At 42.7% G+C, this 72,089-nt stretch overlaps 1 protein-coding gene across 8 annotated transcripts; it reads right to left on the minus strand.

Moving 5' to 3' along the window:
* Positions 1–1,553: 1,553 nt before the first annotated feature.
* On the minus strand, positions 1,554–21,699 carry LOC121232774 (3-hydroxy-3-methylglutaryl-coenzyme A reductase-like). 8 transcript variants are annotated; one of them, XM_041121204.1, is made up of 21 exons: positions 21,551–21,677; positions 17,217–17,356; positions 16,548–16,743; positions 16,032–16,143; positions 15,350–15,437; positions 15,169–15,253; positions 13,650–13,755; positions 12,414–12,520; positions 11,867–11,983; positions 11,232–11,383; positions 10,126–10,370; positions 9,794–9,966; positions 9,019–9,213; positions 8,264–8,422; positions 7,958–8,115; positions 6,756–6,861; positions 5,592–5,762; positions 3,383–3,523; positions 3,123–3,281; positions 2,671–2,825; positions 1,554–2,515 (listed from the first exon to the last, which is right to left on the minus strand). In XM_041121204.1, the coding sequence occupies exons 3-21, from the start codon at positions 16,710–16,712 to the stop codon at positions 2,461–2,463; spliced, it is 2,649 nt and encodes an 882-aa protein (XP_040977138.1). In that variant the 5' UTR covers positions 16,713–16,743; positions 17,217–17,356; positions 21,551–21,677; the 3' UTR covers positions 1,554–2,460. The 8 variants fall into 8 exon arrangements, with proteins under 8 accessions (XP_040977138.1, XP_040977141.1, XP_040977140.1 ...); XM_041121207.1 differs by having other exon boundaries at positions 21,577–21,675; XM_041121206.1 differs by having other exon boundaries at positions 21,554–21,642.
* Between the last annotated feature and the right edge of the window lie 50,390 nt (positions 21,700–72,089).

Raw genomic sequence — 72,089 nt, forward strand, 5'->3', positions numbered from 1 at the left:
CCTCCGATTCTGGTATTAAAACCTGTAGTGCTGAGGAGACTGAAAAAGAATGCAGACCACATTGTATGTTGGATTACAGACTGATGGACATTACCAAGATCAAACATGGTAGTTGAACTACAGGTGAGGAGAAGAGGAAAAAAGAGAAAAAAAAAAAAAAAAAAAAAAGTCAGATCTGTTCTTTTAACCTTTTACAGGAAATGCACACTCATGGGCTGGTGAATCTCTATCCTGGATTACAGGTCCAAATTTTTGATAGCTTCCAGGATGTGTAGTGGGGTATTGACTAAAAGCTTAACCACGTCACTGCTAACATGCACCATGATATTAAAAGATAGGCGAAACACCCAAATAGGCCTCAACAGAAAACATCGCTAATGGTGAATTAGTTCTCCCATTTGGGTAAACTGCATAATTCAGCTTTGAGGAGGATAAATGTGTACAGGCTTCTGCAAACAAGGTGAGAGCTTCTGGTATCATATTCCCACGGCATTTAGTACCGTATGCTAGTCATATTTTCCTTAACCCTCTTATTTTATATTAAGATATTTCACTAAGCCATGAAGTAAGCTTAAAATATCACAATTAAGCCAATATGTTTTCCATTGTTTTACTGAAGCTGAAAAAGTAGTTTTGTACCAAAATGTACACAATTTAGTAATAATACAAAATTTTAATTCTGCAAGACACAATGTCAGTTAAAATCACCAGAATGAACACTGAACCACCATTTATTGCTAGTACAGTGTTACTGTAAGTAAGACCACTGAATGAACATAGAAACAAAGTAGTTCCAACTTTCCTTAAATAAAATGGTAGCTATAAGCAACAATACTGCAGGAAGATAAACATTAATGGTATTTACGTGCTATCGTAACATATCCAGCATGTAGTACGTCTTCATGCTTGCACATTAGCTTTATGAGCACATTACAATGATATTAGTGTGTTGATGTACTACAAAACAACCCATCATGATTTATATCAAATTTGTACATTAGAAGAGCACCTCTGCTAGTCACCCCTTTATGAATGCTGCTGCATTCCTTTAAGAAACCCAGTCCAATCCACTGATTCCCCCCCTTCCTAAACCACAACAGCAGCAACAACAACAAAAAAAATCATCAAGTAAATTAACAATTTTCCTCCTGTGATTATCTGGGCAGGGGGATGCATTTAGCAATCTTCCCAAAGATGAATCAAACCAGAATAAACCTGGGTTTTCTGTATTACATTAAGAACACCTGAGATTGCTTCCCTGGTCCAAGTACAGTATTTTAATACAAAAACTGCTTGTTGCATTAACATGTCATTTCACTGAATTCCCTTAATTAGTACTTTTCATTGAAAAAAGGATACGATTTCTTCTTAACATAAATACGCCCCCGCTAAAAAAGAAACTTTAACACTAGTTTTTTTATGTTTTAATTCCTTTTAAAGAACAGTGTGAGTTTCTGGCTTCATTTTATCTCAGCTTAAGCAGTGGATACACACCTATTCCTGGGGAATGTGTCAAACAGTTAAAAAAAAAATTAGGAATATACAAATACACTGTACCTTAAGAAACTTCTTTTAATAGAAGTGTAAACATCTGTTCTTGATTCCTGTTTTTTTTTATAGGAGTGCATTCAAACAATTTTGAGAAACTTCATTTGTTTAAATTACTAAGCTCTCTGACCTGTAATTGTTTTTGGAGTTACTAGTTTCAAAAATCTATTATTTCTACCTGAACAAAATGACAAAACAGTTGAAGACACCATTTTTCCCTACTTCAGTACAGATGTTATTTAACAGTTCAGCACTTTGTAGGTCACAAGTTTTCCATGAAGGAATAACCTAAATTGTGGAGTTAAAACATTGAATGCTACTTAGCTGAAGCAGCAGCAATTTAAGTACTATATATAGATAGAGGTTTCTATAAAACTAATACAATTCAATAAAATTGTCTCAAAGCCTAAGACCTAAGTTTTGCATGCAAACAAAATTAAAATTGGGAGTTCATGGAAAGTGATTAGACTTGCCATCACTTTAAAAAACATACTTGGCTAACCAGAAAAATAAAGATGGCAAGGACCAATGCATTCAAGCCAAGTTTAGACCAACCTTTTTTTTTTTTTTTTTTTTAAACATACGAAGTACGTTACATCACTTTTTACCTTGGTAGTTACCGGGAGCTTACTAGTCAAAATAATCTCAACCTGTAAAAACATAAGATTGACCCTTCAGAAAATGATGCGCAAGAGTAAGAATTCCAAAGCCATGTTCAAGACATCTGACAGGACTTCTTTCATGAAGTCATCTCTAACCACTGAAGAAGGTCAAAGACATAAGTAGTCTCACACAAGTCCATTGATCTCTCCATTGAAGGTGATTTTCATTCTAAACTTCACAGATTCTTCCCCCCCCCATGCACCTAGTCAGTTGCTAGAACAATTCTTCATTTCAAAGCTGCTTTAGTATTCAAGCTGCCTTCTTAGTGCAGGTTCCTTGAAGATCTTGTAGATTTATTTTTGACCTAAGAAAAACAGTAAGAAAGATAACTACATTAGATAGTTAAAATGATACACTGCTATTATATGTTATAATTATTCATGTAATTATTATTGAATTTTGTGTACTTGGAAGAAGGGCAGAACTGCAGAGAAAGATATGAATTTTTCCATTTCTTACCTGTTGTGAATCATGTGGCTTTTGACTAGATGCCCAGCTGCAAGAGCTGCCATTAGTGATAATTCCCCTGCCATCACTGTAGCACATACAATTTTAGCAAGCTGACGGGCATTTTCACCAGGGTTATCTTGGCTTGCACCTTGAACCCCTAACATCTGAAGAGAAAAATATGCAATATTATGCTATGAAATCTAAGTAAATTTATGCTAAATTTTAAAGTAAGTCTTTCCAAATTATATCCAATCAACTAGCTTTAAGTCTCTTTAATATTAAAGAACTTGAGCTTTAAAAACTAGATATATGAAAACAATTAGGTAATTCTAAAATTTTCATGTCAAATCCACCAAGTTTCAAGAAGCCCCATTCCCACATTACTCAGACACAACATACACAACATGAAAGCGAGCTTTGATTTAGGAAGCTAAATTGCTTTAAACTTTCTGCTTTTATACCTGCAAACAGGCCTGCTGTGGAAGCAAGTTGGTGCCTCCGCCAACAGTTCCTATTTCTATAGAAGGCATTGTGCAGCTGATGTACAGGTCTTCGTTGGTGAAACCAGTTCGCTCCATCAAAGTGATACAATTAGAGCTGCCCACGTTCTGTGCGGCATCCTTTAGATCAGGAAGAAGAAACAAAACAAAAAACTCAACTAAGTGTTTAGTTAAGAATTACTGAATTTAAGAAAAGCTGAGTTGGTGTAAAACAAACCTACCTGACCACAGGCAATGTAGATAGCTGTCACAATGTTTGCTGCATGTGCATTGTAGCCACCTATGCTACCAGCCATCGCAGAACCCACCAAATTTTTGTGTATATTGACTTCAACTATATCTTCTGTATTTGTCTTCAATACCTAGGCAGAGTGATACATTTTTACTACACCATTCTTTAGGCAAGAGTAGAAATACCTCATTTCATGTTTAATAAGCCCCTGCCCCTTGTTTGCTTCCATATGGAATTTGACTCAATCATTGTCCTAGATATCTACTTTTATTTCTGTTCAAAAGGAGCCCTTTCAAATGCAGACTGCATTGTCCAAGTAAACATGGAAAAGTCAGTGCAAAGGGTTTGGACTTGCACATGCCTTTAAGAAAAATTCATCAGCTACCTTCTCTGTTTCAAATTCTCATTTATCTTCAGTATGAAACAAACAAAACCAAATTGGCAGAAATATCTCATTAATTCACCTTGACATGATGGCGACTTTCCTCCCAAGTTGCTCCAGACAGTAAACCCTCCCCAATTTTGCTCTGCATAAGAATACAGAGCTAAACTGAAGAGTTTAAACACAAACAACACTGTGCTACACTGCTAAATAAACATTGTGCACAGTAATATCAAGTGACATATTTATACTATATTGACTGTATTTTGAAACCTTCAGATAAGAGATTTACACTGAATTTAGTATAAAAAAAATGATCAGAGAACAAACAAGATGATAGTGCTGTGAACAAAATTTAAGATATTCCAGTGTAGTAGGAATAGCGACTGATGACAGAGATCTGCGCAAAGTCTACAATACTTACAAAAATATAAAGTTTAATATATTAGAGTTCAATGTAAGTAAGTTTAGCAATGTACAGTTGGGAGGTGGGAAAGAACATCCCAAATTTACTTAAAAACTATCAATACCAATTACCAAAGGATGGGCTCCCCATTATTACTCTGGAATGAAATCTTGGGGTTATAATAGATATTGCCACTGAATCAGCAGTAAAAATGCAAACAATTTGAAAAATCCAGCCTGCACACACACACTTTGAATACTGTGCCCACCTCTGTACCCAGAATTTTAGAAATTTTAGAATTGAAAAAGATCCAGAGATAATGATGTTCAAAGACATGCTGAGAGAGTCTTTTTACTCATTCCTCAGAGAAACTAGTACTTTTCAGTCTGAAAATTAGAATAGCTGGGAAGGTGGAAGAGCTTTGTTAGAGCTATAAAACCTTGAGTGGTAGAAAGAAGATAAAAGTCTTAAGTATTTCTTCCAGCACAAACTAGGGCATCATCAAATGATATCAACAACAAAAAGGAGGTAGTTCTTCACACAAGGTGTAGCTGCACTGTGGAATTCTGCTCGGTATAATAGTACTAAAAGTTTACATAAGTTTCACAGAAGGGACTGGACAAATTGGGGGGGGGGGGATAAAAAAAATCCATCAAATACTAAAGCACCAATTCACACAATCTTGAACATGTTGGTGGAAGTCTATTCTGAATATGGTGTAGTAAACTCCTCCCTAGATATTGTCTGTTATGGCCAGTGCTGGCAACCAGGTAACAGGCAATGGATTTGGTCTAACTCATATAGCCAATCTTCTGAGCTCAGGTGGAAGAGAATCTAAGATAGCTCTTATGATGTAGAACAAGTTCCCAGGGGCTAGGACTGGCACTGGTTATAAAGGTTACCCTTCATCATGCAAGAAGCTAAGGCAGCTTTGGAATTAAGTGAAGCACCTGATTATCTGTTTTCATTGTAGTAGGGGGGCATATAAACTTTGAAGAGAATGCCAGGTTCGTGCAAGAGACAATAAATGAATGAAATGATCAAAATGACTGGGTACAATGTCAGGCAAAACTCCATGTGTAAAAAAAAAATAAGTAATAATAATAATAAAAAAAAAATCTATCAAACTGTGGCACAATTTTTTCAAAGGTAAAAAGTGAAAATCCTAATTCCTTCAACTAGATATCCATCATTAAATAAATAGCACATTACCTTAGAAGAGACAGTGAAAGGAAAAAAATATCTACTGTAAGAGGTTCTCAAGAAAAATGACTTATCCTACAGCAGTAGTCTAAAAACACACATAGGGATCATCCTTACGGTTAATATTTGTGATGTAAAATATGTATCAGTTTTGTAAAATGCATGCATTTTTATAAACAAATTAAATAAAATAAAGCAGACACGTACTTCTCTAACAACCTTGGCTGGAATGACTGCTTCGCAGACAACAGACTTCCCTCTTCCTTCTATCCAATTTATAGCAGCAGGTTTTTTGTCTGTACAATAGTTACCACTAATAGCAATAACCTGGAGATCAGGAAACTCATCATTCAACCTTGCCAGTGCTTTTTCAGTACCCTGTTAAAAGAGAAACAGATATAGGGCTAGTATATCATTATGGTTGTAAAACAAGCTACTCAAGGACAGTGGAACAGCAAGATTAGATTAAGTCTAATCAGATCATCAGTTACAGCTGAAAAGAACATGATTTCAGGAAGGAACCTGAAAACAGGAGAGAGGAAAAAAATTTAAAAAAATTAAAAATAAAAATCTATCACTCTCCTTTTTCTAAACACTTTGGGAATTATATGGGGAATAATTGGTTCTTCCCAGTACATATGGACTCTCTGGATACATTCTAGGTGAACAGGCATATGCTTACCATACTGAAGATACAACATGAACCAAGGCAGACACTACAGGCATGAAATGAATTCACTTTGGACATAGTGGAAAGAGCTTCTCTACGCTAGGAAGTCAGACAAAAGGTCCACTATATTTAGTACCTGTCTATGGCCAGACCCATTTACATAATGGTTCTGATAAACTGTATATAGAATAGGCAATCAGTATTAAAGTTTATCTCAAACAGCACAAGGCATGCCCCAATCTATGGGCCATGTCTCAGGTTCTTCCATATTTGCATAAAAACCAAAAACAATCAAACAAACAAAACTAGAGAACACCCCCCTGCTGCCACTCACTAGATTTCTAATCCCTTATTTACAAGGAGTAATAAACACAGTAACAGATTAATTACTGCTGGATAAAAATCTTTGGCCCAAAGCAACAGAGCAAACAGCTTAACTTCCATATTATCAAGAATACTTTGTTTAAAACAATAAAAAAAAAATACAAAGTTACTTTAACCTTTTTTCTTTCATTGTTCTCATCCTATTCTTGTTTACACTTGACAAGATCAAACACTTTTATTATTTTATAGTACTGCAAACAGCACTATGTCTTGTCTTTCTGCCTTCACATGCTAGGTAGTCACAGATTGGTAGGATACAATTTATTTATTTTTAAAAGAAATACACATTTATTAGACTTAAGGGGACTGGACCTTACTTTTGAAATCATATTCATTCCCATTGCATCCCCTGTTCCAGACTGAAAACGGATATAAAGGTTACGACCAGCCAAATTGATGGTAAGTTTTTGTAGGCGGGCAAACCTGCAAGAAAATTTAATTACTTACAATCCTTAAGGAAAAAGATTAAATTAGTTTTAAGTGGCAAAATGACAGTAAATCATTGCAGATAGCAGTTAACTACACTGTGCTATATGTACTCCTCCCTCAGTGCAGGAAAAAACAGTCACAGCTACCATGCACATAGTTGTCTCAGGTAAATACTTTAAAATGTTCACTTTAAGTGTTCACTGACTTTTTATGTTTTCTATCCCTGGACTTCATGAAATAAAAAATCCCGAAGTGTTAACATAAATTTAACTCCGTTGTATTCCCTAAAACATCTGACTACCAGGTATAAACTAAAAATGAGGCCTTTAGAAATTCTTATGTCAGTTTTACAGCAAGGCAAAACCCATGCTATCTTCAACAACAGTGCAAGCTCCACAAGTCAAAGCTTTATTCATACAGAGTAAGAGTCAAACAAAAACCAGGAAACACTGCATTTAAACAGCAGCACAAGTTGATTGTCGCCAAAATATACATATGTCCTTGGGTGACACTTGTAAGATTGGTAAGAAACATAACCAATAAGGAAATATCTTTCCAAATCTTCCTAAAGAAAGCAGGTAATCATAAGTCTTAGAAGAAACTCTAGGGCTTGAAATAAACTTACTCTTAATACTGTTTTACATTTTTTAAGCATTTCAGTTCTAGCATTAGTTTATCCTGTATTCTCTGGAACCTCACAAATTAATTCAAAGTTTGGAATCTAGCTTTTCAGATTATATTAATAATTTTAAATAATTACTTTTTGTATAACTACTACTACTAAAAATCCAAATAAGCTTTTATGTTTTTTTTAAATGCTTAGACAAAATTATGTATTAAGTATTATACAATGCAAATGTATTTGTTGCTATGATCTAGTTGTTTACCACTTATCATCGGAAAATGTTTATTACTAGCCTTGGTATATAGCCAGAGTGACTTTTGTTTTCTTAGATTCACACTACATGGGATAGCTCAAATGAGTATGTAATTTCCTGTACTGCAGTACACAGAAATACAATTAGGAGCTTTCTACCATCCATAGAAGTCTTATATCAGGAAATAAGGCTGGAATAGCCATTGTACTAACCTACTTGTGCTGTCAAAAGCTTCCTTCATTATTTTAAAGCCTTCAGGGTTTTCAAGCCAAACTTTCACTTCTGCAGCCTGGCAAGCAGTGGGCAGCCTTACAACAGGTCCTCGAGTCATCCCATCTGCCAGAATGCAGCTACTTGCTCCTCCACCAAGCTAAAAATCAAAGCAGAAGGGAAACAAAGTAAGATTACTGAAAGTAAATTTTAGTTTTTAGGAAGTAAAAAAAACCCCACACCTTGTATCACCCCCGAATATGTTTTATAATATAGAAATTTTTTCAAGCTAGTCAAACAATACTTACACATATTGCTCTACATCCTCTGTTTGTGCTTGCTACAAGACATCCTTCTGTTGTTGCCATTGGAACGTGAAACTCTCTGTTATCCAAAAATAGTGGTCCTGCTATGCCTACAGGAATAGGCATATATCCAATCACGTTTTCACAGCAAGCTCCCATAACCTTACAAAAATAATAGAAAAGTTATCATTAAGGTTACATGTACAGTGATACAGTGCAGCATGCTACATACTATGCACATGACTACAACAAGCTATCTTAGCAAAAACCCCACAACCCTACCCATAAAGCAACCAATTGCCACCTCAAAAAGTTACAGCTACAGCTATCAACAGCTAATAGTGTTAAAGTCTAGTATTTGACAGACCTATTCAATCTTATTGTCTTAAACACTATTAAATAAAATTAATTTAATACTGTTAAATTATTTTTAAATAAACTTCCATTTTAACTTGAGCTCAAGGTACTGTTTTCATTCAGAAGAACTGAGGCTCAGTACGAGTAGAATTCTGCATTTAGGAGATAAGGCAACTGCATACCTTGGTAGGAAATATTTTTTGGGTAAGCTACAAAACTTACCTACCTCCCTAGGTTTAAAAACATCAAAATCAATGAAAGGTAGTGCCTTATGTTTACTCCCCCCCCCCATCAGTTTTGACCAAGCTCATTGTTAATTCATATACATCACTTCGAGCAGATACTTCATAGATTTTGAAAATGGTTTTACAGTAAGTTTTGCTTGTATGCCTTTTACTTACCAAAGAATAATTGTAATTCCTATAAGGAAGATATTGCAAAGATGAAGGTTTAGGGAGTTTCTTAGATAACATCTGTCTGCGAATGGACACACCTCGCTCCTGAGTTTCCATCACGGTTTCCAGTTTGTATGCAGGAATATGCTTAGCATTAACTAAGCTGATGACTTCAGCATCAGTAAGGAATTTTGCTCCCTTCTAGAAATATAAAGGGTGGAGAGAGAAAGTATAGATTCTCTTGGTGAAAACTCTTTTAAATGTTTCCAAATGAAAAAGGGTAACAACTTTACTTTAGACAGTATGAGAGAACATCTAAAGGAACCAACTGCCAATGTCAGATTTTATAGTAGGACAAGATATGATAAAAAAATTTTTACTCAGACACCAACTTATATGCATACATGATGAAGCTTCAGTTACTTGGTATGTCATGAATGATGAAGCTGCTCCCGCCCCAATCTTGGGGATAGAGGGAGACTCATAATAAAAAATTATTTCTTTACAACTTCAAAAACATACACCTATCTGTTTTTCTCATCTGTATTGAAAAAAAAAATGCAACGGAAACTGTCTGGAGCAGAAATTACTTATGAAAGGGTGTTGTTTTGTTTCCCCCCCTTGTTTTGGTCTTCCACCCCCAAGTTATTAAAGCCATATAATTCTCTGAAGAATGACATTATGGTCAATAGGATCATTTAAAAGCTGGAAAATGAACTGTAAGAATTTTTAAATCAGATGTTGCAGTAGAGGTTAAAAAAAAAAAGTTATTTTTCCATACCTCTGCATCTCCAAGTATACAAACACATTCCGCAATAGAACGTGGTTCTTTAGGTAACTCAAATTCTTCTTCTTTTCTATTAAGAAATGAAGAAGTTTCCACAGGGTTGCAACTGCCAACTACAAATGTAGCCTTGGTTGATGACTCTGCTAATACAGGTTTTATGACTTCAACTGCATAAAGACAATTAAAATGCATAAAGACAATTAAAATGAACTTTGTTTTACAAAAAAACTTAAATTTTGATTCCAAATACAACATGCTAACACAGATTTCACTATTTGTTCCAAATATTCAGGAATAGGTTCAGACTTTAAAATGCCAAAAATTACCATTTCCATCTTTGGGAACTAAAGCTTCTTCTAATGTGTTAGATATCTGATTGTTTTTCAGAAGTCCAGATTGCTTCCTGCAACAGTTCTCAGGGACCTTTTTCTGGACCATCACTGGAGATGTTATGGGATTCTTCAGTGAGAGTGTGGATTCAGTCTCTGCTTGCTCAAAGAAAATATATTTCACAGCAAGGAGAAGGGCTAATCCAAGAGTGATTACTTGTTCAATATCCATACTGGCCATTCTAAAAAAGACAAATCAAGAAGTAAATACATGGTATATACAATTTGTTTGTTTATAACAACATTCTGACATCCCTTTGCTTTAGAAGGGGTAATAGTTTGATCATCATTTATACAGTTACTGAAATTCCTGTCAAAAGACGTTTCTAGCAGGACATTCAAGTATGCTAGGTTAGGGTAGGGTAGAGAAATCATTCTTCGTATTAAGAATTTTTAGATTTCATTAACTATTTTCTAAATCTTAGTTAAAAAGCAGTCCCAGTAAGAGAAATGACTGGAAAATATTCACTATTTAACAGCTCCATCAAATTGATTTAACACCTATCTCCCAACGATAAAGTAGAAAGTTTCAATTATCATCTTCTACCAATAATGACTATTATGATGCAAGTTGAACTGCTAGGAGGGGGGGAAAAACTTAAGAGACAGTTCTGAGTTTTCAGAAATAACATGGAACCACAGCTGCGACTAACTTCAGTTGAGCTGAAGGAAAAGCAATAATGACATGGCTTTTGCACTTGTATGTGAATGGTCAGAAGCTCTGCATAAATAATTATTCTAGTGCAGTCAGAAAATTTATTTTCCAGTGTGCTCTGAAAGATGTCAGTGCTAGTGGGAAAAGATAGTGTTATGATGCATACAGGACAGCTGGCTCCTGATCATGTTCTTATTACTTCAAGGAGATTGAACAAACAGCATAATATTGAAATATTTCTTATGAAATAACACCTCTGGTTCCAAGAAATCCTACAGTGGTCAGATCTGCAAGTTTACAAGTGTTGTACCCTAGGACCATAGCTTGGCAGCACTGGAGAATAGACCCTAATCGAGGAAATACACTTCTCTTCTGTGAAGTCGCCTACCGAGAAAGGTAGAACTGCCATAATGAAACATTAGGTTCAATTCTCTTCGGTGCATTCTCATCCAATCCCACTGCATTTTCTACAGTACTGTTTTGAGCAGCTGGTTCCACTATCCAGCGACTGTGGGCATGAACAAGAACCAAACCCAGCGACTGTATTAAAAACACAAAACAAATATTAATTTTTCAACTGTAACTAGGTATCTAACCTACTAAGATTAAACTTTTGGGGGTTTTTTGTTTGTTTTGTTTCCCAAGCCTCAAAAGTCTAAAGCTAAAGGCTGATTTTCCACACCTTTCATCAACACCATTTTTGGCCTATCATAACACTCATAGCTTTGAATCTGTCCCACCACATCCTTCCTCTTGGCTCAAGTAATAAGCAGAGGAAGCTGAGGGCACTGTAGGGGTAAGAGGGAAAGAACTAGTACACATGAAAAAGCCATGAGTGTTTTGCACAGAAATGGCATATGCTGGAAGACTTTAGATGTAGATACAGGGGACGTTATTAAAAATTACCATGGTAAACTAGACTAATGAGATGCAGAACATAAGTCTATAGAAAACAAAAGCTTTATTCATTGCACCAGGACATCTTACTGATTGCATAACTACAGGTGAAAAAAAGCCACAAACCATAATCATTTTGACCCTCTGTGTTACAGGATTTGGTTTATTTTCTTCTTCTTCCAGAACACGAGCAAAATGGCTAAGCTGCCATATAGGACGCCCTTCACGACTCTCTCTCGAAAGCTGCAAAAATAACAAAATTAAAAAATAGGTCCTATTTAGTATGTATTAGAAGAACCAACAAGTGAGCTTCAACACTGTATTTTTATTTGATAATTAAGAAATTACCAAACAAAAGAGTTAGCCTACATTCTACTGTTTAGCCTATGTTAGGCATTAAATAGTGAAAAACCCTGGACAGCCATTAATTTAAAATAGAATTTGTTTACTCTGCTTTAGATCAGAACTCATACTATTGAGCATGACTCATTTACAGTGGCATTAACAAGTTACTGTCCATCAGTTGAGCCACCATAACTCTTTCTGTGCATTCCCACTGCACCTTGAAAGGAAACCAAACATGCTGGTGTATACCTCAGTGAAGAAATGCATAGCCTACAAGAAGCACAGGGTCTGAATACTAAGCTTTATGTTGTCTTGAAGTTGGTCTTACCTCTAATACCAAGGACACACAAGCTGGAAAGAAGGTCATAAAGACAAAGTAGTTGGCAAGAACAGACATACAGCCAAAGCAGCACATAATTTCCAGCTGTCGTACACCTACATTAAAAAAAAAAAAGTTTTGAACATTCGAATATGCATCAGGCTTTCTATATACTTGAAGAAGTGTTGCAGAAGTAAGAAAGAAGCCATTAAACTGACACTGCAGACTATAGAGGGAACTGTCTAGATTAATGAAAAACAAGCATGTTAAGCCCTAGTCATTTTGTATTAGCTTATTCCAAGTACAATATGTATTTATGGTATGGTATACAGAAAATTTTTAAAGTGTAAATCTAAAGAAATATAAAAATAATTACAGTTTACCAAGATTTTAAAGCTTCCCAATGAAAGCTTGAAACTCCTCCCTTATCTAAGCAAAGAACAATTAGCCAACGTTATGTATTGAAATCCCTTGTGAAAGATGGCCAATTAAGTGTCCAGGAATAAAACAGTATATACCCCACCTACTCTTTCACAAGTCTGGTATCCAGAAAAAGTCAATATGCCATGTTGCACATGCATTACAGAATCCCCTTAATAAAGATGAAAGAGTTAACAGTATAAATCATTAAAAAAAAAAAAAAATCAACTACATGCTACACCAAAATGAGTTGGGTTTTTTTCCCCTAGATGTAAACAGGAAAACAGCTTATTAACACACATTTCCCTCCCCCCCCCAAAGGTCCAAAAGAATTTAAAAAGCAAATGCTTTGAAAGATGCCTTTAAGGTATACAAGATAGTTTAAAAAAACAAACAAAACCCCAAAACACACACAAAACCAAACAGACAAAGAAACAAAAAAACCCACTTTAGTACTTACTATGGAACTGAAATTTATTTTACAAAGAAATTTGTTATTTGAAATAAAGTTATTTGCACATGAAAATCCTTTGCTTATTACATTTAACTGTTCTCTTTTTAAGGAAAGACAACTGCTACTGCACACAGAACTGATGAAGATCAAAAGATTGGGGGGGGGAACACAGTAAGATTGATTATTTTTAATTGAACTAGAATAACTTTCCTTCACCTGGAGTAATTTTTAGAAACACTAGTTTTTGCAAGAATATGAAATAGGTGTGCATGTACTGAAAGCATCATTCATTTTTAAGAATGCCCAAGAGAAAATTTTAGCAGCTGCTTTAAGATGTTAACAGGAATGATGGGAATGATACAAGGTCTCACCTGACATAGTACCAACACCAATCACAAGACACTCCACAACTGCATCCAGTGTAAACGTAGGGCCTAAAATTGCCATTCCACGTGAAATATTTTCTCTTACTTCATCCTAAAAATAAAAATTTCTGTACATTAGCATAAAGACAAAAATCAAAGTAAGGGAGTGCACATAACATGATTAGTACGTGATTAGTAAATTGAGTAGTATTATGGTGATAAGGCCTTATAAAACAGATGTTGAAAATGAACTATTATGAGAGAACACATTCTTTAATTGCTTCATTTTCCATAAGCTATTATACTTTGACAGTCTTTATTTACACAACAAGATTATTTAATTTTGAAAGTCTCCACCTTTGGCTCATCAGTATTCTAAGCTCCTACAAAACTGATGGGCACAGACTTTAATTAAAGTACATTCAGAAGAACAGGACTTCTACACTTTAAGACATAAAATAGAAGCCACTTATGTCATGGCATCTCAGAAGTTCTTGCAACCACATATCTGTATCCTAACTTTTTTTTTTTTTTTAATTATTTAACTCTCTAGACTCAGCTATCAGAAAAAAGCACATAAAAGACACTAAAACTTTCCCCTGGGGAGAAAGGTATTTCCTCCAGAAGCCAGGCATGGAAAACTCCAGTGGTCTGCTGCTGTTTTGTTGTTGTTGTTGGATTGAGAGGAAGGGGAGAGAAGCTGTGGTGAAAACCTATTTGTGAAATACTTTCCTGAAAATGAATAAAAATTTCTGTACTCATAATTATTATATAATAATATACAACACACTATAATATTGCATATATAGAAAATGTACAATACACTCATATATACAACACGTTATAGTATATTACTGTATGTTATATTGTATATTTGTCACAATTATTATGCTCAATTACCATGTATGGTATTTTGTAGGTATAAATTAATTTCACTAAAAATACTTTTATTTCAGAACTTAGAATATTAGGAAATTACCATTCCAATGTACGATGGGCAAGATATACTATGAATCCTTCATGTTGTGCTGTATTAATTGCATTAGAGCATGAATATGTATCTATCTATACATATGCCATGTTTGTTCTGCTAAGATTTTTGTCTAGAAAACATGCTTTTTTCTGTATTGGCATTATAACATTAAATGTCTATTTATGTACTGCTCCTGAGCCCTACAAATTAACTTTTTTCTATCAATAAATGGAAGACAGGTCTAGGAACTCTAGCCTCCTTAACAGAGTTATAAGCATTGCCATTTAAAGTTCTGAACCTATAAAGTACTCATACATACAATTAACTTGGCTCACATGATTATGCACACTATTTTTACAGTGTTGTTATTCACTTGAACACTGATCTGAATAAAAGACAATACAGAATATAGAATATGGATTAAATCTGATCCTTTTTATATATCGCCAATACAGTATTCACCTGTATGCCTCTCCACCTGGATTATTCGTCTTTGAATATTAAATTCAAAAGCTCAAACAAACAAAAAAACTAAACAAAAAACCCCCTGACCTGTGAGTTGGAACTGAGCGCAAATTTGGCTAATGCACTTGCTCTTGAAAGGTCAATCAGAAGCAGGAAGAATGGTAAAGCTTCACTGAAAGAAAGGCATATGTTAAGAGTAAAATTCAAGGTTTATTGTACAGGAAAAAAAATTCAAGCAAGAAATCCAAAATAACAATTCATTACTTACTTTAAACCTGTCAATTCTTTATCCAAGAAGTGAATTACCACTGTACTAAAAACAAAACTTGAGAAGATTGTGAAGAGGCCAGCAATACCTTTAAAAAAAAAAACCAAACAAAAAAACAACTGGAAAATTCTTAAAATTCTTTTTTATATATATTGGGAGAGAAAGGGAAAAAAAAGAAAAAAGGAAGAAAGAAACACTATGTCTTTAGATCAGTTCTGAAGCAAACAAATGGTAATTCTCATCTCTCAGTGTCAAAGTACATAAACAGCAGTTGAGATACAAACTGATGAGGATGCTATTTTTATACAGATATTTAAATCTAAAATTTGTACTGCATTCAAAGTAAGACTGTGAGAAATAAAAGCCACAAATCTTCTTACTTATCAGCAAAACTGAAAATTGGCTTAAACAGCTCTATATTTTTAGAGTTTCACACAATAAACAATTATTTCAGTAATCACATTTACAATGTTTATATAATCCTACACAATATCTCTTTAAAAAAAGAATTGCACTTTGATCTATGCAGAACATTTATCCTGCTATCTAGCAAAGAATTAAAATAACCCTGTTCTGTACATAAGTATTAAAACTCTTATATTTATTACCAGTTTATATTGTAAAAAAATAATTAAAATGTATACAGCAAATAATAATTAAAAACAAAAATCAGATACAGTACCTAAAATGTATTTTGACCCAAGCTGCCTTAGGTTCTGAAACTGGAAATATATATAAAGGATTGCTATACAGCGCGTGATTGTCAGGATGATGATGTCACTGCTTAGAACATCCTGTTTGAAATACAAAGTTATTTAGTTAGCTTTTACATTAAGTACTAACTTGTTAAGTTTCAGTAACAAAAAAAATCCATTGTGAAGCTGCACTAAAAATGAAGCTTTGGAATAAGTATCACTGCTAGTCTGTCTTAAAAAGATTAAAATATTGCAAACAATATGAATATCAAATGCTTGCTCACTAGATACCATGTCACTGAAAGTTAGGCTTAATGAAAACCTTCTGTAGGTGCATCACTGCTTGCATCCAGCTTTAATATCCAGCATGGGAAAAGGCGGCAATAAAGAAGTTTCTGTATAGCTACTTTTCTCCTAATATATCACAGCCTGATCTTACTCTACAGAAAACCCTTCATCTACAGATTAACAGTAAGTACTATAACATGAATTTAAATCCTTACTTCTTCAGGTTTGGGGCACTCATAATTCCAGCCACATATCTTATCATTCCCAGTGAACATCTTCATGGACATCATACAGATGGTGAGAGTTACTGTTCCCACAATGACTTCCCATGGATGAGAGGCTACAAAAAGGCCATGCATTCGAAAGAGTCTGGACAACATTTTCAAGACTGTTTTTATATACTTAGCAAACCTGCAACAAAAGAATATTTCATATAAACAAGTATGAGATTCAGGGAAAAAGGATAGAGCTATATAAATTTCTGCAAGTCAACTCAGGAAAAAAAAAAACAAGAAAACCAAACAAACCAAAAACAGTTAAGTAACAGATGAGTATGGAAACTCATCTTCACCTTTCAACTTTCCATGTAAACCACATTCATTTCTAATCTTCTGAAATACAATATGATCTGCTCCTGCCTTCTCAATCCTTTTTTTTTTAATACACATCTCCTTTGTTTCTTCGAAAAGTCTTACTAACAAGACTCTACCACTTTCATGACATCTCTTAGTATCTTCCCGTCACACAATTTTGATAATACCACTTCGACTCCAACTTGTTTTTACCGTCTCTCTATGCAAGCACTCACTAAATTCTGTTACTTCTTTCTACTCATTCTTCCTATCAAAAATATTGATTAACTTTATTTTAACTATATAAATTACCAACAAACTGTTGTTGGTAATGCTCAACTTCAACAGCAGGAATTGCAATGTTATCTTCCTCTGATTGTGTCTTCTCTACTTTCTGCTCAATATTCTTCAGCAACTCAAGTTAATCACATTTAAAACAGTTCTTTCTTCATCTGAAACACATGAATCCTCATATACAGTATTCTGTGACAGTTCTCTTGTACCCATAACTAATTCCCAGGTTACTGATGCATTTCATCATCCCCTTTGATTTAAGTAGGTAACATTCAACAGAAACTCTCACACCTCTCATATAACCAAAACCATGGATATTCTGTACAAAAACTGCATCCTAGTCTATTTGCTCTGTGTTGTACCTTTAGATGAGTTCATCAAGGATGTTTACTCATGAAACATAGAAACATAGATAGAAACAAAATGCCATAAAACAGTCTCTTAAATACATTAGTACTGGGACTTTGCTTTTCTCATTGCACAAAATGAACAACTTATAAGACTCTGTGATGAATGTTAACTATATAACTATATCCTAGAGTTCAAAAGATGCTTAAATAGTAGTCTGACTTATAGAGACATTCTATAGTTCAGTATTTACATGTACAAACCTAGAACTGTGGAGATTTCCATAGAGGATTGAGGGCTCTACACACTGTCACTTCAAAGTGCCTTAAAAGTAACAATCAGGCTTCTGGGAAGACAGTCTTTCTAGTATTACTTCTTTTCCTTGGACATCATAAATGAAGCTGTCATTCAATGGAGAAAATAATAGACAGGGCAAATCTATCTGCTTAGTGTTACTGAAGATACCAGAATCATCTTGGTTTCCTACTGTGGTGGTGCATTTCTTCCCCCTCCCCAGGCTGATTTACGAACTCGGGAAGGCTCGCTAGGCCTTAGCATAAGTGTAATGAGTCAGGCAGTTAAGCGACCCTTGACTGTGCCAGGAACTCTTACACAGCTAAGACAGGGAGATATGCTGTGCATCTCAAGGACTCCTGCTGCCCGGCGAAGGCAGGGGGGCAGGAGTAGAGATAGACAGTTCTCATAACCTGCAGCCAGTTCTCTCTCATAACAACCTTGAGACATTACAATCCTCCCCTGACCATCTTGGAGCATCCCATATCTATGTTTTGAGTTATTCTCCAACAGTCTTGGAATTTTCCAGTGCAGCTGGGATTCTAGCAATTTGTTAATGATGAAAGTCAATCATCTCCCGAACCTATAAACAGCAGTACTAAGTGAGGCCCTTTGAGCTCTCCTGGACCGCAGCGGGCTGTGACCAGCATCTCCCTCTGAGTGGGATGCCTCTCAGAGCTTGCAAACTTTCCTGTTTGTGAAAATCAGAGGTCTGTCACCGAAAGCCAACACGACCTGGGCTGATTCTCTCCGCTCCTTGAGGCTCAACCCTTCGCCCGTTGAGACAAATGCCGAAGCATTTGACGTGAATATTTTCACTGACCTCGAGGGGAATTTTTAACAGGTATACCTCTTTTTCTCTCTCTTTTACTCTCTTTTATTCTCTTGTATGTATTTCTCTTAGTGTCTTCATGCATGTGTGTGTACTAACCTGAATAGTCTATAAGTACATTATAGCAAGTATATTATAAGATATAAGTTAATACTTTCAAATTTATACTTAAATTACTGTTGTGATTTTTGTTCAACTGTGAATGAATTTTAGGCTGCTATTATACTCATAATCCCTTTAGATATAAACCGTTGACCGAGTCTGGGACTAGGAGTCAATCCAGCCACATCTACACTGACAGGAGTTTAGAAAGCAAGGGGGTCTTCTCTGAACCTCATGACTCAATGGGAGGGTCTCCCTTACCCTTTCCCACATTCCCTTTTACCCTATTACGTTTTTCAGTCCCTGTATACATAAGTTTAGATTGATTCTAATTTAATTTTCCTGTGTGCATTTCATCCATGTACTAAGTAACAGAATGAACCTTGCCATTGAATTCTGTGAAGTCACACTTTTATACAAATTTCTATTAAATCATTGTTCTATTACAATTGGAGGTGATTCTTTAAGCGATCCGAACCCCTCTTCTCTCTCTCTCTTTAAATTCCCCCCCTCCCCAACACCTACCAATGCCAATCTCGATCATATGAGCATCAATAGCACCAATATATTTTTCTTTATCCTTCCACGGTGAAGGTGTGGCAGGATTTTCATGGCTGATGGAACGAACTGGGGAAAATCATTGAGAGGACTGCCTTCCTTATGAATAAATTCTTTTCTTTCCTGACAGAAGGCTTTTTAAAAAAAACAAACAAACAAAAAAACCCCAACAACAAACACACAACAAAACAACAAAAACCTCCTTTTAAAGTCAACATTATCCTTAGTTTTTCCCTGTGTAATATAATCTACATGCTGTTTTGTAAATTTATGTTCTTGCAAAACCATTCCAAAGTGGTATTATGGCTTTTCCTCAGCAGCATAGAAGGTATCTTTTAATTAGGAAAACTAAAATAAGAAATAGCCAGAGGAATATCTTAGTGCCAAAGATTTTGAAACAAAGCAAAAAATAGAAAAGGCATAGAAATATCCTATGAAAATACTAATACTTTTGAATACTACACTGTTTCAGGAAAATCAGAATTAGTACTTACTACATGACTATACAGGGTCCTACCAGTCCTAAAATTAGTAATATAACTCCTAAATTCTGACAGTTGGAATTATTATCTAGGCAATTAACAAACTGTTATTAGATCTAGAAAGATTACAAAATCTTTCTTCAGATATTACTTCTCACATTTCTAAGCAAAACTAGTAAGTGTTCACAAAAATCAGTTAGGGAAAAATGCATTAATTTGATTATGAAAATATCTCTCCATAATATCTATTATTAGCCAATGTTTTATAATTAACTGCTGCTATGAAATACAGGATGCCTCTGCTGATCATGGGGTTAACTGAGTAGCAGTAACTCCTAATCTAAAAGGGTTCTTTAAAGCCTTCATGTTTATTTAACCTGACTGAAGTGCATCTTTTATTTTTTTTGCTATGCAATTGGCATTTCTAGAAAACACTGATGAAGATTTCATGCACTGATTCTGTACTACTGAGTGCTGTAAAAAAAAAATTCAATGCATATTATCAGCTCATATTCCTAATTCTCTTTAAAATATTTTTATAGCCACACTGACTTATAGCTTGAAAATAGCAAGACACAACTTTAAATGTAAAGCTGAAGTTTATCATTAATATAACTTTGTTAAATTTCAAAATGGTGCTTCAAAAGGGATGCTTTATAAATCCTATCCATTTCCTGTTTCCCTTTGTTTTCAATCAAAAATTTCCAGGAAACTATTACATAAAGCAATCCATTCTGGGAATCAAATCAAAATACAAACAAAAACCACCAACTGCAACCCCTTCAAAAACTTAACTGGAGTATAAAAAGCAAACTAGACTGGTTGTATGTAATGCTTTAGAGCATTTTAATCTGCTGCTTAACTGTATGACTATTTTGCTTAAATACCTAAGATTTGTCACACAACTCTCACTAACCTCAGAGCAATCCTCTACAACACCATCTATTAGATCAGCACAAATTTCCCATCTCTTGTTGGCTGACTCAGCAATATCTACGGTATTATAAAGGAATCGAGTGGCAAAAATAGCTGAGCGAAAACCCCGCGCGGAGCTCACCTGAAAAGTATATGACACCACGCAGACCGTGTCAAACTGTCAGGTAGCGTTTTTTTGTTTTTAAAAATGGAAACCGCACTCACGCATGCCTATCACTGTAGCCCCTCAAACCCCTTGCGAAAGGCTGGGGGCATAGCCCTCCAGTGTGACCTAGGCTAGGCCACCCGCGGATCAGGGCCATCCGCAGCCCGCTAGAAACCGGCACAGGGGCCGGAGGGGAGGCTGAGTTTCTCCCTACAGCCGCAGAGCCCCCGCGCGTTGCCGGGCGGAGAGCTGGCGAGGCCCGCGCAACGGCAGCCTGCCCAGGGGCGCTGCGAGTGGCAGGTGCCGCGGACAGCCTTCCTCAGCTCCGCGACCCACCCCGCGGGGCCGCGCCCTCCGACATCAAGAAGGCACCAGGACAGCGGCTCTGACCTTCCCTGCCCACCACCCAGGGCGGCAGGTAATGCGGGCGGGAACGCGGGGTCGTCACCGCCGCTCCCTGGGGGCAGCGATGGCGACAGTGCTCCCCCCCCCGCGCCACCGTTATCCAGCCGATCTCCGAGGAGCCGCTCGGGGCTCAGAGCCACAGCCCATCCCCCGGCCACGGAGGACCCGTGTCGAAACGGCAGGCTGTCCCACCGCGCCTGACCCAAACACGGCCCTCATGCCCTCCCCTTTCCCACCGGTCCCTGCTCACCACCCTGGCGCTGCACCGCCGCACACAGGCTACACCTTCCTCCTTCCCGCCGCGCTGCGGACTAAGGCTGCCACTCGTCTCTGAGCAAGGACACCCGGGGCACGACACGCCAGCCGCCGCCATCGCCCGATCGCGCAGCCAATGGCGAGGGCCCGGCACATCCAGCCCGCGCCGCGTCACTCACTGCGTCGCCGGGGCAACCACCCGGCGAACGCCGTACAGCTCGAAACTCGATCTGGAGCAAGGAACACGCCATCTCGCCATAAACTACCCACCAATGGGCCACCGCACTCCCCTCTTCTTATTTCCTGATTGGGCAGCAGGATGCGGCTTATTTACATATAATGATCAACCGACAGGCCAGCCGTCTCGAGTTGCACACCCGGTGTTCACTCCCTCTTGCTGCTCACGGGAGCCTTGCTCTGCATCTCCTGTTGGCAGGTTAGTGACCATGTCCTTCCGGGCAAAGAAAGCGGGCGGCTCGCCGCTTGTAAACTCTTACTGTCGTGGTGCATCTATGGCTCACACTGATACTAACCCATGCTGTATGCCTGTGGTACTGCTCGGATGCGCTTTACTACGGCGTTAATACTGTGATAATTCACAGCTCTCTTGCTTATAGAAAGCAGTGGTGCCCCCTGACATTCAAAAAAAAAAAAAAAGCAATATACTTATTTGTGGCTTTCAGCAAAAGAGGAAATACTTTCTGTGATGTGGCTATGCATGGTCAAAAATTCTTTGCTCATGAAGCACACACAGGGGGCTCCTCAGTCTCTTTGGACAGGTATTGCCCACTGACTCAGGTGTGACATACTATTTTTGATTGCAATACATTGTTCCAGTTTTGTGTGGCCATTTTGTGCTTGCCAGGTTGGAGCAATTCCAGGCTAACATGTTTAAATATAAACAAAATATAATCTGCAAGGATTTTGCTGCAGATGATTTACACTCCAGCTTTTCCAAAACTGCTTCTTGCATGTGCCATTTCATTTAGAAATATTTCGAGTAGCTCCACGTGGTACTGTGCTGTGAAGTGTTAATGTGATTCTCAAAAAGGATACGCTGATGAAAAAGGTTTCCTAAGAACTCCACCCAAAGTAGTTGTTGTCAATGACGAAATCATTCAAGCCACCTCAGTCGTTTAGCATGTAAATAACTTTTCATTCTCATCTTCAACAGGATGCATATAAATCCTGATAACTAATGTGTATTCATCTTCCCTGCTAGCTTCTTTCTTAACACTTATGTTTTCTTGAGTATCTCACCTTTATTACCTGAAGAGTAAAATATTACCAACAAGACTTCTGAAATAATTTGATAATATGCACAGCAATTGCTATAATTGCATATGGATATGACTAAGTCAAAGCAAAATAGCAATTTGTACACAGTTGCAACAATTATGTATAATTGATACATAATTGAAGATGACCTTTAGTATCTTGCTCTGCTTTCCACACTTTTTCTGTAGCAGTGCTTTTCTTTTTTAATCTTCTGTGATGGAATATAATTTGGCAAGTAATAAAAATGCTAATTTTATCAAGTTCACTGGGAGCAGGAGTCATTATAATGATTTGGAATTTGCAGTCTGTGCAAGTATATGGCATAATGCTTTTTGCCATCAAAAATTTTCATATCTGTAGCTCTCCCTGTGGCCTGCGCACAGCCCAGTTTCACACTGACAGAGGCCATGGAAGCAGCATTGTCCCCACTGCTGCAGAGATGGAAGGCAAAGCTGAGGAAGAATGGTCTGTCCAAGGAAAATGTCGCCGTTATTAACAGATGATCACAGGGTTACATACAAGAGTGCTGTTGCAAATACTGTGAAAATATTGGCAACTAATAATTTGATTCTCTCAAACATATTCCTACTCTTGAACACAAGCCAATCATTGTGCTCAGGACAACAGATGAAGTTAGCTGCTTAAATGTGGCCATAGAAGTACACAAATAAGGAAAAGGGAGTAATTTTAGATGACATGCAGGTCAGTATGAGTATGTTCAGTGCTTCATGGCCCTACTAAACGATGTGTGCAACAGAGCCAAAACCAGGAGCCCAATGCTAGCGAAGAGACAGGAACTCCTACTGAAGGTATGGGGATGGTGTCGCCACCCCAAGCAGGCTAATGCCAGTCGTGCTGAGGGAGACTCATCCCAATGGTGCCAAAGGGAGAGCTGCCTTTAACTTCTACCGGGCAGCCACTCCAATCTTACCTGTATCTGAGAGGCAACACTTGTTGCAGACGAGCTCTCCTCTCCCACTCTGCCTCTCCCTAACTCCCGCCCCAGCTGGCAGGTGCCACTCGAGGGGGAGCGAGGCACTGCTGGGCACAGGCCTCCACAAGATGGCTGCCACCGCCTCCGCTGAGGAGAGCCGCGCGGCACGCTGAGAGGAGGGGCGTCCGCCGACAGCACCCGGGAGAGTACAGCAGAGCGAGGCGGCAGCGGCGCCGCCGCCGCCGCCATGGGGGAGCGGGGCGGCGGGGAGAGCGATAGCAACGAGACCGTCGTGGAGGGCTCTGTGACAGAGAGTGATGTAGAGGAAGAGGAGCTCCGTAGGAGGAGATGGTAACGCGGTGTTCCTCTATGCTGCTCGTACTGATACCGAAAAGCCGGTCGAAGAAACTCTCTAAGACTCATTTTGGAGTTTTAGAAAGCAGGCATTCTTTATTGCAGCGCTGGATGCACGGGGAATAGTTCCACCTAGCGTGCATGCCACAGCTTCAGCACTAACAGGTTATATAGAATAACTAATTACACATTAATCAGATTAGTATACATATACATAAAAATGATTGCAACTGATTATCTTAGTACTGCCTACATCCGATCATGCGCAATGAAGGATCCATTTGAGTCGAAGAGCTGCTTTTGCGACCACCGACCCATTTGAAGTTCTTGCTGGCTGTCCTTGAAGTCTTTATTCTTGTCCTTGTTCTTTGATCTTGAAGCTTAATGCAGTTTCAATCACATGTGGTCAGTTTCAACATTGTTCTCATCTAGCATACAGGAACATCTAGTCATAAGAGCCAAGAACTGCAAAACTTATGAATAATTACTAGTTAATCACTTGACTACATTTTTATAATTATCTCTCCCGCTACCCTTTGTCTATTGTTTCAACCATAATGTTAATATATGATCATTTGTCAAATCTCACTTATACAGTTATCTAGCAGCAAACCAGTTTTCATAGAAGATGCAAAATATTAAACCCATAAAAATTTGAGCAAACCACACGAAATGTATGGACATATGCTATCAGTACCTGTGCATGTGTGACAGTACGTGTGGCACAGGGAGAAGGGAGCGGACATGGGGCTGGGTGAGGCTTGCTCCCGGGCTGCCCTGAGGTGAGGTGGGCTGCTCCCGGGTCTGCCGAGCTCTGGGTTTCATCTCAAGAAAACCCTAGCCACACACAAGAACCACCCCCCTGCATTTGAAATCCCAGAGTGCAAAACAGCTCTTCTCGATTATTTTATAAATATGATTTTTTTTTTAATTTTTTTTTTAGTTTTCTGTTCAGACCAGTTTTGTGTACCCTTGGATTCGGTAGTTCCCAGCTCTACAAATAGGCCCCATTGATTGTACACATATCTTGTGGGTCTCTGAGTTTGTGCTGGTGGACCCTCCAGAATAACATTTTAGTTAGTGGAAGTGAAACGTATCAGAATCCTACTCAGAGGAAATAAGGAAACTACCAGTAAATAGGATTGCTGCTGATGTTATTTCTCTGCAACTTTAACTTAATGTTATTTTTATGACATTTTCTCTTGTGTTCTTTAAGACATGGCAAAGAATTGAAACTGCCAAGCAGCTGCACTTTTTATTTGTACTTGCTTTGCAGCCTGGCACTGCTTGGAAATATGTAAAGCAGTGATGTACCTCCCCACCTAAGGTTTTCTATGCAGAGTGACAGTATGGGGGGTATCCTCACAGTTTCGGAGTCCTTTACAGTTGGTGTTAGTGTTAGGGGTGCACTCGTCCAGTGTGAGGTTAGCAGTGTCCTGACAGCAGAGGCTAACAAGGGTGCCTTAGGCTGGCCTCAACTGCCCTTTGAGTTTATAGGACTGAAAAAAGTAGGATACAACTGTTTGACAGCCTTTTTTTATTATTGTGCAAAGGTCTTTTGTTAATAAGGACATGGATTTAACAACTGAAATAAGAATTAATGAAGGTAGGACAGATTCTTTTTTCAGTCTGTGTTGATTTTTTCTATGAACTGTTGCTGTGGATGTTGCCTGAGTCCATGCTATTTAAACTTAAGTATTGCGTGAAGTTCATTCTTATGAACTGTATGTGTTCTCTTATTAAATCCATATTTTTAGATCATGTTTTAGAAAGAAAAACATTCAGCACATTTTTAATATTTGAAAAACAGGTTTGCTCTTAATTTCTCCATTCTTCCTTCCTATGTACTATAACTGAGAATGCCTGGCTTGGGAAGTGTTCGAAATATATATAGGGATATCCTTTTTATTTAGATATATGTATTGTATTTGAACAGAATAAAATAAATGGAATATATACATATAATAGTCGTATAAATGGAATCTATACATGTGATGATAGTAATGTGTAGCTATAGTAGCATGTAGTGTTGAAAAAAGTTAATATTGTTAATATATTAATTCTCTTTAAATTTAACATACAAAATTTGGGTAGGGATATTTAAATGCATTATTAGGAACCACAGACCTGTCAGTTTGACCTTGGTGCTGGGGAAGGTTATGGAGCAGATCATCTTGAGTACCATCACGCAGCATGTACAGGACAACCAAGTGATCAGGCCCAGTCAGCATGGGTTTATGAAAGGCAGGTCCTGCTTGACTAACCTGATCTCCTTCTATGACAAGGTGACCCACTTAGTGGATGAGGGAAAGGCTGTGGATGTTGTTTACCTGGACTTTAGTAAAGCCTTTGACACCATTTCCCACAGCACTCTCCTGGAGAAACTGGCTGCTTGTGGCTTGGACAGGTATACTGTTTGCTGGGTAAAAAAACTGGCTGGATGGTCAGGTCCAAAGAGTTGTGGTGAATGGAGTTAAATGCAGTTGGTGGCCAGTCACAAGTTGTGTTCCGCAGGGCTCAGGATTGGGGCCAGCTCTGTTGAATATCTTTATCAATAATCTGGGTGAGGGGATCGAGTGCACCCTCAGCAACTTTCCAGATGACACAAAGTTGGGCAGGAGTGTTGATCTGCTTGAGGGTAGAAAGGCTCTAGAGAGGGATCTGGACAGGCTGGATCAATGGGACAAGGCTAATTGTATGAGATTCAAGAAGGCTAAGTGCCAGGTCCTGCACTTGTGTCACAACAACCCCATGCAATGCTATAAGCTTGGGGAAGAGTGCCTGGAAAGCTGCCCGATGGAAAAGGACCTGGTGTGTTGGTCAACAGCTGTCTGAATATGAGCCAGCAGTGTGCCCAGGTGGCCAAGAAGGCCAATAGCATCCTGGCTTGTATCAGAAATAGTGTGGCCAGCAGGACTAGGGAAGTGATTGTCCCCCTGTACTCGGCATTGGTGAGGCTGCACCTTGAATGCTGTGTTCAGTTTTGGGCCCCTCACTACAAGAAAGACATTGAGGTGCTGGAGTGCATCCAAAGAAGAGCAATGAAGCTGGTTATTGTGGTTTAACCCCAGCCAGCAACTAAGCACCATGCAGCTGCTCACTCGCTTCCCCCCCATCCAGTGGGATGGGGGAGAGAATCGGAAGGAAAAAGGTAAAACTCATGAGTTGAGATAAGAACAGTTTAACAGGACAGAAAGGAAGAAACTAATAATGATAAGAATAACAATAATAAAATGACAATAATACTAATAAAAGGATTGGAATATACAAAACAATTGATGCACAATGCAATTGTTCACCACTCGCCAACTGACGCCCATTTAGTTCCCAAGCGGCTATCCCCCCAGGCAAACTCCCCCCAGTTTGTATACTAGGCATGACATCACATGGTACGGAATACCCCTTTGGCCAGTTTGGGTCAGGTGCCCTGGCTGTGTCCTGTGCCAACTTCTTGTGCCCCTCCAGCTTTCTCGCTGGCTGGGCATGAGAAGCTGAAAAATCCTTGACTTTAGTCTAAACACTACTTAGCAACAACTGAAAACATCAGTGTTATCAACAGTCTTCTCATACTGAACTCAAAAACATAACTTTATACCAGCTACTGGGAAGGCAATTAACTCTATCCCAGCTGAAACCAGGGCACTGGTGTAGCGTCTAGAGCACAAGTCTTATGAGGAGCGGCTGAGGGAACTGGGGTTGTTTAGTCTGGAGAAAAGGAGGCTGAAGGGAGACCTTATTGCTCTCTACAACTACCTGGAAGGATGTTGTAGTGAGGTGGGTGTCGGTCTCTTTTCCCAAGTAACAAGTGATAGGAGGAGAGGAAATGGCCTCAAGTTGCACCAGGGGAGGTTTAGATTGGATATTAGGAAAAATTTCTTTACTGAAAGGGTTGTCAGGCATTGGAACAGGCTGCCCAGGGAAGTAGTTGAGTCACCATCTGTGAGAGACTGAAAGAGTTAATGTCTCAAACATTGTGGTGGGGCAAGTTCTGCTTAAAGACAAACCCTACACAGCAAGGAACCAAGGTGAAAAGCCCATCAGCTCAGACATCAGCAACAGGAGGGGGAGGGCGTGCTGGAGGGTGGGCAGCTCCCTGTTCTGATAAGCTGTTCTGATACAAAGATCAAACAATGCCCATGTCTGCAGGGAAGGAGAAGTTACTCCCCAAATGACCCCCAAGCCCAAAGGCTCACAAACTGCTCATTAGCCTGAGGAGTTCGGGTGCCTACCCGAAGGAGGGGCGAGGATGATAAAATGACACAAACTGAAGCCCCAGGTGCAGAAGCCCACCGGAACTGGACCCCTCAGCTGACTGAACCAATGCTGGACCCAGGACCGGTGAAATCTTTCTCTCTTCCTTTTTCTCTCTCTGTCTTCTTCTCTCTTTCCTTTTCCTTTTCCACAATCCCTACACCTCATCTGTTTCAAGACATAAACTGTTGACCAAGTCTGGGACTAAGAGTGGATCCAGCTGCCCCTAGGCCCTTCTCTGAGGAGGAGTCTAGAAAGCAAGGGGGTCTGCTCTGAACCTTGTGACTCAACGGGAGGGCTCTCCTTATTCCCTGAATTGATGTATATGGTTACAGGGTTTACAGAAGTAGTCTTATGCCACTTCCTGTTGTGAGAAACCCTGCCACCTACTATCACGCCTCCCCAGTTCAGTTTGCTTGTCATGAATAAAATCTTTAACTGATCGTTTGGTGTCCTTTCACCTTAATTTAGCCCGAGGGAATTTCGAATTAAACACGACTCCCTGGTCTGTCCAGTCTGGGTTGTGACACCATCCCTGCAGGTATTTAAAAGACTTGTAGATATGGCACTTAGGGACATGGTTTAGTGGTGGACTTGGCAGTGTTAGGTTTATGGTTGGACTTGATCTTAAAGGTCTTTTCCAACCTAAATGATTCTATAATTAATTATTATAAAGATATATGCATGCACACTCATTTAAAGCCTTGAAATCTTCCCGAATGTCGTGGTTTAACCCCAGCCAGCAACTAAGCACCACGCAGCCGCTCACTCACTCCCTCCCACCCAGTGGGATGGGGAGAAAATCAGGAAAAAGAAGCAAAACCCACGGGTTGAGATAAGAACGGTTTAATAGAACAGAAAAGAAGAAACGAATAATGATAATGATAACACTAATAAAATGACAACAGCAATAATGAAAGGATTGGAATGTACAAATGATGCGCAGTGCAATTGCTCACCACCCGCCGATCGACATCCAGCTAGTCCCCGAGCGGCGATTCCCCGCCCCCACTTCCCAGTTTCTATACTAGATGGGATGTCACATGGTATGGAATACCCCTTTGGCCAGTTTGGGTCAGGTGCCCTGGCTGTGTCCTGTGCCAACTTCTTGTGCCCCTCCAGCTTTCTCGCTGGCTGGGCATGAGAAGCTGAAAAATCCTTGACTTAGTCTAAACATTACTTAGCAACAACTGAAAACATCACTGTTATCAACATTCTTCACATACTGAACTCAAAACATAGCACTGTACCAGCTACTAGGAAGACAGTTAACTCTATCCCAGCTGAAACCAGGACAGTATCCACCCCTTATTCTATACCATTGACGTCATGCTCAGTTCCCATACCTTTAGTTACATCCCGGTCAGTCATCATCACCTTTTCCGTCCCTTTGTGACATATAAACAATGACACATATATTTATATGTATATATGTATACACACACACACAGATATCATTCCTTTAGTTTACGGGTCACGTTCATAAAATGTTCGTTGAGTTCATTTAGTTCCCGACTCTGGGCTCCATCTGTCATACCAGTCTTTCTGGGCAGGAGGGATGGTGCAAAGTCCTCTCAGTCGGTAGAGCAGGATTGGGCTTCAGTGTGGTATGGGTAGCGGGTGACATTGGACGCAGCAGGAGGATGGTGTGCACCGTTGGATTGTTGCATGCTGGAGTCAGTTCTGGTTCCATCACTACTGCACTTTGCTCAGTTTTATCACAGTTCATTCTTGCTTGATCTAAGTGATTCTTACTATAGTACTATGGATATAGCATATAACAATTATAGTAATGTTAACATACAGTAGCAGGGTTATATAGCAACTAATATCATACAGGTTAATTCTGGCTATTCTCACCTAAAATCAAATCCCCCTGAGGCACACATTGGACTTCCCCCTCCTTTCCCATCACCCACCAAGTGCACCCAGGCCCTTGAGCAAAAGCAATCCCACAAATGGGTTTGCCTTTGCCTAAGGCCGGATTAACCCTAACATATTTTTTATGCGTACTACAGAGACTTTATCCCCTTCTACAGTACGTAAAAATTCTGACTGGGCAGGGCCACCCCGATTGGCAGATCCTCTGGTGTTGACTAACCAGGTGGCTTTTGCGAAATGTGTATCCCAATGTCTGAAAGTTCCACCCCCCCATTGCTCTCAATGTAGTCTTTAACAGTCCATTGTATCGCTCAATTTTCCCAGAGGCTGGTGCATGATAGGGGATGTGATACACCCACTCAATGCCATGCTCTTTGGCCCAGGTGTCTATGAGGTTGTTTTGGAAATTAGTCCCGTTGTCTGACTCAATTCTCTCTGGGGTGCCATGTCGCCACAAGACCTGCTTTTCAAGGCCCAGGATAGTGTTCCGGGCAGTGGCATGGGGTACAGAATATGTTTCCAGCCATCCGGTGGTTGCTTCCACCATTGTGAGCACATAGCGCTTGCCTTGGCGGGTTCGTGGGAGTGTGATATAGTCAATCTGCCAGGCTTCCCCATATTTATATTTCAGCCATCGCCCTCCATACCACAGGGGCTTTAACCGCTTGGCTTGCTTAATTGCAGCACGTTTCACATTCATGGATAACCTGTGCAATAGTATCCATGGTCAAGTCCACCCCTCGATCACGAGCCCACCTACATGTTGCATCTCTTCCCTGATGGCCCGAGGTATCATGGGCCCACTGAGCCATAAATAGCTCACCCCTACGTTGCCAGTCCAGGTCCACCTGAGACACTTCAATCTTGGCAGCATGATCCACTGTCGCGGTTTCAGCCCAGCCGGTAACAAAGGACCATGCAGCTGCTCGCTCACTCCTCCCGCCCCGCTCTGGTGGGATAGGGAGGAGACGGAGGAGAGAAAAGGAAGAAAAAAAAAAAAAAAACCAAAAACAAACCCGGAACCTCGAGGGTTGAGATAAGGGCAGTTTACTGGGACAACACAAAAAAAAAAAGAAGTTACAACAACAACGGTACTAATAAAAGAATATACAAAAGGAGTGATGCACAGTGCAACTGCTCACCACCCGGAACCCGACTGCTCATCACACGGAACCCGACGCTCCACCACTTCCCCCACCGAAAGACGAGAGAACTCCCCCCAGCCGACTCCCCATTTATATACTGAGCATGATGTCACATGGTATGGAATAGCTCCTTGGCTAGTTCAGGTCAGCTGCCCCGTCTATGCCCCCCCACCTCCCAGGTTCCTGTAAAAATTAACTCTATCCCAGCTGAACCCAGGACATTATCCACCCCTTATTCTATACCATCTACATTATGCCCGGATCTTACATTTTCCAATTAACCACTACCACTTTCCTTGTCTTTTATATATATATATGTATATGGACCCCCCCCCACCACACACAGAGACAAAGAAATAGTATTCCCTTAGTCGATGGGCTATCCCTCTAATGTGTCCATCAATTTTATTTAGTCCATGACTTTGGGGCTCCATCTGTTGTAACACTTCTTCAGGATAGGACAGATGGTGTGAGGTGGTGGGTTGTATGCTGCCTCTTGAACTTCTGGCTGGTACATTTGGTGCAACCCACACCCTTGGTCTGCAGGTCGAAGATGTTGATCTTGAGGAAATTGCTGGGCGCCAGTTCAAGTTCTATCACTGTTGTACTTGGCTCAGTTTCAAAGTCCATCCTTCAGTCGTTTGGGTAATTCTTACAGTAATACCCTTGATATGGCATATAGACACTATAGATACAATGACATACATTGGCAGGTTATTGAGCAGTTAAATATCATACAGCCTAGTTCACTGGCTGTTCTCTCCCAAAATCAAATCTCCCTGAGGTACACATCGAACTTCCCCATCCTTCTGCATCACCCACCAGGTGTACCCAGGTCCCTGAGCAAAAACCACCCCTTGGATGGGTTTGTCTCTGCGTGAGGGAGGACTAACCCAGACTGTCTTTCCTAACATACTCCTCATGTGCACTACAGGAACTTTATCCCCTTCTACAGTATGTGGAAGTCCTGGTTGGGCGGGGCCCGCCCGATTTGCAGATCCTCTAGTATTAACTAACCAGGTGGCTTTTGTTAAATGTGTATCCCAATGTTTGAAAGTTCCACCCCTCATTGCTCTCAATGTAGTCTTTAACAGTCCATTGTATCGCTCAATTTTCCCAGAGGCTGGTGCATGGTAGGGGATATGATACATCCACTCAATGCCATGCTCTTTGGCCCAGGTGTCTATGAGGTTGTTTCGGAAATGAGTCCCGTTGTCTGACTCGATTCTTTCTGGGGTGCCGTGTTGCCATAAAACTTTCTCTTCAAGGCCCAGGATAGTGTTCTGGGCAGTGGCGTGGGACACAGGATATGTTTCCAGCCATCCAGTGGTTGCTTCCACCATTGTAAGCACATGGCACTTGCCTTGGCGGGTTCGTGGGAGTGTGATATAGTCAATCTGCCAGGCCTCCCCATGTTTATATTTCAGCCATCGCCTTCCATACGACAGGGGTTTGAGCCGCTTGGCTTGCTTAATTGCAGCACATGTTTCACATTCATGGATAACCTGCGTGATAGTGTCCATGGTCAAGTCCACCCCTCGATCACGAGCCCATCTATATGTTGCATCTCTTCCCTGATGGCCTGAGGTATCATGGGCCCACTGAGCCATAAATAGCTCACCCCTACGTTGCCAGTCCAGGTCCACCTGAGACACTTCAATCTTGGCGGCCTAATCTGCCTGCTGGTTCTTTTGATGTTCTTCAGTGGCACAGCTCTTGGGTACATGAGCATCTACATGACGTACTTTTACAACCACATTCTCTAGCCGAGACGCAGTATCTTGCCACAGTGCGGCAGCCCAAATGGGTTTACCTCTGCACTGCCAGTTGCTCTGCTTCCATTGCTGTAACCACCCCCACAGGGCGTTTGCCACCATCCATGAGTCAGTATAGAGATAGGGCACTGGCCACTTTTCGCTTTCAGCAATGTCTAACGCTAGCTGGATGGCTTTCACCTCTGCAAACTGACTCGATTCACCTTCTCCTTCAGCAGTTTCTGTGACTTGTTGTGTAGGACTCCATACAGCAGCCTTCCACCTCCGATGCTTTCCCACAATGCAACAGGATCTGTCAGTGAACAGCGCATATTGCCTCTCATTTTCTGGCAGTTTATTATACAGTGGGGCCTCTTCAGCACGTGCCACCTCCTCCTCTGGCGACATTCCAAAATCTTTGCCTTCTGGCCAGTCCGTGATCACTTCCACAATTCCTGGGTGACTGGGGTTTCCTATGCGAGCCTGTTGTGTGATCAGTGCAATCCACTTACTCCATGTGGCATCAGTCGCGTGATGTGTAGAGGAGACCCTCCCTTTGAACATCCAGCCCAGCACTGGCAGTCGGGGTGCTAAGAGGAGCTGTGTTTCAGTACCAACCACTTCTGAGGCAGCTCGAACTCCTTCATATGCTGCCAATATCTCTTTTTCAGTTGGAGTATAGCGAGCCTCGGATCCTCGATATCCTCGACACCAAAACCCCAGGGGTCGGCCTCGGGTCTCCCCAGGTGCTTTCTGCCAGAGGTTCCAGGTAGGGCCATTCTCCCCGGCTGCAGTATAGAGCACATTTTTAACATCTTGTCCTGCCCGGACTGGCCCAAGGGCTACTGCATGAACAATCTCCCATTTAATTTGTTCAAAAGCTTGTCATTGCTCAGGCCCCCATTTAAAATCGTTCTTCTTCCGGGTAACTTGGTAGAGAGGACTTACAATCAGACTGTAATTTGGAATATGTCTTCTCCAAAAGCCCACAACACCTAAGAAAGCCTGTGTTTCCTTTTTATTAGTCGGTGGGGACATAGCTGCTATTTTGTTGATCATATCCATGGGGATCTGACAACGCCCATCTTGCCATTTTATTCCTAAACCTGGATCTCCTGTGCAGGTCCCTTGACCTTACTTTCTTTTATGGCAAAACCAGCCTTCAAAAGGATTTGGATTATTTTCTTCCCTTTCTCAAAGACTTCTTCTGCTGTGTTGCCCCATACGATGATGTCATCAATGTATTGCAGGTGCTCTGGAGCTTCACCTTTTTCCAGTGCAGCCTGGATCAGTCCATGGCAAATAGTGGGGCTGTGTTTCCACCCCTGGGGCAGTCGATTCCAGGTGTACTGGACACCCCTCCAAGTGAAAGCAAACTGTGGCCTGCAGTCCGCTGCCAAAGGAATGGAGAAAAATGCATTAGCAATGTCAATTGTGGCATACCACTTGGCTGCCTTTGATTCCAGTTCATATTGAAGTTCTAACATATCTGGCACAGCAGCACTCAGTGGTGGCGTGACTTCATTCAGCCCACGATAATCTACTGTTAGTCTCCATTCCCCATTACATTTCCGCACGGGCCATATGGGACTATTAAAGGGTGAGTGAGTCTTGCTGATCACTCCTTGGCTCTCCAATTGGCAAATGAGCTTATGGATGGGGATCAGGGAGTCTCAGTTGGTGCAATATTGCCGCCGGTGCACCGTCGTGGTAGCAATTGGCACCTGTTGTTTTTCAACTTTCAGCAACCCCACAACCGAAGGGTCTTGAGAGAGACCAGGCAGGGTAGACAGCTGTTCAATCTCCTCCGTCTCCAATGCAGCTATACCAAAGGCCCAACAGTACCCTTTTGGGTCCTTGAAATACCCCCTCCTGAGATAATCTATACCAAGGATGCACGGGGCCTCTGGGCCAGTCGCAATGGGGTGTTTATGCCACTCATTCCCGGTTAGACTCATTTCAGCTTCTAATACAGTTAGCTCTTGGGATCCCCCTGTCACACCAGAGATACAGATGGGTTCTGCCCCTTTATAACTTGATGGCATTAGGGTACATTGTGCACCAGTGTCTACAAGAGCCTTATATTCCTGTGGGTCTGATGTGCCAGGCCATCGAATCCACACTGTCCAGTAGACTCGGTTGTCCCTCTCCTCCACCTGGCTGGAGGCAGGGCCCCTCTAATCCTGGTTAGAGTATCCGTTACTCACTTTTCCCAAACGTGAATCAGAAGTCCCTTCAAGAGGATCAGAAATGAGATAAGCCCTTCTATTCTGTTTGGGGGACTGCTCACGGGAAACTGGAGCAGCAATTTTCCAAGAAGAATCCTCTTTTCTGGTTGCTTTTTCTCGCAACTCCCGTACCCGTGCATCCAGGACTGAGGTAGGTTTTCCATCCCACTTCCTCATGTCCTCTCCATGGTCACGCAGGTAAAACCACAGGTTAGCCCATCGTGTGTACTTTCTCTCTCCTCTCTCTTGGGCAGAGGAATGCTTACTCTGTGGTGGGTTGACCCTGGCTGGGTGCCAGGTGCCCACCAAAGCCGCTCTATCACTCCCCCTTCTTAGCTGGACAGGGGGGAGAAAATATAACCAAAGGCTCGTGGGTCAAGATAAGGACAGTTTAATAAAATGAAAGCAAAGGTCGCGCGCGAAAGCAAAGAAAAACAAATGATATTATTCTCTACTTCCCATCAGCAGGCGATGTCTGGCCACTTCCTGGGAAGCAGGGCTTCAGTACGCGTGGTGGTTGCTCCGGAAGACAAAAAATGCCTTCCCTTCTGCCTCCCTTTACTTAGCTTTTATATCTGGGCTGACGTCATATGGTATGGAATATCTGTTTGGTTAGTTTAGGTCAGCTGTCCTGGTTATGTCCCCTCCCAAGATCTTGCCCTGCCCCAGCCTGCCATTGAGGGAGGGGGCAAAAATGTTGGGGAGACAGCCTTGATGCTGTGCCAGCGCTGCTCAGCAGTAGCCAAAACACTGGTGTGTTATCAACACCTCTCTAGCTACTAATGCAGAGCACAGTTCTATGAGGGCTGCTATGGGGACTATTAACTCCATCTCAGCCAGACCCAATACATACACCCAATAGCTGCGATGCAGGCCTGTACAGGTGGGGAGGAGGACATATCCACTTTGACTTGCTGGAACTCCCGGGACAATTCCTCTACAGCTGAGACACAGGCCCGTAGGGAGGAAGAGAGACTTCCTTCGTATTGCCGGAGTTGGACAGCCAATTCATCCACCGTTTGTCCATGGCCTTCTTTCCAGGACATTACTGCCAATGAGTTGGCATAGGTTGGTGGTGCACTTCGTAGAAACTTCCGCCACATGGGTTGTGTGCATTGGACTTCATCTGGGTCTGTGGGTGACTGCCCATTTTCTGGATCATTATAAATCACCTCCAGCACGGCTAATTCCCTCAGGTACTGGATACCTCTCTCCATGGTGGTCCACTTGCCTTGGTGACATGTAACTTCATCCTTGAAGGGGTATCTTTCCTTTACACCTAACAGAAGTCGCCTCCAGAGGCTGAGGACTTGTGTTTTTCTCCCAATCGCCTTGTCGATGCCCCCTTCCCTAGACAGAGATCCCAACTGCTTGGCTTCCTTACCCTCTAATTCCACACTACTAGCCCCATTATCCCAGCATCGGAGCAGCCAGGTAACAACGTGCTCACCTGGGTGGCGGCTAAAATCTTTTCGCATGTCGCGCAACTCACTCAGGGATAGAGATCGGGTGATTATTTCAGGTTCTGCCTCTTCCTCCTGTTCTCGCGATGACCCTGGTTCATCTTCATCTCTCACTGAGCGAACTGATTTCTTTGTGTGTTTCTTTTTCTGTACAGGGGCGACTGATACTGGCACAGGTTGGTTCTCTGGTTTAGCTGCAGTACCTGTCACCGGGGTTGGGGTAGCCACGCTGCCTGTTGCCGGGGTTGGGGTAGCCACGGTGCCTGCTGTCCTGTTTTCCATCTTTTCCCCCTTTTCTCCCTGAGGGTGCTGCCTAATATCAAGCAGTGTTTGGTAGATACTGGCCAGGGCCCAGCACAGTGCAGCGAGTTGTACGTCTTTGGAATAGCCACAGCATTTTCCTTTCAAATATTCTACCACTTCATGAGGGTTCTGTAGTTGTTCGGGAGTGACTTTCCGAGCCACTGGAGGTGAGAAGTTCTCTAGATACCTGCCCATATCCTCCCACATGCCGTGCCACCCATGAATATCCAGCTTTGGGGCAGATCTCTGGGTGGTACTCTTAAAGAGCCTTTTTGTAGCCCTAAACAAGACCTGAAACATATTCAGGAGGCATAGCACTAACAGCACACTGGCTTGCGCATCCCAAGGATATTCAAAATTCTCAAAAGCTGTTGTAATTAGTCGGAAGGAGAGAACGGAGGCAAACAGACGGGGGGAAGTATCCCCCGCTAACTTCCCCATGGATTGGGTGTAATTACCAATAAAATCTGATAGAAGGTGCCCGAAGTATGGAAATGATATCACTGCCTCATACAGATTTCAGCTTAACCTCATGACCAGTGATTTAATTGAGACAAGGGGAGTCAAAAGAATCTCAGTAGACATAATAAAGGGGGATGAAAGATGATGTTTAGCGCTTACATTGTTGAAATTAGCTGACATAGAGACAGTCCTTGATAAGAAGAGCTGGTCCTAAGAACCAGCCAATAAGGTAAAGACAGTTCCTGATAAGAAGCAGGAGCAGGCCCCAAGAGCCAGCTAAGACTGGTCTTGCGGCTTGGGTGAATACCAAGAAATCACTGAGCCTGCGCAAGAAGAAAGGTTACTAGCGGTGACGAAGAGGAGTCATCTATCTTCATCTCTGCGACCACCAGACGACCACCATAAAGAGGCACTGCGCAAGCACAGTTGAGAGGAGACTATGGAAATGACCTCTTGGAGCTAATTTTAATATGAAGCAGGGACAGGTCATGCATATGTATAGGTGTATTGTGAATATGTAACACTTGACTGTATAAACTTGAAACGAACTGCTGAGTCGGGCGCGCACGACTTTGGTGGGACTACCCCCTGTGCTGCCCAGCGCTGAATAAACATACCTACTTTACAATCTCACTGACTGTGGAGTCTGTTTCCGCACATCATAATCATTTCACAAGTCGACATTGCCCAGTACAGCAAAATGATAATCCCAATCACTCTCCCAGAGGTGAGAAACATAACTACAGGCAATACATAGAGCATATAAGAATTTACAAAACGCCACCATGTAAACAAATGAACCAACATTATGACTAACATCTATTTATCTAATATAAGAAATGCGTATGACAAATTTGTTTCAACACGCTCTGGCCAGATCTGTCATTATCTCAACCCTTCGTGCCCCACGTTGGGCGCCAAAAAGGACTGTCGTGGTTTCAGCCCAGCTGGTAACAAAGGACCACGCAGCCGCTCGCTCACTCCTCCTGCCCCCCTCCGGTGGGATACGGAGGAGAATTGGAGGAGAGAAAAGGAAAGAAAAACAAAAAACAACAAAACCAGAACCTTGAGGGTTGAGATAAGGGCAGTTTACTGGGACAACACAAAAAAAAAAAGAAGTTACAACAACAACAATGGTACTAATAAAAGAATATACAAAAGGAGTGATGCACAGTGCAACTGCTCACCACCTGGAACCCGACGCTCCGCCACTTCCCCCACCGAAAGCCAAGAGCACCCCCCAGCTCGCTCCCCATTTATATACTGAGCATGATGTCACATGGTATGGAATAGCTCCTTGGCTAGTTCAGGTCAGCTGCCCCGGCTATGCCCCCCCACCTCCCAGGTTCCTGTAAAAATTAACTCTATCCCAGCTGAACCCAGGACATCCACCTGTTGGCTATTTTGATGTTCTTCAGTGGCCTGCCTCTTGGGTACATGAGCATCTACGTGGTGTACTTTTACAACCAGATTCTCTAGCTGGGACGCAATATCTTGCCACAGTGCGGCAGCCCAAATGGGTTTACCTCTGCACTGCCAGTTGCTCTGCTTCCATTGCTGTAGCCACCCCCACAGGGCATTTGCCACCATCCATGAGTCAGTATAGAGATAGAGCACGGGCCACTTTTCTCTTTCAGCAATGTCTAACGCTAGCTGGATGGCTTTCACTTCTGCAAACTGACTCAATTCACCTTCTCCTTCAGCAGTTTCTGAGACTTGTCGTGTAGGACTCCATACAGCAGCCTTCCACCTCCGATGCTTTCCCACAATGCAACAGGATCCGTCAGTGAACAGGGCATATTGCCTCTCATTTTCTGGCAGTTTATTATACAGCAGGGCCTCTTCAGCCGGTGTTACCTCCTCCTCTGGCAACATTCCAAAATCTTTGCCTTCTGGCCAGTCCGTGATCACTTCCACAATTCCTGGGCGACTGGGATTTCCTATGCGAGCCCGTTGTGTGATCAGTGCGGCCCACTTACTCCATGTGGCATCAGTTGCATGATGTGTAGAGGAGACCTTCCCTTTGAACATCCAGCCCAGCACTGGCAGTCGGGGTGCTAAGAGGAGCTGTGTTTCAGTACCAACCACTTCTGAGGCAGCTCGAACTCCTTCATATGCTGCCAATATCTCTTTTTCAGTCGGAATATATTGGATCCTCTGTATCGCTGACTCCAAGACCCCAGGGGTCGACCTCGGGTCTCCCTGGGTGCTTTCTGCCAGAGGTTCCATGTAGGGCCATTCTCCCCGGCTGCAGTGTAGAGCACATTTTTAACATCTTGTCCTGCCCGGACTGGCCCAAGGGCTACTGCATGAACAATCTCCCGTTTAATTTGTTCAAAGGCTTGTCGTTGCTCAGGGCCCCATTTAAAATCATTCTTTTTCCGGGTCACTTGATAGAGAGGGCTTACAATCAGACTGTAATTTGGAATATGCATTCTCCAAAAAACCACAACACCTAAGAAAGCCTGTGTTTCCTTTTTATTAATTGGTGGAGACATAGCTGCTATTTTGTTGATCACATCCATTGGGATCTGATGACGCCCATCTTGCCATTTTATTCCTAAAAACTGGATCTCCTGTGCAGGTCCCTTGACCTTACTTTCTTTTATGGCAAAACCACCCTTCAAAAGGATTTGGATTATTTTCTTCCCTTTCTCAAAGACTTCTTCTGCTGTGTTGCCCCATACAATGATGTCATCAATGTATTGCAGGTGCTCTGGAGCTTCACCTTTTTCCAGTGCAGTCTGGATTAGTCCATGGCAAATGGTGGGGCTGTGTTTCCACCCCTGGGGTATTCGATTCCAAGTGTACTGGACACCCCTCCAAGTGAAAGCAAACTGTGGCTGGCACTCTGCTGCCAGAGGGACTGAGAAAAACGTATTAGCGATGTCAATTGTGACGTGCCACTTGGCTGCCTTTGACTCTAGTTCGTATTGAAGTTCTAGCATACCTGGAACAGCAGCACTCAGCGGTGGCGTAACTTCGTTCAGGCCACGATAGTCAACTGTTAGTCTCCACTCCCCGTTAGACTTTCGCACTGGCCATATGGGACTATTAAAGGGTGAGTGAGTTTTGCTGATCACTCCTTGGCTCTCCAGTCAACGAATCAACTTGTGGATGGGTATCAGGGAGTCTTGGTTGGTGCGATATTGCCGGCGGTGCACCGTCATGGTAGCAATTGGCACTTGTTCTTCAACCCTCAGCAACCCCACAATCGAAGGGTCTTGAGAGAGACCAGGCAGGGTAGACAGCTGTTCAATTCCCTCCATCTCCAAGGCAGCTATACCAATAGCCCACCAATACCCCTTTGTGTGGGAACAAATTTAGCTAACGGTCACAAGAGCATTCCAGACGCCTTTAGAAGACCTTGAACAGAATAAACAAGAAGACAAAAAAAAAGAAAGATGATAATAAAGCCAATTAGAAGAACACAAGTGCGCATTCCACGATAAAGGGAACTTGGCACAAAGATCCTCAATTCGGCAGTTTATCTTGACCAATTAGACTGAGACAAGTTTCGCATGTTTTAGTTGGTATAACCAATTATGTCTTATGTTTATGCGCGTGTACAGTGATGGTATAACCAATCATATTCTATGCTTGTGCGCATGTACAATGACTTTGCAGAATATGGGATTATAAATATGTGTGTGTTTTAGCAATAAAGGGTCGTCTGTCGTCTGCTTTCAACTTTACAGGCGTCTGTTTATTTCTACCTCCTGCAAATGGTGACCCCGACGTGGCCCTGAGAGCGCAGAAGACGCGGCAGGAGAAGCCCTGGTTGGAGGTACTGCTGTCGGCGGGACCGAAGCAGGGAAGCTGAGCTTAGGCTAAGAAGACACCTGAAAGGAAGGTGAGCAACCAGGGGCAGTATGGGGCAGAACATGTCCTCGGAGGAAAGGGCAATAGTCAGACTCCTACTGCGTATACTCTCTAAGAGAGGAATTAAATGTAATGAATCCTCCGTGAGAAGGTTATTGAAATGGTGTCGAGTTCAGGGCTATCCTGCTGAAACGGCTACCGCATTTGAGCCTTATATTTGGGCAGAAATTGGAACAAAATTACGGGATGCGATCTCTAAAGGGGATCAACACACTGAAGACCTGGTTATTACTTGGCGGTTGCTTTTTGACAATATACGATCCTTACGGGCAGAAAGAAAGGTGGCAGCAGAGGCAAATTCGATTTTGAATCCAAAAGTATCGGTGTCGGTAAATGGCGATGAGGACAGAAACAATACCAATGAGTCATCTTGTTCGCATTGTCCCTCTGTCTGTACTTGTCATAAAATGACATTACCGTATGGTTCAGTAAAAGAGCCAAAAAAGGCATCGCCACCTATTCTACCACGAAACCCTGAGAAAGAAATACGCCCAATTAAGCCGTCTATGGGTTTATATCCACCTTTACCTGACAATGATGATAATTGGCCAGAACCTCCCCGAGACGATATTTCTTTAGAAAAAGAAAAACCGCCGCCAAGTTACGATGTAGCTGAAGACTTGGGCTGTCACCCAAGAAGTTACTGGAGAGAAAAACATAAGAAAGCAGCAAGCGAGGGAGTGGTCGTTCCTCATGCTTATCCTGTTATAGTGAGGGCAAATGATGCAAATGAATGGAATCCCTTTTCATGGGATTTGATAAAAGAAGTGTGCAAGTCAGTCCATAATTATGGGCTGATGGCTCCTTACACCGAAGCGCTACTCGACAATATTTTCGGAGCTCAACTTTTGACTCCGTATGATTGCGGTCAATTAGCCAGCATGCTATTAAAGCCAACTCAGAAAATGTTGTGGAGAGACAGATGGAGGGGACTGTGTGAAGAAGTTGCTATAAAAAATTTGGATAGACCTGATGATGACCCCATGAAGGCAATAGGGATGGATCACCTTATTGGGACTGGCAAATTTACTGATCCAAGATTACAGGCAAGGTTTCCCATAGAGGCCTTGAGAACTGCTTCAGTAATGGCGTTTAAAGCAATGACGACTCTGCCAGAAGAGGGTAGAAATGTTATGTCGTTCACGCAGATTAAGCAGGGTCCCCAGGAATCGTACATGTCCTTCACTGACAGACTGAGAGATGCAGTAACTAAACAAGTATCGAGTGTGGAGTCTCAGAATGCTTTGGCGCTAAAATTAGCAGTAGAGAATGCAAATGCTGACTGTAAAAAGCTTTTGATGGCGTTACCCAGAGATGCCAGCCTTGTCGATATGGTCGAGGCATGTAACCAGACTGGAACTACATCAGCAAAGGTACTTGCAAAACAATTTGGAATAACCAATGGAGATGCAAAAGCCTTTACACAGACATGTTCTGAGTGTCAACTTGTGGGAACAAATTCACCTGGAGCCGTAAATCCATGAGGTTTGTATTCTTTACAATTTTGGCAAATGGATATAACACATGTACCTGAGTTTGGTAAATTGAAATATGTCCATGTGTCTGTGGATTGTTTTTCTGCAGCTGTATGGGCAACAGCGCAGACGGGAGAAACAAGTCGACACGTCCAGAGACACCTGCGTTCGGCTTTTGCAGCACACGGCATTCCACTTTAGATAAAAACTGACAATGGGCCGTGCTACATCGCACAGACAACTCAAAAGTTTTTTAGTCAATGCGGTATTGTACACACCACAGGTATACCACATTCCCCTACAGGCCAGGCAATTGTAGAACGCATGAATCAGACTTTGAAACGCCAACTGCAAAAACAAAAAGGGGGAGAGCAGATGGCTACTCCTCACGAACGATTGAACAAAGTTGTATATGTGTTGAATTACTTGAGATTGACAGATGGCGAAAGTGTACCACCAATTGTAAAACATGTGCAAGGCATGGTAGGAGATTTGTTTGACATTAATAGCAATGTTCAAGTTAGGGTTAAAAATGTTGAGAAAAATGTATGGGAAGGACCATTTCAATTAATAACCTGGGGACGAGGTTATGCTTGTGTTGTTACAGATCGTGGAACAAGATGGGTACCAGCAAAGTGGGTAAAACCCTGGACAGGCGTTACATCCTTGGAAAAACACTGAACCTAAAAGGACTCCTCCTCGCTGTTATAGGTGACACACATAAGGGAAGAATGGATGATCCAGCAATCAAAACAGAATGTATGGGTAATCTTGGCGAACATAACGCATCAAGAAGCTGTCTATTTTGCTTGTATATAGAAATGCTACAGCTTGGTGTAACTATATCTATTCCAGAATAGCACACTCTTTTTTCTATTCCAGCTGCTTTACCTGCGGGGATGTTTTTAATTCGTGGGGACAGAGCCGGGGGGGGTGGAATTCCATTGAAACTTAACGGGAGGCCATGTAGCCTCGGACGACTTACGTTACTAACACCCGATATCAATATGATTCACAGTAAAAGGCTCATGATAACTGACACAGGGTTAAGTGGATAACTAGCAAGTTTGGGAATTACGGGATGATTGAAAGATTTGCTTATGCATGGCTTAGTTATTCTAATTGTAGTATTAGCAGTTGTAATGATTGTACCATGTATCATAAAAATAGTTGAACGTATGATTGCAAAAGCATTTCATGTAACTTGGCTTGCACAAAAACAAAAAGGGGGAATTGTGGGAGATTTCATGGAAAATGGGGAACATTTCTTTGAGCCTGATTATTTAGAGTTAGCATAAGTAGGCCACAGTTAGCATGAGTGGGCCGGAGTACGTGACAGCTGCAGTATGAAAGGACTTTTGAACCACCAGAAAAACAACGGACATGAGGAACTTGGACAGTGGAGCAATTAATAAACAAGATAACAGAACTGCAGAGGCAAGAAGGAGCTGCAAGAGCTTTATCGCAATTAAGCAAGCTGTCATTTCGGCTTAGAGCATTTAGCTGCGGGAAGGGGGCTTAGGAGTTGGTTTGTATCTTTGTTAAAAATCGGTGTTTCTTTTATTCTTGTGTATTTTATTAGGTATAATGTTGCTTTTACCGTGTTTAATTAATTGTGTTCATAGATCTTTGCAAAGAGCAATACAGCATGTGTTAATTGTCGAAAAATAAAAAAGGGGAGTTGTGGGAACATATTTAGCTAACAGTCACAAGAGCATTCCAGACGCCTTTAGAAGACCTTGAACAGAATAAACAAGAAGACAAAAAAAAAGAAAGATGATAATAAAGCAATTAGAAGAACACAAGTGTGCATTCCACGATAAAGGGAACTTGGCACAAAGATCCTCAATTCGGCAGTTTATCTTGACCAATTAGACTGAGACAAGTTTCGCATGTTTTAGTTGGTATAACCAATTATGCCTTATGTTTATGCGCGTGTACAGTGATGGTATAACCAATCATATTCTATGCTTGTGCGCATGTACAATGACTTTGCAGAATACGGGATTATAAATATGCGTGTGTTTTAGCAATAAAGGGTCGTCTGTCATCTGCTTTCAAATTTACAGGCGTCTGTTTATTTCTACCTCCTGCACCTTTGGGTCCTTGAAATACCCCTCTCCTGAGGTAGTCTATGCCAAGGATGCACGGGGCCTCTGGGCCAGTGTCGTGGTTTAACCCCAGCCAGCAACTAAGCACCACGCAGCTGCTCACTCACTCCCCCCCACCCAGTGGGATCGGGGAGAAAATCGGGAAAAGAAGTAAAACTCCTGGGTTGAGATAAGAACGGTTTAATAGAACAGAAAAGAAGAAACTAATAATGATAACGGCCACACTAATAAAATAAGGATTGGAATATACAAATGATGCACAGTAGAATTGCTCACCACCCACCAATCGACACCCAGTTAGTCCCTGAGCCGTGATTCCCCCCACCCCTGAGTTTATATACTAAATGTGATGTCACATGATATGGAATACCCCATTGGCCAGTTTGGATCAGGTGCCCTGGCTGTGTCCTGTGCCAACTTCTCGTGCCCCTCCAGCCTTCTCGCTGGCTGGGCATGAGAAGCTGAAAAATCCTTGACTTTAGACTAAACACTACTTAGCAACAACTGAAAACATCATTGTTATCAACATTCTTCGCATACCTAACTCAAAAACGTGGCACTGTACCAGCTACTAGGAAGACAATTAACTCTATCCCAGCTGAAACCAGGACAGCCAGTCACAATTGGGTGTTTCTGCCACTCATTCCCAGTTAGGCTTACTTCAGCTTCCAATACAGTTAACTCTTGGGATCCCCTTGTGACACCAGAAATACAAATGGGTTCTGCCCCTTTATAACTTGATGGCATTAGAGTACACTGTGCACCGGTGTCTACTAGAGCCTTATACTCCTGTGGGTCTAACGTGCCAGGCCATCGAATCCATACAGTCCAATGCACCTGGTTATCCCTTTCCTCCACCTGGCTGGAGGCAGGGCCCCTCTAATCCTGGTCAGAGTGTCCATTACCCACTTCTTGTAAAATTGACTTAGAAGCCCCTTCAAGAGGATCAGAAGTAAGATCAGCCCTTCTACTCCGTTTAGAAACCAGAGCGGCATTTTTCCTGGTAGAATCCCCTTTTGTGGTGGATTTTCCTCGCAACTCACGTACTCGTGCATCTAGGACCGAGGTAGGTTTTCCATCCCATTTCCTCATGTCCTCTCCGCGGTCACATGGGTAAAACCACAGGGCACCTCGTGTTGTGTACCTTCTATATTCTGTCTCTCGGGCAGAGGAATGCTCCCTCTTGCGGCAATGATAAAAGGCACTCGGGACGACGACAAGATGGTTCTGAAGCAACGGCAAAAAGACCTCTTTATTGTCTCTTAGAGCATATTTATATGTTACTAAAACAGGAGCGCATATCTGGCTCAGCTGGGATGTTTGCCAGTCCTCAGAACACTTAAAGATAAACACACACTCCACACGCATACTCGTGACTGTCTTCAGCCACATCTTCCCAGGCACACACCAGGCAGTCCTCCAACCTGACCTTGTGAAACTAGTTCTTCAAAGGCTTGGCAAACGTGCAGCACAACAAATTCTAACATTCACTCTTGAAAACAAATGCCAGGTGTTCTGAGCTGCTCCCACATCTCCCCCTTTTTTGTTTAGGAACATCAGGTTCATGAGGAAGGCAGCGAGGACTCTAGCTTCGAATCGATGCAATCCTCGTACTGCTCCCCAGATGATTCTGATTGCTGCAAACACACAAATGATTAATAACCCTCCAACAGCAATAAAAATCCAGATACACATATTTAAACCTTCAAACCATGTTTTTGGATTTAACCATTTAACACTATTAGACAATTCTTGAAAAACACCTTATTCTGCTAATTTTGTATATTTCCCATTTGATCTTGTAATATCTGTGCAAGATCTTGGATCTCTCCTGCAATATTAGTAGCAAATGCACCTTGTAAATGTGCCTTCACCTGATTCCAATCACATACACTTTCATTCCATTGTAAAGTAGTTACACACAGCCCTTGTTTTCGAAATTCCCAATCACAATGTAATTTCATTCTATTTTGTAATGCACTTTGTCTATCTCCATGTGATGGGTTGACCCTGGCTGGATGCCAGGCGCCCATCAAAGCTATTCTATCACTCCCCCCCTCCTCAGCTGCACAGGGGGACGGGGAATGGGGTTTACGGTCAGTTCATCACACGTTATTTCTGCCGATTCATCTTCCTCAGGGGCAGGACTCATCACACTCTTCCCCTCCTCCAGCGTGGGGTCCCTCCCACAGGAGACAGTCCTCCACAAACTTCTCCAATGTGGGTCCCTCCCACAGGCTGCAGCCCTTCATGAACTGCTCCAGCATGGGTCCCTTCCACGGCGTGCAGTCCTTCAGGAGCACACTGTTCCAGCGTGGGTTCCCCACGGGGTCATAAGTCCTGCCAGAAAACCCGCTCTGTGGGCTCCTCTCTCCACAGATCCGCAGGTCCTGCCAGGAACCTGCTCCGGCGTGGGGTCCTCCATGGGCTGCAGGTGGATATCCGCCCCACCGTGGACCTCCATGGGCTGCAGGGGGACAACCTGCCTTGCCATGGTCTTCACCACGGGCTGCAGGGGAATCTCTGCTCTGGTGCCTGGAGCATCTCCTCCCCCTCCTTCTTCACTGACCTTGGTGTCTGCAGGGTTGTTTCTCTTACATGTTCTCACTCCTCTCTCCAGCTGCCATATCTGTGTCCCCTGCACACCCCCCCCCCCCTTTTTTTTTTTCTTTTTTCTTTTTTTTTTCTTTTCTTAAATATGTTATCACAGAGGCGCTACCACTATCACTGATTGGCTTGGCCTTGGCCGGCGGCGGGTCCGTCTTAGAGCCGGCTGGCATTGGCTCTGTTGGACACAGGGGAAGCCTCCAGCAGCCCCCACAGAAGCCACCCCTGTAACCCCCCTGCTACCAAAACCTTGCCACACAAACCCAATACACTCCAAGCCAAATTACCACTGCTTCTAAAGCGTCCAATCGTGCTAGTATTTGTTGATCAATTTGTACCTGGGTATTCATTTCAGCCATAGCATTTTCTAATACATTAGCTACTGTGTGAGCAGTCTGAACGGATTTCACAAATGCCGTGGTAGCAACGGCGGCAGTAGCTGCAATAATGATAGTTGATATTATAAAGGCAATTAGCCATCCTATAAATCATTTTGGGCAACTAATTGTCCGCTTCAAAAGCCTTGATAATTGACTTAATCCTGATTCCCCTTCCACAATCTGGTCATATTTACAGGGATCCACAATTCAGCACGACGTCGCATTGGCATGATTACTGTAAGATTTAGTTCAGATATATTCTTATGAGTAAAACAGCTAAAATACCAAGGTTGACTCAGATTAGTTTCAAAAGCATGGTTACGTAAAGCGATATCTACAGATTGAGCTGGTACAAAAACATAAAGATGTGAAGTACATATCATCACCAAATCTATGTGATTCTGTGTCAGGTTCAAACTATACAAGGAATTGTTCTTTCGATAATCACCACGAGCTATTTGTCCTTTTATAAATGGCATACCTGTCCCCCATGACTTCATGAAAAAAGGTCCAGTATTATTATTATACTGAGCTTGTAATACTGGCCAAGACAATCCTCCCTCGGACCATTTCAGGAAATAATAAGTATGTGTGTCATTGACACAGATCCATTCTTTCTTTTCTCCTAGTGGGCCAGGAGGTAGTAACCATACCCCTCCCGACCATTTTGTGTCATTACTAGAGACAGGAATCTCTGAATCCCACCATGTTACTGGCCTAAACAAGGGAGGGTCAGTAACATGGTGTGACGGTCTGACAAATTATAGTCAATGTCTCAAACATTCATTAAAGAACTTTGGTGGAGAAAAACGGGCCTCTGTAAAAACGCTGGAGTTCTGTGAACAGGAACAATGTGGCCAGAGGAGAGGGCCCCACAGAGGGTGGGACCGCACTTCTCCAAAGCCGCAATTCCTTATCTTAAGTGACCAGGAGAAGGAGCACAGCATATGCGCCTGGAGGAGGAGGCCCCACGGAGGATGGGACTGTGCTTCTATCTTAAGCGGTCATGCCAGCAGGGAAAAAGAGGCAACTCCGCAATGAACCCCCCCCCAAAGCTCACCAACTGATTCCAGAGAACCCCCGGGAACTGTGCATGTCAAGACCATCAACTAACACACTATAAAAGAAGGGAGAACGAGTTCTCAGTGCGCGCCCTCCGGAACTGGATCTCTACGCTGGCTGGACCAACGCTGGACCCAGGACTGGTGAAACCCTTCTCTTCTCTCTTTCTTTCTTTCTTTCTCTCTTCTCTCTCTCCCTCTTTTCCCTCTCTCTTTTCCACAGTCCCTACACCTCATCCTTTTAAACATAAACTGTTGACCAAGTCTGAGACTAGGAGTGGATCTAGCCGCCCCTGGGCTCCTCTCTGAGAAGGAGTCCAGGAAAGCAAGGGGGTCTGCTCTGAACCTCATGACTCAACGGGAGGGGCTCTCCTTCTGATACATTTCATGTTCCTTTTCCATTTCTTTTTCTACACCTCCCTTCTCTTCTCAAACAGCGACTTAACGACATGTTGCAACGTTCATATTGATAAGTTCACTTGTACTTGGGCAAGGTTATCTAGGTTGAATAAATGTTGATTGTTGTTTGAACTCCCCTGGTCTCGTTTCACCCTTAATTCTGACAAAGGAAATCCACGAACCTGAGTCGCCTCCAACTTTGGGACGCGACACATGGGCCCAATAAAAATGTTGCCTGAGCCATGGTGACTATGTAAAGACAAAGGATCAGAATTCTTACAATACTGTTGCTGGCCACTATTGCCAGGTATTCTAAAAAAGGTGTTCTTTGGAGTAGGATACACGTTGCATCATCACGCTAGCTTGTTGCTGCATTCTCTTCAAATCTCCCCACGTGATAGCTTTTTCATTCTCGATGCGCCACTTCCTCCTCATTCGTTTCTCCTCTTTCAAATTCAGAGTCTTCATCTGCGGGATTGGGTTGTTCGAGTGGTTTCGCCAGCTCATGATAGGGTTTGACGTGACGAGCAGGCAGCCACCTAGGTCCTGCTGGTAGAAGAACACACGCATACCCTCTTCCCCAAGTTATTAGTTCAATAGGACCAAGCCATGAGTACTTACTAATGGATATAATACTTTTGGTCATTCTGTAAACTTCCCGTGTTCACCAGAATAATGCTATTCCATGGGTGTGACAGATTGTTGAGAATTCACATTTAAAAAATTTAAGGTATAAATTGCATTGTCTAATTGTTCCTGTGGGCTCATATTCCCCCTTTTTTGTTTTAACAGCATGTTTTTTAAGGTCGCATGGCTGCGTTCAATTATACCTTGTCCTTGTGGGTTATAGGGTAGCCCTGTGGACATGAGCTATACCCCATTGTTGCAGAAACAATTGTGTGCTTTTTAGCGTGTAACCAGGCCCGTTGTCTGTTTTTATTTGTTTTAGGAACCCCAAGAATTGCAAAACCAACAGGTCCAATGTTTTTTTTAATATCTTTTACCTTCTTCCCTGTGTGTGCAGATGCACACAGCGCTCCAGAAAAGGTATCTACAGATACACGTACATACTTAAGACGGCCAAAAGAATTTACATGGGTAACATCTGTTTTGCCATATTTCATTAGCTTGTAGGCCTCGAGGTGTAACACCACTGGGAAAACTGTGTGTGGTGTCAGTCGCTGACAATCAGGGCAAGAGCGAATATGTCCTTGGCTTGAGATAAAGAAATCTTAAATTGTTTGCGCAAGCCAGCAGCATTTTGTTGAAAAAGGAATGAGATGCTCTCGCATAATCAAATTGTAATACAAGCTACTGTCAATGAATCTGCTATTGCATTACCTTTTGTCAAGGGTCCTGGGTAAAGTGGTTATGAGATCGAATGTGAACAATAAATAAGGGATGTTTTCGATGGGAAATCCAAAGACTGAATTTGAAAAAGCAAATCAAAGAAATCTCTGTCATTAATTTCTTTCAGAAAGGCACCATTAATACGTTGGACAATATTAACAACATACTCAGGAGTCGCATACTATATTTAAGGGCTCATGTGAAAACAAGGTGAGGGCATACAAAACTGCCCAGAGTTCAATTTTCTGAGTAGATCCGTCATGTTTTGTTACTGAATGTTTCCACTCATTGTTGTCATGCCACGCTACAGCTGCTTTTCCTGTCTTTCCGGAGCCGTCTACAAAAACAGTTCTAGCATCATTAATAGGTTTCCGTTGAACAATTACATCTTCAGCTAGAGGTAAATATATTAAGTTATGTAAGAATTTATCGGGGTGGATAGGAAAATGTAATTCTGCCTACAAAATCAGCCAATGCAATCTGAAACTGTTCGGAATTTTCTAAAAGGAATTGATAATTAGAGGTAGTGAGCGGCAAATGAATTATTTCTGGATCATAACCGGTAATACTTTGCACCCGAGTACGGCCTTTCATTATAAGAAGAGCATACAGTTCAGCTGGAGTAGTGATTGTTTTCTTTAGCGTGTTGGGGAGAAAAATCCATTCCAAATAATATACTTTGTTTGTAATTTCTAGCTGTCCTATTAATCCAATTGGTTGGATGCTCTGTCCTGAGTACAAAGAAACGGACAGGCAAAGAACTCCTTATGCGATCTGCTTTCATCCTTTGAAATGTGTTCAGTAACTAATTTCAGCTCTTGCTCTGCAGCAGAGGTCAATGTTCGCTTCGAAGAGAGATCGGAATCACCCTTTAATAAATTAAAGAGATTCGACAGATGATGATTAGCTAATCCGAGCATAGGGCGAACCCAGTTAATAGCTCCTAACAGTTTTTGTGCATCGTTGAGGGTGCTGATTTGTACATTTAGTTTTAGTGTCTGAGGTTTAACATGTCGTTCAGGTAAAACCCACCCTAGATATTTCCAGGGCGGCATGGACTGAATTTTCTCTTTTGCAATTTGCAATCCATGAGCTTGAAGTGCTATCAGTAATTGTTCTAAGGTTTGATTCAATATATGTTTGTTCTTTAGCACTGATGAGAATATCATCCATATAGTGATAAATGATACTAGAAGGGAACTGTTGTCGAACGGGTGCCAGAACGGCAGCAACATACATTTGACAAATCGTAGGGCTATTCATCATTCCTTGTGGCAACACAGTCCACTGATATCTATCCATTGGCTGTGCATTATTTACAGAAGGCACAGAAAAAGCAAAATGTTCGCAATCTTCAGGATGGAGAAGGATAGTGAAAAAGCAATCTTTTTAAATCAATTATAAAAAGGTTCCAATCTGCTGGTAAAAGGGTAGGATTTGGGATTCCTGGTTGTAAAGATCCCATTGGTTGCATTACTGCATTAATAGCTCTCAAATCATGCAGTAGTCTCCATTTCCCTGATTTTTTAGGAATAACAAAAATGGGGGTATTCCATGGGCTATTAGACCGAACAATGTGCCCTGTTTGAAGCTGTTCCTGGACTAGTTGTATGGCATGAGTTAACTTTTCCCCTTTTTAATGGCCACTGATCAACCCAAACTGGTTTTTTCTGTTAACCATTTCAGTTTGAGCAGGGGTTTAATGTCAGTGACCACTACAATAAATTTGACTTTTCCGTGGTTAATGTCATGTCCCATTGCTTGCAACAAGTCTCGTCCCCATAGATTCATGGGTGTTTGCATTACATAAGGTTGAATCCATGCCCCCTTTTTTTCAGGGGCCAGTTACTGCTAACAAAATGAATGCTCCGAAGTGGTACTTGCAACCCCCCTATTCCTGTGATGGTAGTATGTACTGGTTCTAAAGGCCAATCAGGTGGCCAAACATGTTGAGAAATAATCGAAACATCGGCACCTGTATCTACTAGTCCCGAAAAAGTTTTTCCCTGTATTTGAATTTCTAATGTGGGCTGTTTTGTAGTAATAGCTTTTGTCCAAAAGACATTTTCATTTGTGCTACCAAAAGTTCCCTTCACCTCGGGGAACTTCTTTTGAATTTGAAACCCAATATGGAAATAAAAGAAGCTGAGCAACTTGTTGTCCTGGCTGCAGAACGTGATAGCCAAACAGGACGGTAATCATAATTTTTAATTCTCCTTGATAATCAGAATCAATAACGCCTGGTAGTACTAATATACCTTGTTTGGAAGTACTAGAGCGTCCTAATATTAAGCCAACCATGCCTTTTGGAAGGGGACCCCAAATTCCAGTACTAACTACTTTTATTTCATTCGGTGTATTTATACTACTTCTGTGGTAACTGCCAAGTCCAACCCGGCACTTCCTGAGGTTGCTGAGCATAGGTCTGTGACTCTGTGTCGTTTGAGTTGGTTAACAACTGATTTGTCTGCACCATATGAGGCGGGGCCCTGTAATTTTGAGGGGCGCAGGACCAGACGCCTCTTCTCCCATTTCCGAGAACGGGCGACCATCTTTATTAAATTTTGAGCGGCACTGATTGCTCCAATGATAACCCTTTTGGCATCTAGGACATAATTGAGTTGGCTTTTTGTCTCCTGGTTTTTGTCATTTTTGGGACAGTTTTTACTGATATGTCCCTCTTTTCCCACAATTGAAACATTTCAGAGAAGTCTTCTGTAATTGAAGTTGTGATATCGCAGCTGCTAATGCGGACGCACGGTGAATTTCCGTGCCTATATTTTGACATACCTTTATATATTCACCTATGTCAGTAGCCTTGCCTTTAATGGGCATTAGTGCCACCTGACAATCGCTGTTAGCGTTTTCAAATGCCAATTGGAATAACAGTGCATTAGCAGCTTCAGCATTATCAATTTGTCTTTGAATTGCATTCTGCAATTTGTCAATAAAGGATAGATAAGACTCTTGTGAACCCTGTCGAATTGGTAGCAAAAGATCCTGCTCGGTTTCCTGTCTCAGGCACTCGCTTCCACGATCGAGTGCAATCGGGGTAAGCTTGTGTAAAAAGTCAACGATCTTGTATGACTTGATTTGAGGGCTAGTAAATTGCCCTGTTCCCATTAACATATCAATACCAATAGGAACACCATTCCCTAGATTTTCCATTGCCTGCACGGTAGCTAATTCGTGGTATTCTAATTTCCAAACAGAGTACTGTGCTGAGGGAAGCACTGTTTTCATTAATGCAAACCAGTCCCAAGGTGTCATTATATAAGAATTCGAGATAGCATCTACAATTCCAACTGCAGCCGTGCTCTGTAAACCATTTTCCTGTATGGACTTTCTTAATTCTTTAAAGACCTGATAAGGCAAGCCATGGTGAACAGGGTTTTGATTTTGGCAAAATATTACAGGGAAAGCGAAAGTAGTAAGATCTCCTTGTGACATAGCCTCTTCCCTGCACCGCTGTAAAGCAGGAGCCACAGGATTAGACAGGGGCATAGAGGTCAGAGGGATTAGCAGGAGAAAGAGATACAGGCAGTGCAGCAAAGCCAGGTTCTGTTTTAAGTTCTGCAAACCCTGGAGATGGGAGTACCGGGCGGTTGGGGTGGGTGGGTGGGTGGGGCGGGGCGGCGGCACGGGCATGCCGCTAGAAGGCGGTGGTTGGGGCGGCGGGACCTGTATGCGGTGGTGGGGGCCGGCAACCCCGCGGAGCCCATGCTGCCCGCCCGCTGCCTGCCTGCCTGCCTGCCTGCTGGCAGGGTGTGTGCATTAACGGTGGTGGTACGGGCGGTGGTGGAGGTAATGGGGGATATAAATCTGGTTCTAGTTTGGGGTCCACTGGAGCCAATGGAATAATATCATCAGAATCATGGTTATTATCACCATCAGCCTCAGGTTTTTGTTCCGCATCAGTCTCAGAAGCCTTTAACGGTTGTAAAGCGGCAAAAAGGAATTTCCACGTTACAATAGCTGAATCGGGAATTGCAAGCCCTAGCTCCTTTTCTCGTTTGAAAGTGCTCCCCCACTCTTTCCCAAAGCTTTATATCAAAGGTACCATTCTGCGGAAACCAAGTACAATGTTCTTTTACCAAGAGCAATAACTGTTCTAGTTGCTTTTCAGTAAGCTTATATCCTGCTGCACAAACTTTTTGTTGCAAAACCTTTAAGTATAAGCGATGCTCTTGTGATACAGCTTGTCCCGTCGTGCTATTCTACACAACCCCGTAGCTTTTCTGTTCAACGGACGCTACTGTTCCTTATTTCTAAGGAATTGTGGCCACAATTACTCACCCGTCAGGTTGCGGGTCGCCGGAAAGTTCCTCTGAGCCTTCTTCACACCCCTGGAGCCTCACACGGGGCACCAAAAATGCAGCGATGAAAAAGGCACTCGGGATGACAACAAGATGGTTCCGAAGCAATGGCAAAAAGAACTCTTTATTGTCTCTTACAGCATACTTATATGTTACTAACACAGGAGGGCATATCTGGCTCGGCTGGGATGTTTGCCAGTCCTCAGAACAGTTAAAGATAAAAACATTCCATACACATACTCGTGACTGTCTTCAGCCACATCTTCCCAGGCACACACCAGGCAGTCCTCGGACCTGACCTTGTGAAACTAGTTCTTCAAAGGCTTGGCAAGCATGCAGCACAACAAATTCTAACGTTCACTCTTGAAAACAAATGCCAGGTGTTCTGAGCTCCTCCCACACCCTCCTAATAGCTGAAACATTGGTCTTTACAGGTGGGGAGTAGGACATACCCTCTTTGAATTGCTGGAAATCTTGGGACAGCTCCTCCACAGCTGAAATGCAGGCTTGTAGGGAGGAGAAGAGATTTTCTTTGTATTGCTGGAGTTGGCGAGCGCTTTCATCCACTGTCAGTGCCTCTTTGTCTTTCCAGGTCATTATTGCCAGTGAGCTGGCATAGGACGATGGTGCACTCTGTACAAACTTCTGCCACATGGGTCATGTGCATTGGACTTCGTCTGGATCTTTGGGTAATTGTGCGTTGTCCAGGTCATAATAAATCGTCTCTAGCACAGCTAATTCCCTCAGATATTGGATACCTCTCTCCATGGTGGTCCACTTGCTTGACTGACATATAACATCTTCCTTAAAGGGGTACCTTTCCTTCATGCTTGACAGGAGTCGCCTCCAGAGGCTGAGGGCTTGTGTCCCTTTTCCCTTTGCCTTGTCAATGCCACCTTCCCTGGCAAGCGATCCCAGCTGCTTGGCTTCCCTACCTTCTAATTCCAGGCTACTAGCTCCATTGTCCCAGCATTGGACTAGCTAGTTGATAATGTGCTCACCTATACGGCGGCCGAAATCTTTTCACATATCCCGCGGCTCACTCAGGGATAGGGATCGGGTGATTACCTCTGGTTCTGCCTCTTCCTCCTGTTCCCGTGATGACCCTGGTTCATCTTCATGCTTCGCTAAGTGAACTGATTTTTTTGTATATTTCTTCTTGTGTATGGGGGCAACTGATACTGGTGTGGGTTGGTTCGCTGGTTCAGCTGCAGCGCCTGTTGCGGGGGTTGAAGTGGCTGTCGTGCCTGTCGTCTTGTTGTTAGATCCAGAGACCTTCTCTTCCCCTTGAGGGTACTGAATAGTGTGGAACAGGGCTCGATAGCGTGGGCCAGGCCCCAGCACGTTGCAGTGATTTGTGTCTCTCTGGAGTTGCTGGGGTGACAGCATACTTTCTCCAAATATTTTATCAGTTTTTCCAGAGTCTGCACTTGTTCAGGGGTAAATTTCCAAAACACTGGAGGTGCCCACTGTCCTAGGTACTTGCCCATACTACCCCACACACCCTGCCACTCATCATTATCCAGCCTCGGGGCAGATCTCTGGGTGATCTTCTTAAATAGTTGTTTAGCCTGAAACAAGACCTGAACCACATTCAGGAACCTGCTAGTTCCTAGCCATCGGACCATGCTGGTCTCAGCATCTCAAGAGTATTCAAATTTTTCAAAATTCTCAAACACCATTGTAACTAGACTTGGGGAGAAAGGTGTCTCGCCCATGGATTGGGTCTCCGAGGAGGAAAGGTAAAGGGTGTAAATATTAATACTTTCCCACAGATGGCTCCTGAAGTATAGAGGTGACAACAATGCTGAGTGCAAATACCGGATTAGTCCCACGACCGATAAATTTATCATACCATAAGCCAGTATTACACAGTACATCAAAGTGAAAACCTTAATCCACCTCCCATGGGTGATAAGCAGCAGCACAGGGACTACATACAGCAAGTGAGGTGATACATAACAGAACTCTTAAAAGGAGCGCCACAACTCTAAGAGCCCATAAATCAACATAGTGAACAGCGACTATTAAACTAATATAATGAATGCTTGTAACAAATTTGTTTAAGATGCTCTGGTCAGGTTTGTCGTTATCTCAACCCTTCGGGCCCCATGTTGGGTGCCAAAATGGACTGTCGTGGTTTAACCCCAGCCAGCAACTAAGCACCACGCAGCCGCTCACTCACTTCTCCCCACCCAGTGGGATGGGGGAGAGAATTGGGAAAAAAAAAAGTAAAACTCGTGGGTTGAGATAAGAACAGTTTAATAGAACAGAAAAGAAAAAACTAATAATGATAATGATAACACTAATAAAATGACAATAGTAATAATAAAAGGATTGGAATATACAAATGATGCACAATGCAATTTCTCATCACCCGCCGATTGATGCCCAGTTAGTCCCCGAGCAGCTATTCCCCCCACCTCCACTCCCCCCAGTTTATATACTAGGCATGGCATCACATGATATGGAATACCCCATCGGCCACTTTGGGTCAGCTGCCCTGGCTGTGTCCCCTCCCAACTTCTTGTGCCCCTCCAGCCTTCTTGCTGGCTGGGCATGAGAAGCTGAAAAATCCTTGACATTAGTCTAAACACTACTTAGCAGCAACTGAAAACATCATTGTTATCAACATTCTTCTCATACCTAGCTCAAAAACATAGCACTATACCAGCTACTAGGAAGGCAATTAACTCTATCCCAGCTGAAACCAGGACACAGATTTACAGCAGCTTAAGATTAATGCATCTCTGTGCCAACAGTGTGATTTGGCTGACTTTATAAGTTATTAAAGCATTTGGGTGCAGGATTATACTTCAGAGAAAGCTTTGCAGGCCTTTGGCATTAGCAATACTATGACAAGATAATCTGGGAGCTTTTGGGTACCTTGAGGAATGCTGTTTGCTTGGGGAACCCAAATGTGTCCATTATCTGAACTGCAGTGAGCAAAAGCTCTGAAGGATATACAGGAATGGGGTAAGGAAACAATGTGAGGTTTCCAGATTTGTCTACCAGTACTTGCAGAGTGCTGAGGGAGAGTCCATTAAACCTTTAGGAGAGAGAGTTGCTGTGTGTGTCACTGCTTCCAGCCCCTTGGCCCTGGCAGTGACAGGCTCCCCAGAGCCCGCTCCTGTGCCCAGCCACCTCAGGGCTGTGTGCAGAGTGCACCAGTCACTGCCTGTAGAGCAGGCAGGGCTAAGGGGAGCTGAGAGTGTCAGGATCCTGATGAGATGAGGGGGATGCTCCCAAAGCGCTGAGATGTCCGAGGTGAGGAAAGAGGCGCAGCAGCATCCAGGGGAGGGGACACAAAGGGCAGCTCCCTAGCTGAGATTCACTGTGCTTCTAGCACTTCTTGGGGTGGTACAAGGTCTTCAGTTATTTAATCTGCTGTTTGCAGCAGCAATCTGTGGAAGAGCAAGTCATCACCAGCATCCAAGAAAAGAGTAAGTCCTCTCAACAGAGTGCAGCTGTTCTGGGGCAGATTTGGATTTACATCAGCATGGAGCAGCTCGGGCCACACAGCAACCTGCTGCTGGCCTGGCAGTGGTTTTGCTTTTGCAGTGTCTCCCTAGCTGATTTTCAGCCAGTGGGGTCCTGTGCCAGATGTTGTAAATGCCAAGAGACCCAGCAGTAGATCTTCAGCTGGGCTGTGGCCAAGCCTTCCTCTGATTTAAAACTGTTTTGTCCAATAAGGTGTATGAAGGGAATTACAGGCACCTAAACAAAAATTGATAGAAGTCTTAAGAGTCAGACTCCAGGGTGGAAAATATTGAATATTCTATTTTCTGTTTCATATTTTGAAACGTGATCCCATTACTTTACTGATTAAATGCCACATTAGATATTTAATTTCAATATTAAAATTTTAATTTAATCTTGATTGTGAAAAATAATCATGTCCAAAACAGGATTCTAATTAAAGTTTACAATTTATTATATGAATAGAGGCAAGCAAACAGCGCTGGGTGCACCAGGAGCCTCTGCTCTACCAAGGCACACACCGTCAGGTCTAATTGTGCAGGTTAAGTACAGGTTCTACATACATATTCACTAGATCCCTGAGAAATGTTTATACATATTCATTAGTTTTCCGGGAAACTATTAGCATATGTAAATGTCCTTTACGCAGGCGCATTGAAGGTCTCTGGTGGTCTTCAGGAGTCCTCTGGTGGTGTTCCATAGTCTTCCTCACTTGTCCGCTATTTGACCCTCCGCAAGTGATTCTGCGCAGTATGGTCCTTTACATGTTTTGATACCTTAGTGCTTGTTAGTGTTCTTATTATCTAAGTTCTCATTAGTGGTATAGCACCATATGGTTAGTTTAAGCTAAATTATCTACAAGGATGGGAACAAAAGGCAGGAGTTCTTATCTTTTCTGGCCTTATCTATTCAAGCAAGGCCTCTACTTGTGTCTTCTTAACAAGATCGTAAATTCATCGAACACTTAATTAAGTCTTGTGATCGCTCTTGGTTCCTTCTTGCTCATCATTCCTAAGTACCAGTCTCTGACAGGCTTAATCCTTGACAAACACCAGTCCTTGGTATGTAAAGTTACAGAGAAACAATCATTAAGCAATAAGCAGTTTGTTCTCTATATCAATCCCCCCCCTTTTCTTTAAACCTTTGCAAATTCTTTTGCAACTATAAGATTCCACTACTTCCAAGAGACCGTGTATTTTTCGATTTCTACTTGATGTCTGATTTTATTTCGTTTCCAACTTTCCTAATTCCGTACTGTTATGTGGCTTTTGCAGGAAGCAAGAACTATATACATACTCTCCTACTTCCCTTAGGCCTACGGTTATACAAGATCAAGCAAAACGGTTAAAGATTACATATGCAGAGAGGGTCACATTTCACCATGCGGCCCTATCGTTGTTTTATATTGACACGAATCAGGTAAATATATTTCACATTGATTAACTATGGAAGCTATTTAATTTCTATATTTAGTATCTCATCCCTGCAACATAACCCAGAAGGGGTTGTAGATGTGATGTGCAAGTTGAATTTCCATCTTGCTCTTGTACAATTGGACTACATTTTTGAATGACGCATGTAGTCAAGAAATAAATTAGTGCAATGGAGAGGGAATAGATTTTTCCCTTTTATATTTAAAAAATAATGAAGTTAGATGAGATTTTAATAGAAGAGGCTGAATACCAGTGACGTGCGGAAACAGACTCCACAATCAGTGAGATTGTAAAGTAGGTATGTTTATTCAGCGCTGGGCAGCACAGGGGGTAGTCCCACCAAAGTCGTGCGCGCCCGACTCAGCAGTTCGTTTCAAGTTTATACAGTCAAGTGTTACATATTCACAATATGCCTATACATATGCATGACTTATCCCCGCTTCATATTAAAATTAGCTCCAAGAGGTCATTTCCATAGTCTCCTCTCAACTGCGCTTGCGCAGTGCCTCTTTATGGTGGTCGTCTGGTGGTCGCAGAGATGAAGATAGATGACTCCTCTTCGTCACCGCTAGTAACCTCTTTTCTTGCGCAGGCTCAGTGATTTCTTGGTATTCACCCAAGCCGCAAGACCAATCTTAGCTGGCTCTTGGGGCCAGCTCCTGCTTCTTATCAGGAACTCTCTGCCTCATTGGCTGGTTCTTGGGACCAGCTCTTCTTATCAAGGACTGTCTCTATGATGTCAGCTAATTTCAACAATGTAAGCACTAAACATCACCTTTCATCCCCGTTTATTATGTCTACTGAGATTCTTTTGACTCCCCTTGTCTCACCAGGAGGCCTGGAAAAGGAATATGAAGGGGAGAACATGCCTGTTCACTGCAGGGTTATGAACAAGGAAAAAGGAATGCAAGTGAGAGATAATGTGCAATCAGACCAAAAAAAACCTGGAGATCTAGCTGTATTGGGTTTGCATGGCAAGGTTTTGGTAGCAGGGGGGGCTACAGGGGTGGCTTCTGTGAGAAGCTGCTAGAAGCTTCCCCTATGTCTGACAGAGCCAATGCCAGCTGGCTCCAAGATGGACCCTCTGCTGGCCAATGCCAAGCCAACCAGCGATGGTGGTAGCACCTCTGTGATACCATATTTAAGGGGAAAAAAAACCTGCTGTGCAACAGCAGCTGACAGAGGAGTGAGAACATGTAAGAGAAACAACCCTGCAGACACCAAGGTCAGTGAAGAAGGAGGGGGAGGAGGTGCTCCAGGTGCTGGAGCAGAGATTCCCCTGCAGCCCGTGGTGAAGACCATGGTGAGGCAGGCTGTCCCCCTGCAGCCCATGGAGGACCCCACGCCGGAGCAGGTGGATGTGCCCTGAAGGAACCTATGACCCGGCAGAGACTCCACGCTGGAGCAGGCTCCTGGCTGGACTTGTGACCCCATGGGGGACCCATGCTGGAGCAGTCCATTCCTGAAGGACTGCACCCCATGGAAAGGACACATGCTGGAGTGGTTCGTGAAGAACTGCAGCCTGTGGGAGGGACCCACGTTGGAGAAGTTTGTGGAGGACTGTCTCCTGTGGGTGGGACTCCACACTGGAGCAGGGGAAGAGTGTGAGGAGGAAGGACCAGCAGAGACAACACATAATGAACTGACCTCAACCCCCATTCCCCATCCCCCTGCACTGCTCGAGGGGAAGAGGTAGAGAATTCCGGAGTGAAGTTGAGCCCAGGAAGAAGGGAGGGCTGCAGGGAAGGTGTTTTTAGATTTGTTCTTGTTTCTCATTATCCTACTCTGATTTGATTGGAAATATATTAAATTAATTTCCCCAAGTCAAGTCTGTTTTGCCCAGGATGGTGTGGCGGTGTGCTTCCCCCACCCCCACCCCCAACCTGACCTGTATTTCCCATAACCCTGCTCAAATGATAACCACCAGTGGTTATCATATTGGATGTGTCTTGTTGTGATGGCTGCATCTGGTTCGAAGTGGATTCTTGGGAGACAGATAACAATACAATACCCAAGGGCTAATTTGAACAATGCACCCACCTAATCACAGTGCTGGTCAATGTCTGACTCAAGCCAAATTTGGAAGAAGCTAACACCTGTAGTTGATATGTAAATATGACTATGAGTTTCTCCATAAATAGTGGGCAGCCCAGAGCCCCTTGAGCTCTCCTGCACAGCAGCAGGCTGCATGCCAGGATCTCCCCTTGAGTAGGGGTGCCTCTCAAGGTTACTCCTCAAGGTTGAGAGATTCCTTGCCAGAACAGATTCTCGGTAAGTGATTAATAGCATGCTAAACTTTGAAATCTTAGCCAAGTGATGTAAAGGATTGATTGCACATATATAATCCTTTAGTCATAAACTGTTGACCAAGTCTGGAACTAAGTCTGGATCCAGCTGCACCTAGACTCCCCTCTGAGAAGGAGTTTAGAATGCAAGGGGGTCCATTCTGAACCTCGTGACTCAATGGGAAGGTCTCCCTGACAGTTTTATCTGACCCTGTCCTCTATGCAGTAAATATCAAGTGAACCTTGCCATCGAATCTTGTTAAACCACTGTCGCATTTACTATCAAACTTTGTTAAATCGCTGTTTTATATCAATAAACATATTGCTACTCTCTTACGAGTGAATTGTGTCACTCCATCTGTGACAGACAGTAATTGCTGGGTGATCTCCCTGTCCTTATCTTGACCCACAAACCTTTTGTTATATTTTCTCTCCCCTGTCCAGCTGAGGAGGGGGAGTGATAGAGCGGCTTGGTGGGCACCTGCCGTCCAGCCAAGGTCAACCCACCACACCCTGCTTGAGCAGGGGATTTGAACAAGATCACCTCCAGAGGTCCCTTCCAACCTCAACCCTTGATTCTGTGACTCTCTGAATCATGGTGTGATCCAACATAGGCAAATGACTTAGCCTGTCAGTGTCTCAATATATTTATTTTCAAAATAAACATATTACCTGCTTTGCAGAAGTACTATATTGGCTTTGTGTGCACTGGTGAAGTGTTGCGAGACTAGGAATACAAAGTTGCTGATAATAATTTCTATGCAGCTTTATTAGCATTAAACCAAGATCTCAGTGTGAGATTAAACTCTGCCAACTTTGACACTCCTATGCTTCAGTTCCTTGTGGGTCATCTTTGAAGAGTGTTAGGCAGTGTTTGGGACTCTCTGAAAATGGGTATAGTGGATATCTAGTAGGCGTAGTCCTTCTGAATGAATTGTCTCATAAATTTGCCCAAGCTTGTGGGGGACTGGCTTGATAGCCCTGACAGTCTCCTCCCATGTTATGTTCTTCTGTGGTCTCTCTGAGGAGAGGAGGGCCCTTGCACTCCTCCCTCCTGATGCATTCATATCTCAGGTCAATGTCCTGTGTCAACAGAGATGATGTGCCCCTTCTGGGAAGCACATCTGTCCCGTCCCACTTGGTGGGCTCAGGGGAGGTGATCTTTTAGATGGTCTCTTGCCACACACAGGAGTCACGACAATGACTCAGGAGGGACAGGGAAAATTTCAACACCTCGTTTCGCTCAGCAAATCCCAGGGCAGGAGTCACGACACTGGCTCCTAAATGCTCGAAATATGTTTTATTTAACGTTGACTTATAACACAAGTGTGGCTAAATTTGGCATAGCAGATATTTCAAATAAAAAACTTGACACCTAACAGCCGTAGCAAAATATTCCTAACAACAAGGTAGGAGGAAGAGAAGAGATAAGAGAGAGAGAGAGAAGAAAGAGGAAAAAAGGGAGAGGTAAGTATCACCACCCTTGGATCCAGTGAGGAAAGAGTGTCGGTACTAGCTGTCTGGATTCCTCAGGCAGGTGCGCGTCTGGGGTTGATCCCCCCCCCCCCCCCCCCGCTTTTATACCCTCCTCGGAGAGCCCTTTTGTGGTGGGTTGACCCTGGCTGGACGCCAGGTGCCCACCAAAGCCGTTCTATCACTCCCCCTCCTCAGCTGGACAGGGGAGAGAAAATATAACAAAGAGCTTGTGGGTCAAGATAAGGACAGGAGAGATCACTCAACCAATTACCGTCACAGGCAAAACAGACTCAACTTGGGGAAAATTAACTCAATTTATTACAAATCAACCAGAGTAGGGTAATGAGAAATAAAACCAAATCTCAAAACACCTTCCCTCCACCCCTCCCTTCTTCCCGGGCACAACTTCACTCCCGGATTCTCTACCAACACCCCCCAGAGACACAGGGGGACGGGAAATGGGGGTTACGGTCAGTTCATCACATGTTATTTTCTGCCGCTTCATCCTCCTCAGGGGCAGGACTCCTCACACTCTTCCCCTGATCCAGCGTGGGGTCCCTCCCATGGGCTGCAGTTCTTCACAAACTGCTCCAGCATGGGTCCTTTCCACGACGTGCAGTCCTTCAGGAGCACACTGCTCCAGTGTTGGTCCCCCACGGGGTCACCAAGTCCTGCCAGAAAACCTGCTCCGTGGGCTCCTCTCTCCACAGATCCGCAGGTCCTGCCAGGAACCTGCTCCAGCGCGGGCTTCCCACGGGGTCACAGCCTCCTTCGGGCACCCACCTGCTCCGGCGTGGGGTCCTCCACAGGCTGCAGGTGGATATCTGCTCCACCGTGGACATCCATGGACTGCACGGGGACAGCCTGCCTCACCATGGTCTTCACCACGGGCTGCAGGGGAATCTCTGCTCCGGCGCCTGGAGCATCTCCTCCCCCTCCTTCTTCACTGACCTTGGTGTCTGCAGGGTTGTTTCTCTTAACATGTTCTCACTCCTCTCTCCAGCTGCCGTTTCCTGTCTGTCCCAACTTTTTTTCCTTCTTAAAAATGTTATCACAGAGGCATTACCACTATCTCTGATTGGCTCGGCCTTGGCCGGCGGTGGGTCCGTCTTAGAGCCGACTGGTATTGGCTCTCTCTCGAACACAGGGGAAGCTTCCAGCAGCTTCTTACAGAAGCCACCCCTGTAACCCCCCGCTGCTACCAAAACCTTGCCACACAAAGCCAATATACCTTTGCACATGCGTTGTAGGGTTTTCTCGAAAGTTCTTGAGGAGGGAGTGGGGGCGGGGGGCACTGATGCTCCCTTATCCCATTTAACTTGTTTACACAACTGCCGTGGTAAGGGCCCATGGCAAAACTCCGAACCTGTGACAAAACATCCAAAGTGCAACTGCTAGAAAACTTCCCAGAAAGACAATCACCAGAAAGCCTCTTCGAGGCACAACTGTTACAATACAAAAATCAGTTTTGTACTTACAAGTTAAAATTGTAACTACAGGGAATTGTGATGGGTATAACCATAGAAACCTCATATATTTTCTGTCAAATTTTGTGTTTAAGAACTAACATTATGATTGAAACAATAGACAAGACTGTAGCCAGGGGACTAGCTAATAGAGGTAATTACAAGAGTGTAGTTAAGTGATTAACTAGTATTTACTCATAAGTTTTGCAGTTCTTTGCTCTTATGACTAGATGTTCCTGTACACTAGATGAGAACAATGTTGAAATTGATCACATGTGACTGAAATTGCACTAAGCTTCAAGATCAAAGAACAAGGACAAGAACAAAGACTTCAAGGACAGCCAACAAGAACTTCAAATGGGTCGGTGGTCGCAAAAGCAACCCTTCGACTCAAATGGATCCTTCATTGCGCATGATCAGATGTAGGCAGTACTAAGATAATCAGTTGCAATCATTTTTATGTATATGTATACTAATCTGATTAATATGCAATTAGTTATTCTATATAACCTGTTAGTGCTAGAGCTGTGGTATGCATGCTAGGTGAAACTATTCCCCGTGCATCCAGCGCTGCAATAAACGAAGTGCCTGCTTCTTAACTTCTCATTGTTGTTAAGGAGTTTTATTCCGGATTTCGGCAACAGTTTTGGCACCCCAAATGGGACCTTGCGACTGAGACTGGATGAGATCGAGTGTTGATCGAACTCTGGCCGGCACCGAGGGATTCTCGGGGAGAACCATTGCTCTCGACTCACAAAGCTCCTCGCAACATTCCCTGGAGAAAGGATAAGGCACTTCCTCTTTGAAATTTGTTTGGATAGCCTGCCCATAAGGTGCGGTGAAAGCTTCGCAGGGTTGGGGCTCAGAGGGTACCCGTTTGCATTGGAAGCCTAGGCGTCTGCCCATAAGTCATAAGCGAAAGCTATTGCTGGGTTGGACATTTGTGTATTTGGGACAATCGTCATTTGCATTTGTTTGGTATTTGATATTTGGACTTGATATTTGATATTTGGTATATTTGGTATTTGATATATAAGTATAATGGCATTAGCCAAATTATTTAAGAGTAAGGGTGTGGGAAATATAAACACTGATGAAAAGATACCGAAAACATCATCATTGGGATGTTTATTGGCACATTGGGGTGAATTACATGATAATTTACGTAAAAGTCAAATGACTGAATATTGTAATCATTGGTGGCCTTTGTATGTTTTGGAAGATCAGGAAAAATGGCCAACAAATGGAACTTTAAGTTACAATACTATATTACAGTTAATGTTATTTTGTAGGAGAGAGGGTAAATGGAGTGAAGTGCCATATGTGGATTTGTTCTTTTATTTGAGGCAGCACTTATGAATGAAACGCTCTCTGGAACTTTGGAACAGAGTTTTCCTTTGGGAGATCCCCAGTGGGATCCGAATGACCCTGTACACAGGAGAAGGTTAACTCGATATCAAAATTGGGTGTTGTATGGAGTAAAGCATGCAATGCCGAAAGCTTTGAATTGGTCTAAATTATATGAGAAAAAGCAAGACAAAAATGAATCTCCCTCTGTGTTTTTGGAAAAATTGAAGGAAACTGCTAGAAAATACACTGATCTAAAATTAGAAACAGAGGCAGAACAACAACAATTGGCTTCGATTTTTATGGGACAGTCAGCGCCTGATATAAGGCGAAAGCTCCAAAAATTGGAGGGAGAGGACTCAAGAAATTTGAATAAAATGTTAGAAACGGCATGGAAAGTTTACAATAATTGTTACAGATGCACGACTAACCAAATCCAACAGGTGTTAAAACTCAGATTTATTCTTCAGCAAAAGTTAGTTAGAAGTCTGGTAACATTTTATAAAACCACAGGCTCAATGATGTAAAGAGAATTAATACTACACGGCTGACTTAAGAATCCCCAAGATTTAAAGTGATGGCTCAAAACGCGCTTATCACTCACCTAAAAGCTGAGGGCTCTCTCCCTCGAGGAGTTACCTCGGGCGGTGCCCCGACCCGAGGAGGAGGCCCTGACTGCAGACCCGCTGCTCCGAGGAGGACTGCCCATGTGTCCTCCGGCGGGACCCCGTTTATACCCCTGTCGAATCTGACCTGTGGTCATTTAATTCTATTGGCTAGGAGGGTCACCTCTGTGTACCTGGTGCATCTCGATTGGCCAGTTCAAATTTCAACCTGCAGCCTCCAGGGTTTCCTTCCCCTTCTCCCTTCCTGGAGAAGTTTTGTTTCCTGCTGGCAGGATGGGGGGGGCGAGATGTACTGCCACAATAATCGAGAGAAGGAAGAAGAGCAAAGAAAAGAAAAGAAAGAAAATATTAGAGAGAGTAGATTAATAGCTGTTTTAACAGGAAATGCAGCAAGAGGAAGAGGACGAGCTAGAGGAAGAGGAGGTTTTAGAAATTTTGGTGACCGGGAACCTAATGCACCTCTAGGGATGAATCAGTGCGCATACTGCAGGGAGGATGGACATTGGAAAAAGGAGTGCCCTAAACTGAAAAAAAGTCAGCAAGAAGCTGCAAAAATGATGACTCTAGATGAATGAAGGGGACCGGAGGGGAACCCAGCTGAGCCTCTGGTTACAATTAAGCTGGGAAATGATAAAGTTGAATTTTTAGTAGATACGGGAGCAGTATATTCTGTTTTGAATACTTATAAAGGGAAATTGGGAAATAAAACAGCTAACATAATTGGAGCAACTGGGAAACAGGAAAACAGACCATTCCTTCAACCCCTAGATTTAAAATTTGGAAATAAGGCAATTACACATGAATTTTTGTATGTGCCAGAATGTCTGATACCCTTGTTGGGTCGAGATCTGTTATCCAAATTGAATGCACAGATAGTTTTTGAGGGAGGAGAAATTCTTTTAAAAATACCAGAATCAAAGACAGGAGAAATATTGATGATACAGGAGAAGGTCAAGATTCAGGAGATGCCACAAGAAGTTGATGGTGCTGTGATACCTATAGTTTGGAACACAGAGATGCCTGGAAAATCTAAAATGGCACATCCTGTAAAGGTAGAACTGAAGGAAAATGTGAAGCCAGTGAGATTAAAGCAGTATCCAATTAAACCTGAGGCTAGATTGGGAATCAAGAAATTAATTGATAAATTTTTGGAATATGGAATTTTAGAGGAGTGCGAATCTGAATATAATACTCCAATCTTACCAGTGAAAAAGCCTTCAGGAGAATATAGATTAGTACAGGATCTGAGGGCGATAAATCAGATAGTGAAAGATATACATCCTGTAGTGGCCAATCCATATACACTTTTAACAGCTCTAGGGGAGAATCATCAGTGGTTTACAGTGCTTGATTTGAAGGATGCTTTCTTTTGTATACCCCTGGAAGAAGAAAGTCGAAAATTGTTTGCTTTCGAGTGGGAAAATCCACAAACAGGACGAAAAACACAACTGACATGGACGAGGTTGCCGCAAGGATTCAAGAATAGTCCAACAATTTTTGGGAGCCAATTAGCAAAAGAACTTGAGATGTGGAAACGAGATGGTCCCAAACCTGGACATTTGCTCCTACAGTATGTAGATGACATACTGATAGCGACAGAAGAGAGACCAGCGTGTATAAAGGTAACAATTGATCTTTTAAACTTTTTGGGGCTAAGCGGATACAAAGTCTCTAGAACTAAGGCCCAGATAGCAAAACAGACTGTGATATACCTGGGTTTTGAAATCTCACAAGGGCAAAGACAGTTGGGAACAGACCGCAAAGAAGCAATTTGCTGTATCCCGGAGCTGAGAAATACCCATGAATTGAGAACCTTTTTGGGAATGGCTGGGTGGTGTCGGCTATGGATAATGAACTATGGTCTGTTGGCTAAACCATTATATGAAGCTCTTAAAGGTCCACCATTTGAATGGGGTCCAGATCAGCGGAGAGCTTTCCAGAATTTAAAACTGGCTCTGATGACAGCACCAGCCTTGGGACTTCCGGATCTGACCAAAGACTTCCAGTTATTTGTACATGAGAAACAACACATTGCACTGGGAGTGCTGACCCAGAAGATGGGGAGTTGGAAACGACCGGTTGGATATTTTTCCAAACAATTGGACTTTGTAAGTAAGGGCTGGCCTGCTTGTTTGAGAGTGGTAGCAGCCACTGTAATGATAATACAGGAGGCTCGAAAATTGACTTTGGGAAGAATGATGGTGGTATATGTGCCACACATGGTGATATCAGTGTTGGAGCAAAAGGGGGGCCATTAGCTATCCCTGAGCAGAATGATGAAGTAACAGGTAATTTTAATGGAGCAAGATGATGTGATTTTGAAAACCACTAACTTAACTAATCCTGCAGTCTTTCTGAATTCTGTACAGGAAGAAGGACAACTGGAACATGATTGCCTGACTACCATTGAATATGTATATTCCAGTCGAGAGGATCTGAAGGATATACCTATAGACAATCCGGACTGGGAATTGTACACAGATGGTAGCAGTTTCGTCGAAAATGGAATCCGTTACACAGGATATGCGGTAACAACTGAAAAATCAGTTATAGAAGCCAATGCTTTGTCCTGCACAACTTCAGCTCAGAAGGCGGAATTAGTGGCTTTGACAAGGGCTCTAGAATTGAGTGAAGAAAAGAAAGTAAATATCTGGACTGATTCAAAATATGCATTTGGTGTGGTGCGTGTCCATGGGATTTTACGGAAAGAAAGAGGATTACTGTCCTCTCAGGGATCCAACATTAAATATAAAGAAGAAATTTTGCACTTATTACAAGCAGTCCAGAAGCCAACTGAGGTAGCAATCATGCACTGTAAAGCACATCAATCAGGAGATACAAAAGAGATCATAGGGAATAGATTAGCAGATAAAGCAGCTAGGGAAGCAGCCAAAAGGAATGCCTTACAAATGGCATTAAATCCTACAAAAACTATTGCATTACCAAAGGAAAAACCTAAGTACTCAGAGGAAGATGAGAAATTAGGGAGGTTATTAAATGCAAGGAAAAATCAGGCAGCATGGTTGGTGACATCAAAAGGTCAAGTACTAATCCCACCACTTGTAATGAGGGAAATAATACAGACAAAACATAAGGAATGTCATTGGGGAGCGGAAGCATTAATAACTCTCTTGAGAAGGCAAGTAGTATCAGTAAAAATGCTAGAAATAGCTAAAACGACAACTGCAAAATGTGAGATATGTTTGAAAAACAATCCAGTTGTAAAGAAAAAGGTCCAAATGGGAATAGTGAAATCAGGAATGGAAACAGGAGATTATTGGCAAATAGATTTTTCAGAGTGTCGTGGTTTCAGCCCAGCCGGTAACAAAGGACCACGCAGCCACTCTCTCACTCCTCCCGGCCCCCTCCGGTGGGATAGGGGGGAGACGGAGGAGAGAAAAAAAAAAAACCTGGAACCTCGAGGGTTGAGATAAGCGCAGTTTACTGGGACAACGCAAAAAAAAGTTACAACAACAACAACGGTACTAATGAAAGAGTATACAAAAAAAGAGTGATGCACAGTGCAACTGCTCACCACCCGGGACCTGACGCTCCGCCACTTCCCCCACCGAAAATCGAGAGAGAGAGCAGGAGAGCCCTCCCCCCGGCCCACTCCCCATATATATACTGGGCATGATGTCACATGGTGTATTGGGTCTGGCTGAGATGGAGTTAATAGTCCCCATAGCAGCCCTCATAGAACTGTGCTCTGCATTAGTAGCTAGAGAGATGTTGATAACACACCAGTGTTTTGGCTACTGCTGAGCAGCGCTGGCACAGCATCAAGGCTGTCTCTCCAACATTTTTGCCCCCTCCCTCAATGGCAGGCTGGGGCAGGGCAAGATCTTGGGAGGGGACATAACCAGGACAGCTGACCTAAACTAACCAAACAGATATTCCATACCATATGACGTCAGCCCAGATATAAAAGCTAAGTAAAGGGAGACGGAAGGGAAGGCATTTTTGTCTTCCGGAGCAACCATCACGCGTACTGAAGCCCTGCTTCCCAGGAAGTGGCCAGACATCGCCTGCTGATGGGAAGTAGAGAATAATATCATTTGTTTTTCTTTGCTTTCGCGCGCGACCTTTGCTTTCATTTTATTAAACTGTCCTTATCTTGACCCATGAGCCTTTTGTTATATTTTCTCCCCCCTGTCCAGCTAAGAAGGGGGAGTGATAGAGCGGCTTTGGTGGGCACCTGGCACCCAGCCAGGGTCAACCCACCACACATGGTATGGAATAGCTCCTTGGCTAGTTCAGGTCAGCTGCCCCGGCTATGCCCCCCCACCTCCCAGGTTCCTGTAAAAATTAACTCTATCCCAGCTGAACCCAGGACATTATCCACCCCTTATTCTATATCATTTACATTATGCCCAGATCTTACATTTTCCAATTAACCACTACCACTTTCCTTGTCTTATATATATATATATATATGTATATGGACACACACACACACACACACACAAATAGTATTCCCTTAGTCAATGGGTTATCACTCCAATGTGTCCATCAATTTTATTTAGTCCATGACTTTGGGGCTCCATCTGTTGTAACACTTCTTCAGTATAAGAGAGATGGTGTGAGGTGTTGGGTTGTTGTATGCTGCCTCTGGAACTTCTGGCTGGTACATTTGGTGCAACCCACACCCTTGGTCTGCAGGTCGAAGATGTTGATCTTGAGGAAATTGCTGGGCGCAAGTTCAAGTTCTATCACTGTTGTTCTTGGCTCAGTTTCAAAGTCCATTCTTCAGTCATTTGGGTAATTCTTACAGTAATACCCTTGAT

The sequence above is a fragment of the Aquila chrysaetos genome, chromosome W (assembly GCF_900496995.4).
Source record: "Aquila chrysaetos chrysaetos chromosome W, bAquChr1.4, whole genome shotgun sequence".
Lineage (NCBI taxonomy): Eukaryota > Metazoa > Chordata > Aves > Accipitriformes > Accipitridae > Aquila > Aquila chrysaetos.

Excerpts from the sequence above, each read along its gene's own strand:
- LOC121232774 (XM_041121203.1), bottom strand. The coding sequence starts at position 16,712 with ATGTTGTCCAGACTCTTTCGAATGCATGGCCTTTTTGTAGCCTCTCAT. Across the intron at positions 5,763-6,755 it reads GAATGAATATGATTTCAAAA|GGTACTGAAAAAGCACTGGC; the intron begins GTAAGGTCCAGT and ends CTCTTTTAACAG. Across the intron at positions 3,524-5,591 it reads CAGCCAAGGTTGTTAGAGAA|GTATTGAAGACAAATACAGA; the intron begins GTACGTGTCTGC and ends CACTCTGCCTAG.